The 72089-nt window shown below is 45.9% G+C and overlaps 5 non-coding genes and 7 pseudogenes across 5 annotated transcripts; 2 read left to right on the top strand and 10 right to left on the bottom strand.

Annotated features, from left to right (window-relative positions):
* Positions 1–35058: 35058 nt before the first annotated feature.
* On the bottom strand, positions 35059–35175 carry LOC139531156 (U5 spliceosomal RNA). Its single transcript, XR_011666263.1, has one exon. It is a non-coding gene; the product is annotated as a U5 spliceosomal RNA (small nuclear RNA).
* Positions 35176–35467: 292 nt separating this feature from the next.
* LOC139531070 (U2 spliceosomal RNA) lies at positions 35468–35639 on the bottom strand (annotated as a pseudogene).
* A 6777-nt stretch (positions 35640–42416) lies between these two features.
* Positions 42417–42633, bottom strand: LOC139531089 (U2 spliceosomal RNA; annotated as a pseudogene).
* Positions 42634–42972: 339 nt separating this feature from the next.
* Positions 42973–43089, bottom strand: LOC139531150 (U5 spliceosomal RNA). Its single transcript, XR_011666257.1, has one exon. It is a non-coding gene; the product is annotated as a U5 spliceosomal RNA (small nuclear RNA).
* A 313-nt stretch (positions 43090–43402) lies between these two features.
* LOC139531063 (U2 spliceosomal RNA) lies at positions 43403–43570 on the bottom strand (annotated as a pseudogene).
* Positions 43571–54543: 10973 nt separating this feature from the next.
* Positions 54544–54597, bottom strand: LOC139531162 (U5 spliceosomal RNA; annotated as a pseudogene).
* Positions 54598–54923: 326 nt separating this feature from the next.
* LOC139531076 (U2 spliceosomal RNA) lies at positions 54924–55101 on the bottom strand (annotated as a pseudogene).
* Positions 55102–62005: 6904 nt separating this feature from the next.
* Positions 62006–62122, bottom strand: LOC139531144 (U5 spliceosomal RNA). The gene has a single exon (XR_011666251.1). It is a non-coding gene; the product is annotated as a U5 spliceosomal RNA (small nuclear RNA).
* Positions 62123–62424: 302 nt separating this feature from the next.
* LOC139531039 (U2 spliceosomal RNA) lies at positions 62425–62627 on the bottom strand (annotated as a pseudogene).
* On the top strand, positions 62587–62779 carry LOC139531075 (U2 spliceosomal RNA). The gene has a single exon (XR_011666196.1). It is a non-coding gene; the product is annotated as a U2 spliceosomal RNA (small nuclear RNA).
* A 1687-nt stretch (positions 62780–64466) lies between these two features.
* LOC139531072 (U2 spliceosomal RNA) lies at positions 64467–64651 on the top strand. The gene has a single exon (XR_011666195.1). It is a non-coding gene; the product is annotated as a U2 spliceosomal RNA (small nuclear RNA).
* Positions 64652–64858: 207 nt separating this feature from the next.
* Positions 64859–65035, bottom strand: LOC139531055 (U2 spliceosomal RNA; annotated as a pseudogene).
* Positions 65036–72089: the final 7054 nt, after the last annotated feature.

Raw genomic sequence — 72089 nt, 5'->3', positions numbered from 1 at the left:
AACGCCCTGTGGTCCATGCAGAGCAGACCCTCCTGGCACTCAGTGTGCCTTCTGCTCCACTTCACTGCATGTTGGAAATAAGACGGGAGGGTTTCCGCCTTAGGTCGGGAGTTGTCCCAGGCTACCAACCTTCGCAGAGGGAAAGATAGCCAAAACAAACCAAATGCCTTGAAACCATGGTTGCAAGGGTTAACCAGACTTTTACATATCGAAGAAAAGAAAATAGTGTCCAACTTCAGAGGGAGGTCAGGAACCCCCCTTCCTCCCTCCTCCACTGATTGCACCATCCAGTCCCTTTTTACATACTCATAGCCTCCCCAAACAAAAGAAAAAACGGTTCGCACTAATCCTTCCTGTAACGAGGAGGCAAAGGAAAAACATAGGCCAAATAAACCAAAGACGGAAGAATGTCTGCTTTAATAACCAGAACCCGTCCACTCATAGAGAGCCTACGAGCTTTCCACAGGCCCACCCTGGTGCGCACTTTTGCTATCCTCTTTCCCCAGTTGATGCCCTCGCTACCTGCCACTTCAAAATCCACTCCCAGGACCCCCATAGGCCCCGAGCAGAGCGGGAGGCCACTGAGGCCTTCCTCTCTCCCAGCCCACGGTCCAAAAAACTTAACTGAGGATTTCCCCAGGTTGACCCTAGCCCCAGATGCCTGTTCAAACTCCCCCAGGACCTCCACCGCCCTGGCGACACTCCCATCGGATGTCAGAAACAGAGTCATGTCGTCCGCATACTGTGAGATCTTGACCTCCGAAGACCCCCTCCAGGGGGCCGGAGGCCCATAATACGTCCGTCCGCCCGGAAAGCTGCCGCCAGAGGCTCCATGTACAACACAAAGAGGAGTGGAGACAAAGGGCAGCCTTGACGTACCCCAGTCTGCTGAGGAACCACCTCCCCTACATGCCCATTTACTAAAACCCTACTTCCCACTGCAGTATATAGAATCCCCACCCACCTCAAGAACCCAGCCCCAAAACCCATCCTTTCCAAAACTGAAAAAAGAAACCCATGGTGCACCTTATCAAAAGCTTTTTCCATGTCTAAACCCACCAACATGAGATGCACCCCTCTGTCCTGGGCCCAAGCAATACAGTCTCTCACCAAACTCAGATTCCAATGTATGGACCTCCCCTCCACCCCACAGGTCTGATCCTCATGTATGACATGGGGCAGAACCTTCCTTAGGCGGCCCGCTAGGACACGAGCTACCACCTTATAATCTGCACACAATAGCGTAATGGGCCTGTAATTCCCCAGGTTATCCCTTTCCCCTTTCTTGAAGAGCAGCGTCAAGACCCCCTCCCTCATTGAAGACCCCAGGAGCCCTGAATCATACACCGCTTTAATTACCGAAAGAAAATCTCTGCCCAAAATCTCCCAAAAGGTAACATAAAACTCCCTAGAAAGCCCATCGTAACCTGGCACCTTGTTACTTGTGTAAGAAATTGTATTAGATATTGGTAACTTGTTTTAACAACTTCTCAACATTAACTATAGTTGACACAATATGCCCACACCCCCTCTTTCTCTTGGACATATGCTGGACTCATTAGACATATACACGACACCCACAACTCCCCTCCCCCATGACAATCACACAGACACACACAACTCAGGGTTGGAGCTCAAGACAAAGAACTATCTCAGGAACCAATGGAACGTGGACACCAGGCCTGTTCAGGACTACCCAAGACCCAGATCGACCAATCGGAAGGCCAGACTCGCAGATCAACCTACTTTGCTTGTTGACTATATAAAACTGTACAACTGTTGAAACTAGCCTCTTTTCCGGACGGTTCAATAAGAATCAGACAGAAAGAGCCTTGCTGCAAGATTTTACTAAGATATCTTTACATGTGATTAAATGGCCTTATTATAAAATTATCCACCTCGTCCTATGTCTCTACTTGTTCTCCTGTCTCCTGTAAACGTTTTATCAACAAACTTGGTAAGCAGAGGATGGTTAACAGCCTTACAATTCGGTCCATAGAGAGTTGATGAGACAGGAGGCGAGTGGGAGAAAGATTCAAGAAGGAGAGGTGACCCGCTCGAGGGAGACGTCGGCGATTCAACTCACCCAGGAAACTGATCAAAGAGCTCGAAAATATTAAGGTAAGCAGAGCCGGTTTAATCAAAATCTGCATATTGTATTATAGTCAATATCTAAATTCAATGATCAGTACTACTGTGGTGAGTGTGAATTGTTGCTAAATTTATGTGGAATTGTTTAGAATTTAAGGTATTGTGTACAGATATCTAGGTATTAATAGGTCAAAGACTTATTCACATAGTCTGGCACTACGCGGTATGCTGATCGGGTAGGTGTACAGTGAAGAATAAGCTTTATAACGATTCACACAGTCGGGCCATATTTGACAGTCGATCAGATAGGGGTTACCGTGAAGAATCCATAATTAAAAGATGGGATCCAAATAGCCGGGCAGTAGTTAGATTTGGCAAATCAGCTAAGTGTTACCGTGAAGACCCATAAAAAAATATTAAAAAAATATATAACGATTCACACAGTCGGGCCATATTTGACAGTCGATCAGATAGGGGTACCGTGAAGAATCCATAATTAATATAATACGATTCAAATAGTCGTGCAGTAGCTATATTTAGCTAGGTGTTACGTGAGGAATCTAATGTGATATTGTATGTGTAAGTTGTGTTGTCGCAATGTGGGGGATTGAACGTTCCACGAGACCGAATGCTACTAATTAGCTATATGCTAAGTTCAGGCTGCAGTTCATAGTGACCGCCGAGTCAGAATCTGTGGGCCGCGGTGAAGCAGCCATTTACGGTTGATGAGTTGACCTGGTTTTTCTCTCTTGTACTGTTGATAAATCCTTAAGGGTTAGAATTAATTTGACAATTATTTTAGAAGCGCTAGAATATACTAGTATGTTGTCCCCAAAGGAAATGTCTTAAATGTTTTGGCAAAGTATTTAATTAATCGGAAAAAAGTTCAAATTAATCGAAAAAAGTTAAAAGTAATAATATCTTTCGAATAAAAGATCTTATAATTGCCATTCCAATTATATCAGGAGCGCTTGAATTCATTAGTATATTTTTCCAAAAGGAAACTTCTGAAGTATTTTGCCAAAGTATTTAATTAATTGAATAAGCGAAAAGCAATAATATTTTTATTATAAGTACCTAAAACTGTCATTCCAATTATATCAGGAGCGCGTGAATATATTCGTATATTGTTTCAAAAAGATATAGCTGAAATATTGTTGGAAAACGAAAATAATTCATCGAATACACGGCAATAAAATTCTTTGTCCACGCGGGTCGGACACGAGACTGGGGGGGGGGATAAGAGAAAAAAATACATCGCTGGTTTCGATCAGTGACGGGCTAAAGTATACAAAGATAATAATAGACCCAGACATAGGATTATGGGCGATTGAGGAAATTAGGAAAGCTCTCCCTTACAGGAAACCTGATACGATGGGGGTGGGCACTGGAGCACCAACTGACACCAAAGAGGGCAGGCCCAACAATAATGACGCCCCACCTACCACCACAGCAGCCCCATCGGCCCCAATCCATCTCAGGGGCACTGTGGGGTTAATGGCAATTCCCCAGGCTCAGTTCAACTCCCATGTGCATCACCACATCACCCAATACAATAAGGATAAGGGAGGGGCTGAACCACAAATCCAGTCCCTACAGGTACAACTTTTGAAACTACAATTGAAAGAGGCCCAGAAAGGAGAGAAACCCAAGAAACAGATGGTGGCTGAAGACCAACAAGAAATCTCACAAATTATTGAAAAAACTGTTTCCCGAATGATACAGCAACAACAACTACCCATCTTCACCCAGCAGGGACCAACTATACACCCACCCCAGGAGCAGCCATTCCAACTGCCGTATGCCTACCCGCTTCAGCCATACCCTTCGTCGGAACCACCACTACAACCCTACTACCCACTACCACAATCAAACTATTCACCCACATGGGGACAGCCCCAGAGGTACTCTGGATCTTATGGAAGCTGTCATAATTGTAAACAAGCTGGGCACATGGTGCGACAGTGTCCGCACCCAATAACCCCGGCCCAAAGCCAGTTTCTGGCCAAAAGGGGACGAGGATACGCCCCTAGACCAAGGGGGAGTCAGGCCAATGATGTATCAACCACGTGCAGCCCTTCAACCCGCATACAATCACCCCAATCCAGACCCGAATCAGCAATCACCTCCCCCTTTTCAGGGCATGGCTGACGAATATGCCCCATGGCCCTGAAGCTGCTCACCACTAAACTACACTCATCATTGTCCTGGACTACTGAAGCATCAAAGGCTTTTGCACTCTTGAAAACAGATCTCTAAGTGGCAGTAGCCCTAACAGCACCTGACTAAAAAAAACAAGTTCCATCTGGATGTTTCTGAAAAAGAAGGATTTACATCATCCATCCTTTTCCAGAACCTAGAGGGGGAGAGTAGAGTGTTGAGGTATCACTCCTCCAAACTGGACCACATTGAAGAAGGGCAAACCACATGCTCCAGGTATGTGGCTGCAGTGGCAAAAGCTATTGGAAAAACAGCCCACATGATAATGTGCCATCCATTGGAAATCCACACCCACCATGGGGTTGGAGCATATCTGATGAGCAAAGAATTCACGTTCAGCGCTGAAAGGAAGTGGCTGCAAACCGAACTCATGTGTATTGTTTAATGACAAACGCTCCATGTACCAATAGGGTCGGATGTGTAAATGTCAACTGATTAATGGATGTTGTTTAATGATGGGGTTAGTGTACAGGCCACAATCTCATAAGTCTCGTGGAACGCGCCAATCAAATGTATGTGCAGGTTTGAAGTTGATTTGGGTTAAAGTCCTGCCCCTGGCGTTGCTGGCCATGATAGCCTCTCCAGGTGCAGGCACCCATCTCTCTCCTCATGAGACAATGGCTGGAGGAGTCATGCTGGGTTCACCAAGGGAGGGAGGTCATATGCCCGCCCTTGATGTATAACAAATTGTAATGTCTGATAATTGACGGAACTTTCTGCAGCTCTCTCCACACAGATTCACAAGGTCCAAATGGGGAAGCTGACAGGAGATCCGCCATCACTGAAGGTAAAAAATTGGTGACTGGGTGGGGTTAAAGTCCACAAGAGAAAGTGGCTAGAACCCAGGTGGACTGGACAGTACGAAGTGAGGGAGGTTACTTCACACTCAGTCCAGGTCAAAGGTAAATCAGGCGCACCTTGGCACCACCTCACACATTGCACTCCAGCCCCAATCCCTTCTAGAACACTGAAAGAAGTCAGAGCTGATTTAAACAGCTTAAATTCGATTCCAAATGAAGACATTCCTGACTCAGGTGATGCGGAATCAAACTCCGCCTCCCCTGATAAAGGAACCTCGCCCAGTTAGAGGGATATTTCTCCCTCCCTGGGCAAGGCTAGGGATATCTGGCCCCTTATTTGTGATATTCCTACTGATATTTGGGGTGTCCCTGGGCACTTTCACATGGTTAATAGAATAACTATAACCGGATCCCCATGGATGTATGTCACGGACACTCTAGTCTAACTAGGTAATAATAGATTAAAAAAAATAAAAAAAATAATAATATTTAAAAAATTTAAAAATTTAGAAAACAATAGTTAAAATAAGAAACTAATATGGCTCAAATTGAGAAGGTTGAATAAGAGTGGGTGGAGAGCTGTGCAGAGAATGGACAGAAGATGGCAGTATTGCAGCACCCAATGGTCTCCCAGTCGACGGGGGGCCTGGTTGAATGCTGGTGACATAATTTTGTTTTTTGGAGTAAACATTAAGGTTAAGGGTTTCCGTGTTCCCAGAGATAAGATATCTTAAAAGAATACACTCATATTGGAATAGGAGTTTTACTTTCTGAGTTTTATTTAGGCAAGGGACTTTGAGAAGATAAAGGGTTCTTTTGGTATGTCTAGATATGGAACACGAATGTAGGTGTAACCTTTTGACCTATTTTCTGTTTTCGTTGCATTTTTCCGGTGACTTGATCACTCACGGGGAAAATGTAGTGAGAATAATGAAGTTGTGTCATTGGGGATACTAGTTTTGAGGTAAATTGATTATAATAGAGTTTATAACTCTTGACCATAAGGTAAGCATTTGTATTGGCCATTAGAAGATAGAGATAGGTTAATTAAGGTTATGTTAGGACTTTAGAGATTGACACTATAAGACCTGTTGTTATTTTTAAATCCATGCAGATAAAGTCAAAACAGTGAGACACTTAGTTAATATTGTAAAGGAACACATAGTTGTTATTGACTATTATTAGAAAAGGGCAGACAGATGGGTCTACCCCGCACTGTTGAGACCTTGAAGGTTTGAGAGCAGAGTGGGGAGGGTGGACCAGGAAATGAGCAAGGTAGGCTGTGAAATAAGATAGGAGAGAAAGGGGTTAACATATATAAGCAGCACAGATACATTTCAAAGTAGATAAGTCACTTGACAGAGAATTGGAAAAGAATAGATATGAATGTACGCCCAAGGGAGAATTGGATATGCGGGGAATAAAAGGGACGTTCTTATAATATGATGTACTAAGTCATTATTGAGAGTAGGTAAGGTTGATACCTGGCCAGAGCCAGGTATCAAACGAAGGAGGGGTACATTGTGGTCTAGGATAGGATGGGGCCTTTTGGAAAATAAACTAATGTAAAAATTCAAAATTATAGCTAACAAATAGGTATAGAAGTTAAATATATAATCAGATAAAACAAATGAGAAACTGGTGGTTAACCAAATCTGTATGTCCAGGATTTTATGCGTTGCAGGTGAATTAAAGGAGAAGGTGATTCACTCGACCTGGGGGCATATCGCACTTGGAGGGTGAGACACACTGACACTGCCGAATGATCACAGAGTTAAGGAGAAGAACTGTTGCTAATAAAGCTCGGGGGTCAACTCCTTAATGAAAATTCCCTGACCCCGACCTTTCCTCACTGTGTACGTTCATAGAAGTGAAAGTGTTGTTTGATCTCTGGCTGATGATGTGTTCTTTGGGAGAGGGTGGGGTTTTACAGGACTGCTTGTAGTCCTGAGCTGTCTGATCAGGATACGATGGGGATGTTACCATCGCAGTGCTGCCAGAACCACCACCAGTTCCAACGGACCAGGGTTCAGCCGGCCTCCTCCACCACTTCAAGACCAAGTCCCACGCCATCACCTAAGCTCTCCAATCTGGTACAGATAATAAATATAAAAGACATCTCAGATAGTGAACATTTGGGGACTGAAACTGGTTATGAGGAAAGGGAGAATATGTGGTTGGCCTACAAAACACTTAATAGAAAGGACGGTGTCGTATGTGGACATGCCAGACCTATTCTGGCTGCTCACCCATTTGTCCTAAGTAATGGGGAAGGTTGGATGTGCATATTGGAAAAGTTCAAGCCAAATTCAACCCTGTGTAAAACTCTGAGTCTTGTGTTCCCAGTGGTCCCTCCCCAGAAGGTACCGTGGGGAGTTAAGGCATATGGGGGATATAACAGCTGTATCACTGGTACAGGTAGAGGTATAGACTATGGAGGGCTCCCTGCTACTACCTGCATCACTAATACCACTATGAACTAGAGGTGTTGCTGATGTATGGTGGATGGGTGGACCTGCCAGGCGGTTGACCCCATTTTTGAAAGGAAATTGTCGTTGCTCATGTGTTTTGGCCAGTCTGATACCACCATTGCCTATTATTATAGCTAATCAACTTCTGGGAGCTACACAGGACACAGAGGCTTGGGACCAACCCAGGAGACGGCAGAAACGTGACGCTCCTTGGTCCGAGGGTACAGATAACATGCACACCAACCTGTTGGGGGTCCCAATAGGGGTCCCCCACGAATTCCAGACATTAACCAGGAATGATGGCCTGTGGCATCTGATGCCCATCATTGGCCCAGCTATTGTTGATGCTAAAACAAAAGGACTGGATCAATTATATCTACTATAATTAATGATGATTTGTTAAACACACCCACACAGGACTTACGGGGATGGCTGAACGATTGGAGGCTACCTCTCAAACCAGTAGACACAATAGACTAACACTGGACATAAGTCTGGCCAACTAGGGAGGTGTAACAGTGTTGCACGTTTGTTCCTAACAATACTAGTCCGGATGGGAGCATTTCAAAAGCTCTGAGTGGGTTGGCAAGGTTATCAGTGGAGATGAAGGGTCTTGCAGGTGTGGAGGAGAGTGGACTGTTCCCCTGGCTGGGTGGTTGTTTTGGTAAGTACACTGAAATGATGATTACTGGATTTCTGACACTAGTTGTTGTTTTTCATTTCTGTGTTGCTTGTATCATACCTTGTTTGAAGAAGTTTGTTACAGATGTGTAAGGGGCCTCTGGTATGATGCCGTTGCTTGATGCTCCAGTTGGAGAGGCTGATACGAAAACAAGCTTCCGCAGGAGAGTGGGCTGACAGAGGAGGACCCTTGGTTTGCTGTAGTTGATGTTGTTGAATGAATAAAAAGTGATGTTTGTCCTCCCTGTTGTGAAGGTTTGAAGTTCCCGGGTGGCGACGAGCCCACCTGGTACAGGTTGTATAGAGGGATGGACCTGAGGGTTTAACATATTCTCGTTTTTTGGTTTACTAATGTGTGGTTGGCCACTCCAGGTGTAGTTATTGGAGTGGTCTCCTTTTTGGTCCTTACTCATTTACGACTCAACTTACATTGATGCTATTGGTGTCCCTAGGGGGTGCCAGATGAATATAAACTGGTGGACCAAGTGACAGCTGGGTTTGAATCTTCTGTCTGTTGGTGGTGAACAGTTAGTAAAAATGTGGACAGAATTAACTACATTCATTTTAATGTCCAGAAACTGGGCAATTGGACTCAACAAGGCTTCGAGGTGGTCCATGGACAATTGGCAGCTACGTCCCTGATGGCATTTCAAAATAGAATCGCGGTGGATATGTTATTGGCAGAACGGGGGGGGTTTGTGCCATGTTTGGTGAGCAGTGTTGTACTTTCATTCCCAATAACACAGCTACGAATGGGAGTCTGACTGTAGCATTGGAGGGACTTCGTACCCTTAAATGGTAAGAGGAAACAGCATTCTGGAGTGGACACTTCTATGTGGGACTCATGGACGGATGCTTTTGGTAAATATAAGACGCTGGTTTCCTCCATCCTAGTATCAATTTCTGTTCTTGCGGCCATTCTTGTACTTTGTGGATGCTGTTGCATTCCATGTGCGCGCACGCTTGTTAGCCGTGTTAACACTGCCGCCATAGACCCTATTCAGGAAAGGGCCCAAATGTTCCCATTGCTTGATGATGGGGAAGCTGGACCTGTTTATCTATTCAAGGACTAAGATACTTTTATGTCACGTCTCTTGTGAGACGTGAAGAGAGGGAATTAAAAAATTTGTCTTCTGACAAATTTTATCCTTTAGTTTTGTCTTTTTTTATACTTTTATGTCACGTCTCTTGTGAGACGTGAAGAGAGGGATTTGTAAGAAATTGTATTAGATATTGGTAACTTGTTTTAACAACTTCTCAACATTAACTATAGTTGACACAATATGCCCACACCCCCTCTTTCTCTTGGACATATGCTGGACTCATTAGACATATACACGACACCCACAACTCCCCTCCCCCATGACAATCACACAGACACACACAACTCAGGGTTGGAGCTCAAGACAAAGAACTATCTCAGGAACCAATGGAACGTGGACACCAGGCCTGTTCAGGACTACCCAAGACCCAGATCGACCAATCGGAAGGCCAGACTCGCAGATCAACCTACTTTGCTTGTTGACTATATAAAACTGTACAACTGTTGAAACTAGCCTCTTTTCCGGACGGTTCAATAAGAATCAGACAGAAAGAGCCTTGCTGCAAGATTTTACTAAGATATCTTTACATGTGATTAAACGGCCTTATTATAAAATTATCCACCTCGTCCTATGTCTCTACTTGTTCTCCTGTCTCCTGTAAACGTTTTATCAACACTTGGTAAACCCCGCAAAGCAGCCTCAACCTCCTCAAGCTCGAAAGGGCGGTCGAGATCAGAAGCTGCCTCCGGGGGAACCTTTTCCCTCAAAAAAACTAAAAAAACACGCTCTTTCGAACCATCTATGTCCTTCTCCCTGAAGGATTCTTGGTAGAAAGAGGACGCTGCTTCCACCATCCCCTTTGGGTCAGAACCCCCCCCCCCCCCCCACTTCTGTTCTCAACTGAGCAATAACTGCTTTGGCACGGGCGGCTTTAATCTGTTTAAAAAAATATGAGCTGCTAGCCTCACCAAACTCGAACTTGTCTCTTTGACACCTAAAGAGAAAGTCCCTGGCCTTCCCCTTAAAATACAGCCCCAACTTACTTTTTAAAACCTCCATCCTCTCCACATCCCTCCCCTCACCCTTATTCTCAGCTGACACCAAGACAGTCAGCTCCCGCTGAAGCTTCTGAAAAACCTCCCTATCTGCTCGGGCCTTAGCGACACAGTGCGAAATGGCCAGGGTGCGCACATTGCGCTTTTCGCACTCCCACCATTCAACTATGGAACCAAAAAAAAGCTTGAGGTCCCCCCAAATCTCATAATGGGAAATTAAAGCTTCCCTAAAAGAAAGATCCGCCAAAATTTTGGAGTTTAGTTTCCAAAAACCTCTGCCAAATATTGGCACGTCTACCGAGAACACTACCTTGACTTGGCAATGGTCAGAAAACCAGACCGGAGACACAGTGACTTGTGATATTGGCACAGATACAGGTAAAAAAATAAAATCTATACGACTACGGGAACCCCTTGAGTTTGCCCATGTCATTCCCTCCCCATTGGGGTCGCAGACTCTGAAAGAGTCCCTAAAAGAAAAATCTTTAACCACAGAAACCAAATAGGGTAGATTAAAATCCCCATTGCCTTCGAAAGAGACATTGAAATCCCCACCCCAAATCACAGTTCGGTTAGTTACACAAACATCTGGCAGAGCCAGAAAAATATATTTTCTACTTCGAGGTTCAGCAGGTGCATAAATGTTAAAAAAACGAAACTTCGCCCCCCTCCAGTCTACATCAACAACTAAAACCCTCCCCTCTATAACAGAAAAAGAACCCACCACACAAAAATCCCTATCCCCAAACAAAATCCCCACCCCAGAGGAGTGAACCCCACTATCCCCCATCTGGACTCTCCTTTCACCCACCCCCTTGAAAACACAGAAATATCCCCCATGTCCCTTAAATGAACCTCTTGTAAAAAACAAACCTGGAAGGAGATACAGGAAAGGTACTGAAACACCCCTCCTCTCTTCCCCATATCCCTTAATCACCTTACATTCACTGTTACTATTGTAAACAAAGTCATAAAAAAAAGAAGAAATAACTAAAAGAGATCACCCATACCTACAGTCTGTCAGATAGGAGCCTCCCCCATCCCGAAGTCACTCACCCCTTCCAGGTAATTGTCACTGTTCGGCGTGCCTGGCGCCACGAAAGAGCGTTCAGGGCTGGAAAATTCCACACAGGTTGATACCTGTCCACTGACCTGCGATGCTTCCCCAGGACTGGAAGAGTGGTCTCCCCTGGACAGTACCTGTACACCGTCCAATGAAGCCTCCTCAGGATTGGTGTCCATCTCCGAGGTGCCTGTCCCAGGAAGCGCAGCAACCAAACAGGGCCCATGGACCTGCTCCCCAGACCCCTCTACCGAGGCTTCAGAGGCCACCGCCGCAGGAACCTTCAAACCAACTGAGTCCGGGGTCTCAGCCCCCATATCTGACCCTTCATCCCCGGGATCAGGGTTCAGCACTGAAAACCGGTTGGAGGTGGGCACCTCTGGCCTCCTATGCTTTTCCACCACCACCCGATCAGTTACCCTCCTCCTCTTCTTTCTTTTCCCTTTGTACACCTTCCCGGACTCGCCATTGTCTGAAGATGCCGATCCAGTTGACCCGCCTTCCAAAGACGACCTCATCTTCCGCGTAGGGGTTCTGGAAGCCGCATCGTCTGACATCTCACTCAGCAGACTATCCTCCCAAGCTCCCGTCAGCAGCTCCATCTCCTCCTCAGTCCCCTTCGGACGGACCTCCTTTACTGCACTTTCCCCTGGGGCTTTCGCCACCCCCGCTGCCACTGCTCGAATGTCCACAAGAACCTCTTCTATTGGCCGGAGGGAAGAGCCCGCAGCATCTTCCTCGTTGCCATGGCCAGCTGCCTCCGCATAGGTCCGTTGTCTATTTGGACAGTCTTTATACAAGTGGCCCTCCTTCCCACAGCCATTGCACACTCGAGCCTCCCTGCAGTTGGCTGCCCCGTGACCTGGTTTCCCACAGTTTCTGCACTTCAGCAGGTTGCACCCCGTGGCCAAATGCCAGAAGCTACGGCAATGTCTACAAAAACTTGGTTGGCCTGAATAAAGGTGCCCTGGGTCCACCTTTAGCCCTTCAATGATCACCGTCCTGATGAACCATTCTCTATTCCCAATTTGCTGGCCCTTGTTCTTCCAAACGAACTGCAATGTATTGCGCAGTCCAGCCCCTCTGGCTGACTGTTGATCCTGCCCTCCGGCCATCGGCTTTTAACCTTTCACTGCTACCAAACCCGGATCCGGGAGCACCCCCCACAGTAAAAAAGCTGACTAGCATAGCCTAGCATAGCGTCACAAGTAAATACAAGCATCTAAATATCATTAAATCACAAGTCCAAGACACCAGATGAAAGATACAGATCTTGTGAATCCAGCCATCATTTCTGATTTTTTAAATGTTTTACAGGGAAGACACAATGTAAATCTATTAGCTAACCACGATAGCAAAAGACACAACTTTTTTTTCTTCACCATTTTTTTCCTGCATGGGCAGCTATCACAATTTCGACTAAATAAAGATATATATAGCCACTAACCAAGAAACAACTTCATAAGATGACAGTCTGATAACATATTTATGGTATAGCATATGTTTTTTTTTGAAAAATGTGCATATTTCAGGTATAAATCACAGTTTACCATTGCAGCCACTATCACAAAACTCACCCAAAGCGACTAGAATAACTACAGAGAGCAACGTGTATTACCTAATTACTCATCTTAAAACATTTCTGAAAAATACACAGCGTACAGCAAATGAAAGCCCAACATCTTGTGAATCCAGACAATATTTCAGATTTTCTAAGTGTTTTACAGCGAAAACACAATATATCGTTATATTAGCATACCACATGAGCTAACATCACCCCAGCATTGATTCAAGGCAAAAAGCGCGATAACGTTATCACGACCAAAATATATAAATTTTTTCACTAACCTTCTCAGAATTCTTCAGATGACAGTCCTGTAACATCATATTACACAATATTTTAGCCCTGGAGCCCCCGCTCCAGGGCTAAAAGACTCCTTCGTGGGGGGATAAAAACAGAACTGATTAATAAAAGCACAGGTAAAATCACAGCTTTAATGATTAAAACCTTGCCCTCAAAAGTCAGCTGTCGTAGTCCCCAAAAACCCAGTCTCTGTCTTACTGTCCCCAGGATCCCGCTCCAGTTACCGCTCCCTCCTCCCTCCCGGTCAAACTTTACCCCCAGTACCCTTATGTCCGTCGTTTTGACTGTCAGTGGTAGTCTGGTCAAGTCTGGGTCTAACCACGGTCCGAAAAATTGGGCCTCTGTCTTGTCTCTGTTCAGTCTCGCCCCAGAGGCTCGTCCGTACCAGTCGGTCCTGTCCAGGGTCCTGTCGACGGATAAAAGGTCGGTACATAAAATGTTGACGTCGTCCATGTAAAAAACGCACTTGGCGGTCATCCCCCCACTCCCCGGGATACCCACCCCACTGATCCGTTGGTCCCTTCTCAAGACCTGTGCCAGTGGTTCAATGCAGGCCACGAACAAAAGAGGAGATAATGGACAGCCCTGACGGACGCCGCAGTGTACTCCCACTGCTTTTGACAGATGCCCATTTACGAGGATTTTGCTGGTGATGTCCCCGTACAGCAGTCCCACCCAAGCTAAAACCCTGTCCGGGAAACCCATTTTTTGCAGTACCTTAAAGAGGTACTGGTGCGAGACCCGATCAAAGGCTATTTCAAAATCTAAATTTAGGACTACAAGCCGCATGTTTCTGTCTCTCGCATAACAGATGGCATCTCGGATCAGTATCAGGCTGTCCGTGATCTTCCTTCCGGGAACGGCACAGGTTTGGTCCGGGTGGATCACCTCCCCTAAGACAGAAGACATTCTGAGTGTTAAAAAAGTTTACAATCAAAGTTTAAAAGGGTAATTGGTCTCCAGTTCTTCAGGTCAGTCCTGTCGTTTTTCTTATATAAAAGAGTCACGATCCCCACTCTAAAACTGTCAGGTAGTCTGTCCAGATGTTCAAAGTCAGTAAAAACAGTCAGAAGTTCGTCGGCTAAAACATCCCAAAAGGTCAGATAAAACTCCAAAGGGAGGCCGTCCTCCCCCCGGTGATTTACCCCTCTTAAAATGTTTCAGTCCTTGGTCAATTTCTGTCCTCGTCAGGTCTTTTGTCAGGTCGTCTGTGTTGGGTAAGGTCTTGTCAATGTATGTTAAAAGGTCCCCCATCGTTTCTTCACATACTTCTTTTACCCCAAACAGTTCCCTGTAAAAATCCTCGACCACTTCCTTTATTCCTTCTGTGTCTGTTTTTAAAACCCCATCCTTGTTTTTTAACCCTGTTATTGTCCTACCCTTACTAACTATTTTCTTAAAAAAGTACCTGGTGCACTTCTCAGCCTCTTCTAATTCCCTTTCTTTACTTCTTAAAATAACCCCCTTACTTTTCTGTTCTGCTAAAAGTGCCATTTCCTTCTTTACTTCTTTGATTTCTTGGTTAAAATCAAGGCCATGTTGGCATAAATTAAAATACCTTTCCAGTCGCTTTTGCAATCCCACCATGCGTCGATCTTTTTCATGTTCAATGTCATGTAGCTCGCTCAAGTTATCTGTCTAAAACTTTGCTCAGCTATTGTTGCCATCTTATGTTCTTCATTCAAATCATCCACAGCATCCTATCTGTATGTTTGGCTGTTCTTGGTCATTTGAAAGAATGATTCAGCAACAATAAAAAACAGAAAACATATGTTTAATTCCTTGTATTTTCTTCTACCAGATCTATTGTGTTATATTCTCCTACATTCAATTCACATTTCCACAAAATTCAGAGTGTTTCCTTTCAAATGATACCAAGAATATGCATATCCTTGCTTCTGAGCCAGAGCTACAGGCATTTCGATTAGGGTATGTCTTTAAGGTGGAAATTGAGAAGGGGGGGTGCCCCAAAGAGGTTAAATTGTTTTAAATTGCTTCCAGGCACCACGGTTGCTGAGGTTGGATGGGGTCTGGTGATTTGGTTGGGTTGGTATCATGGGCATCCGGCGGGCATCTTACCTTTATGGTTTGTATAATATTTTGTGTCTGAACCATTATTAGTTAGGGTTTTTGATCAGTTGTATTGGCGTATTTGTGTGGTTGTGGGTTTTGTTTTCAGGTCTTTGTTAGTTCCTGATTTTCATTGGGTTGTTACACTCCCTCGGTTTCCCTGCCTCTGTTTATATTTGCAGATTGGGGACAGGTGGAGCTGATTGGGTCGTTAAGGTGACAAGTTGCACCTGGGTTTGGGATCAACTAGGTGATAAAAGGTCCTGGTGCCCAGTCCTGCCTCTTTCTCTCTCCACAAGCACTATTTTGTTTTATGATCTGGTTGATTGTTTTTGATTAGGTGCACCTTTAACACTTACACACATTTTACCTTCATGCATGCATCTCCATTACATCCCTCACGTGCCTACTTTCACACTTCACAAGATAGTTATCTTGTTCAAATCTAGGCTAAGCACTATGCCTCCCTCAACAGTCATATGTCGAACAACATTCCTTATTGTACAAGTAAAATCCATAATATCCCTCCCAGGAACACTGTACGTCTGACTCAGATATGATACTCCCCATCACTTTATTAACACGGTTAGCTAAAACCCTTGCCAAAATCTTACCAGTATTCCGTAAACTTAAAGGCCTAAAATGTTCCAGCTTCTCCCTGCTCCATATTTTCTTGAACTACATGTGCCTGTTTCAACAATGCAGGTGGTAAAATATCCACATTGATGATAAAACTCACTTTTCAGCCCATCTGATCCCGGACTTTTTTCCCTATTACTGGCCAAGATAGCCTCCCGTATCTCCTTAACTGTCATATCTATGTCATACATTTTTCGTTCAGCATCAGATATTTTAGCATCAATAAAACCTCACCTCACTACAGCCTTGATCACCACCCCCCATTGCCCCATACATGCACTCTTTTCAAAGTTATGTACAGCAGCATGAGCTTCCATAAAGCCTGCCTCATCCTAACCCTCATCAACTTTTTCCAGCTCAATGTTAAGTCGTTTATTCAAAGCTATATGCTCCCTCTTTCAAAGAAAAATCCTCTGTCTTGCATAGTCAACACTCAACCCTCTAATCTTCTCTTTTAGACCCTCCCACCGCAATCCAATATTAACACATTTAAAATCACTCAACATTTCTCTGTTTAATACAATCGGCAATCATATCAATACATTTTTCTTCTTTTAGTAGCTCAGCATTCAAACACCATACACCACGCCCTCTAGTAGGCACACCATGACCCAGCAGGAACCCAAGAGAGGCATGATCACTTACATTTAAATCATACCTAATCTTGTGAACATATTGCACCACATTTATAGCCGCTAAACATTAATCAATGTGGCTTTGCCTGAGACCGTTTAAAACAACCTGCCTCCTCGAGAAAGCTCTCACCTGGATGCATACCCCGACATACATCACTCAATGATCCCTCATTACCCCCAGCAAGACTAGCTTAGACGGATCAGAGCGCAACAATGCACTGCAACAATGCATGTTTAGTCAAACGAACGTTAAAAACCCCCAACGTACAGTGGGGAGAACAAGTATTTGATACACTGCCGATTTTGCAGGTTTTCCTACTTACAAAGCATGTAGAGGTCTGTAATTCTTATCATAGGTACACTTCAACTGTGAGAGACGGAATCTAAAACAAAAATCCAGAAAATCACATTGTATGATTTTTAAGTAATTAATTTGCATTTTATTGCATGACTTAAGTATTTGATCACCTACCAACCAGTAAGAATTCCGGCTCTCACAGACCTGTTAGTTTTTCTTTAAGAAGCCCTCCTGTTCTCCACTCATTACCTGTATTAACTGCACCTGTTTGAACTCGTTACCTGTATAAAAGACACCTGTCCACACACTCAATCAAACAGACTCCAACCTCTCCACAATGGCCAAGACCAGAGAGCTGTGTAAGGACATCAGGGATAAAATTGTAGACCTGCACACGGCTGGGATGGGCTACAGGACAATAGGCAAGCAGCTTGGTGAGAAGGCAACAACTGTTAGCGCAATTATTAGAAAATGGAAGAAGTTCAAGATGACGGTCAATCACCCTCGGTCTGGGGCTCCATGCAAGATCTCACCTCGGGGGGCATCAATGATCATGAGGAAGGTGAGGGATCAGCCCAGAACTACACGGCAGGACCTGGTCAATGACCTGAAGAGAGCTGGGACCACAGTCTCAAAGAAAACCATTAGTAAAACACTACGCCGTCATGGATTAAAATCCTGCAGCGCACACAAGGTCCCTTTGATCAAGCCAGCGCATGTCCAGGCCCGTCTGAAGTTTGCCAATGACCATCTGGATGATCCAGAGGAGGAATGGGAGAAGGTCATGTGGTCTGATGAGACAAAAATATAGCTTTTTGGTCTAAACTCCACTCGCTGTGTTTGGAGGAAGAAGGATGAGTACAACCCCAAGAACACCATCCCAACCGTGAAGCATGGAGGTGGAAACATCATTCTTTGGGGATACTTTTCTGCAAAGGGGACAGGACGACTGCACCGTATTGAGGGGAGGATGGATGGGGCCATGTATCGCAAGATCTTGGCCAACAACCTCCTTCCCTCAATAAGAGCATTGAAGATGGGTCGTGGCTGGGTCTTCCAGCATGACAACGACCCAAAACACACAGCCAGGGCAACTAAGGAGTGGCTCTGTAAGAAGCATCTCAAGGTCCTGGAGTGGCCTAGCCAGTCTCCAGACCTGAACCCAATAGAAAATCTTTGGAGGGAGCTGAAAGTCCGTATTGCCCAGCGACAGCCCCGAAACCTGAAGGACCTGGAGAAGGTCTGTATGGAGGAGTGGGCCAAAATCCCTGCTGCAGTGTGTGCAAACCTGGTCAAGAACTACAGGAAATGTATGATCTCTGTAATTGCAAACAAAGGTTTCTGTACCAAATATTAAGTTCTGCTTTTCTGATGTATCAAATACTTATGTCATGCAATAAAATGCAAATTAATTACTTAAAAATCATACAATGTGATTTTCTGGGATTTTTGTTTTAGATTCCGTCTCTCACAGTTGAAGTGTACCTATGATAATAATTACAGACCTCTACATGCTTTGTAAGTAGGAAAACCTGCAAAATCGGCAGTGTATCAAATACTTGTTCTCCCCACTGTATATAGTTAGCCACACAATTTTGCTCAAGTGACTGAACAAACACGGCTCGGTCAATCTAATTATTGGGTGCATAAACGTTCTAAAAATGTAACACTTAAAAGCTTACACTCAACTGTGCACTTCCCTAATATTCTGTACACTATCCCGCTCAATTCAAATTGCAACCCCACATGTTCTCTCACTACCATTATTAAAATAAAGCAAATCCATCCACCGCTTTCTTATTCTATCCATCATACTGTCAGTCCAGTGTCTCTTGAAGGCATAAAATATCAGCCTGAAGTAGGCTTCCTGTCTGGTCTAACTTTTCCATATGTCTTAGTCCATTAATATTGACAGACATATGACTCACCATGAGTAGGAGTATGATGTTTATTATTTCCATCATCAAGACCCAGTCTTTTTCTTCTTCTTGACCTGCCTCCTTTCCTTCGCTTCTTTTCTCGACCTTTGGACTTCATCCAAGGACACGTCACCCACAGGCTGAATACAAATTCGGCACACTTTAACCTCACTAGGGTATGTGGGGCGGTAGCGTCCCACCTCGTCAACAGCCAGTGAAACTGTAGGGCGCCAAATTCAAAACAACAGAAATCCCATAATTAAAATTCCTCAAACATACATGTATTTTACACCATTTTAAAGATACACTTGTTGTAAATCCAGCCACAGTGTCCGATTTCAAAAAGGCTTTACGACGAAATCAAACCAAGCGATTGTTAAGTCAGAGCCAAGTCACAGAAAAAGTAAGCCATTTTTCAGCCAAAGAGAGGAGTCACAAAAAGCAGAAATATAGATAAAATTAACCTGTTATGGCTGCAACCTTTGTTCTCAATTTCTGCCTGAAGACAGATTAGGGTATAACTGCCTGTAGCTCAGCTCCAGAAGCAAGGATATGTATATTCTTGGTATCATTTGAAAGGAAACATTCTGAAGTTTGTGGAAATGTTAATTGAATGTAGGAGAATATAACACAATAGATCTGGTAGAAGAAAATACAAGGAAATAAACATACGTTTTTGTTTTTTATTGTTGTAGCATCATCTTTCACATGTACTGGAATAGCCAAACAGTTAGATAGGATGCTGGGGACAATTTAGATGGACAACACAAGAGGGCAACTGTAGTTGTGCAAAGTTTTAGACTGATAACTTCAGGAATGGGTGAGCTACATGACATTTAGCATGAAGTCACCCAGGTGTCCCACACAAGTTGCCCAAATGTGCCCAAGTGGCCGAATTGGTGAAATGACCTATAACTATATATAACAGTGCAAATAACTATATACAACATATCAAAAAGCAATTCTAAACACACAAAAAAAAAAATAGAAATATTAGAAATAAAAATAAAAACAGGGGTAGAGCCTTTAGAAGTCCTCTACACAATATTTTTCTGCCTGTGCCATGTCCCATAGCAGTCTCTTTCTGAGGTAAAGCAGAGACAAACTGAGCACGTGGTGCAGATGATGGGGGACTTCATGTGACACAGAACACAACGCCGCCTCCATGCTGTGGCCTTTTGTCCATGAGGCACAGTCATGCCTGCAGTAATGAACTGTGGCATATGAACACCACTGGAGGCAGAGGTAGAGGGGGCAGAGGTAGAGGGGGCAGAGGTAGAGGGGGCAGAGGTAGAGGGGGCAGAGCGTGATGCAGTGGGCTTTGTGCGATAGGCAGCAAGCTCCTTGATGAGCAGCTCCCTGAAGGCTAGCTGTGCGATGGGGGGCTGTCCACAGCTCTTCGCCATTTCCTTCTGCAGGATGAAGGAATTCACCACAGCAATGTCAATGAAGTGGTAAAACAATGTTTTGTACCACCTCTTGGTTTTATGAAGAACATTATAGTACCCTATCAGTGCGTCTGATAGGTCTACACCTCCCATGCTCTTGTTGTAGTCCTTGATGACTGCAGGAATGGGGACATTTTTGTTGTTCCATGCACCCAAAGCATCTTTTACACGCCTACTGACATGGTCGCCATTGAATGACTTGTGAATAGTCGAACACATCACCACCTCCCGAGTGTCCATCCACTTCACAAACAGCAGGCCATCTTCACGGATCCATCGCATGGTACCCCGCTCAGCCCGCTTAGGCATGTCATTTACCTTTGTCTTTGGAAATCCCACTCTGTTGGTCCGAATAGTGCCACAAGCCCACACATCCCGCTTCCTCAGGTCTGCAAACAGGGTAGGGCTTGTGTAAAAGTTGTCCACAAAGAGTTTGTAGCCCTTTCCCAGCAGTTGGAAATCCAATAATGCCATCACAGAGTCATAGCTAAGTCCCTTACCAGTCGCACAAGTGTTCTTCCCCTCATAGACAAAAAAATTGCATGTGTATGCACACACAGAATCAGCCAAAACAAACAGCTTGTAACCCCACTTAGTTGGCTTGTTACGCATGTATTGTTTTAGGCCAATTCTGGCCTTTGAGGCTACCATCCTTTCATCTATGGACAAGTTCTGTGCGGGCTGAAAATTGACTTTACAAGCCTCAACCATGCTCTGGTAGAGAGGTTTGACTTTGAAGAGCCTGTCAAACCGTGCGGTGCCTCTCCTCCTGTCATTCTCCTCATCATCTTCTGGGTCACTGATGTGCAGCGCCCGTGAGATATTTAAAAACCTGGTAGAGGACATGACAGTGGGGGGGAAAGGCAGTTGATAGAGTTCGGATGTTTTCCAGTAATCCTTTAGGGTTTTGAACTTCACCAGCCCCATGTAAATTACCAGTGAAAGGTAGCAGAAAATGTCAGACATGGAAATGGGCTTCCATGCCTGTTTCTTTCCTGCTTGCTTCCGAGCCCCATACTTGTTAGTATTACAAACAAGGGAATCAACAACTGCCGGGGTGAAAAACAGTTGGAAAAGTTGCATCGGGCTATACTTCGAAGTCATATCCAGTTGGGGTCCCGGTTGCCGTTTAGGTCGGAAAACTGGAGCACGGGGCTCCACATCTTCCTCCAGCACAGAGTGCCATTGCCCCTCTACCTCTCTTCCAGCAGGTTCCATAGTTCCCTTCCTCCGCTTCTTTGGTACCCTCTTCCCACCTCTAGATGGCCGGGCGGGGGTAGGTGTGGAGCCAGAGACAGCAGGAGTCCGGCTGGATGAACCCGCTTCAGTTGGGGATGGGCACCTTGGCACTGGAGGCTCCCAGTCGGAGCCGCTATCACTGTGAAAGAAAACATAAAACAATTATTTGTATTGTATGAGCCTTTTATCATCACATGAAATAAACAGATATGTATTGTATAGAATACTTCACTATGGTGAAGTGCTGTTCCATTCAACTGCGGCCATTGTTTTGGGCCTGCCCTCCTCCCAACAGCACCCAATTGCTATTTCATATGAAAATGGAGAGGAGTAGCCATGTGTTTTCTGTTGTATTCCATACCATATATATATATATACATCCATACATACATACATACATACATACATCACACACACACACCCACACCCAAACAAACACACACACGTGGCTTATGTGCCCATGTGTGTGTCTTTTATTCCAGTTGAATAAAAAATGGAAAATATATATATCTGACATGGCATATATATATATATATATATATATATATACATCCATATATACATACATACATACATACATACATACATACATACATACATACATACATACATCACATAGACATACATATACACACACACCCAAACAAACAAACACACGTGGCTTATGTGCCCATTAGTGTGTCTCTTTTATTCCAGTTGAATAAAAAATGGAAAATATATATATCTGACATGGCATATATATATACACTGCTCAAAAAAATAAAGGGAACACTTAAACAACACAATGTAACTCCAAGTCAATCACACTTCTGTGAAATCAAACTGTCCACTTAGGCCCTCATACCACCCTCATGGAGTCTGTTTCTGACCGTTTGAGCAGACACATGCACATTTGTGGCCTGCTGGAGGTCATTTTGCAGGGCTCTGGCAGTGCTCCTCCTGCTCAAAGGCGGAGGTAGCGGTCCTGCTGCTGGGTTGTTGCCCTCCTACGGCCTCCTCCACGTCTCCTGATGTACTGGCCTGTCTCCTGGTAGCGCCTCCATGCTCTGGACACTACGCTGACAGACACAGCAAACCTTCTTGCCACAGCTCGCATTGATGTGCCATCCTGGATGAACTGCACTACCTGAGCCACTTGTGTGGGTTGTAGACTCCGTCTCATGCTACCACTAGAGTGAGAGCACCGCCAGCATTCAAAAGTGACCAAAACATCAGCCAGGAAGCATAGGAACTGAGAAGTGGTCTGTGGTCACCACCTGCAGAATCACTCCTTTTTTGGGGGTGTCTTGCTAATTGCCTATAATTTCCACCTTTTGTCTATTCCATTTGCACAACAGCATGTGCAATTTATTGTCAATCAGTGTTGCTTCCTAAGGGGACAGTTTGATTTCATAGAAGTGTGATTGACTTGGAGTTACATTGTGTTGTTTAAGTGTTCCCTTTATTTTTTTGAGCAGTGTATATATATACATCCATAAATACATACATACATACATCACATACATATACACACACACCCACACCCAAACAAACAAACACACGTGGCTTATGTGCCCATGTGTGTGTCTTTTATTCCAGTTGAATAAAAAATGGAAAATATATATATGCATACATACATACACTATGTATAGCCAATGTGTACTTTACCCATTTCATCACACATTTCATTGCAAATTGCAAAAAAATATATATATATATATTTTTTTTTGCAAAAAATAACGAAATAATTAATAATATTTATATTTAAAACATTTATATTTAAAACAACGGCATTAGCACTCACCGATCGAGAATTGCGTCCTGTCCTTGCAGAAAAAGCTCCTCGATGTTGGAATCATAACTGTGTTCACTCATCGATTCTTCAAATAAATATTCCGTGTCACTTTCTCTATCAAGCTCATCAAGAATGTCGTGCAAATCTGTATATCGAGACTTCGATTTCACTTTTCCAGATTTGTTGGCCATGATGCCTACAATGAAATCTTACAAATAACACTACAAAAACTACTTTCAAAACTTTCAAAACAATTCCGTGCGTAATAAGATGTGGTGCTACTACGATGGTGGTCGATGGCGAAAGAACGCCTGTTGCGCATGCCTTCACGAACAAAGAATGGTGGTCCAACCCATAACATCACATACTGGCATTTAGCTCTACTCATTGGCTATCGATCCAGCTAGATTTCAAAAAGATCTGTGGTCATTGGGCAGAAATACAGTCAATCAACGACGCTTCGCCAGTATTATAGGTGCGCAAACATGTCATTCCTTGTTGTCGTCAAATCAGCTCACTTCGGTCAATACTCACCGCAAAAAAAACAGTTACGTCTGACTGTGTCGCAAACATCCAGAAGATTACAATGAAACCAACCATGAGTAGATAAATGATTGTTTACTGTATGTAATTGCTTCGAATGCGCCGTAAAAAGTTGATAGAGATGGAAATCGTACGCAAACGTTATCCTAAATGTTTCGTTTTAGGCTACAAAAATGGATTTTATCAAAAAAAACGGCACTTTGTTTGATCACAGGGACACTCGGGAAGAAAAAGAAGAGCAAGATATCAGAATGTAAGTCAAAATTTTACCTTCAGAAGTGAATTTGTCAAACGTGTCATGGCGGAAAATGGTTGTTGTTGTTGATCGCTCTTCTCAAACAAAAGCATGGCATTTGTTCTCTGTAATAGCTATTTTAAATCGGAAAACGTAGTTTGATTACCAAGATTCTAATATTTTGAAAAATGTTTCATGTTACGACGTTGTATATAAGTTAGTCATTATGAAATTTCACCGGATACTGTACCGGTGTCGGGCTGCAGCCATAAGAAGTTAATCACTAACCTTTGATGAACTCCATCAGATGACACTCATAGGACTTCATGTTACACAATACATGTATGTTTTGTTCGGTAAAGTTCATATATATATCCAAAAATCTGAGTTTACATTGGCGCGTTATGTTCAGTAGTTACAAAACATCCGGTGATTTTGCAGAGAGCCACATGAATTTCCAGAAATACTCATAATAAACATTGCTAAAAAATACAAGTGTTATACATGGAATTTGATGCACTTCTCCTTACTGCAACCACTGTGTAAGAATTCAAAAAAGCAAACCGTGCAATAATCTTGAGGTCGGCGCTCAGAGCCCAATCAAGACACAAATATAGCCGCCAAATTATGCAGTTAACAGAAGTCAGAAGTAACATTATAAACATTCACTTACCTTTGATGATCTTCATCAGAATGCACTCCCAGGAATCCCAGTTCCACAATAAATGTTTGTTTTGTTCGATAATGTCCATCATTTATGTCCAAATTCCTCCTTGTTGTTCTAGCATTCAGTACACTTTCCAAACTCACGTCGCGCGGGCAGGTCCAGCGGAAAGTACGGACGAAAAGTTTAAAAAGTTATATTACAGTCCGTAAAAACATGACAAACGAAGTATTGAATCAATCTTTAGGATGTTTTTAACATAATTCTTCAATAATGTTCCAACCGGAGTATTCCTGTGTCTTCAGAAGTGCGATGGAACAGAGCTCGCTCTCACGTGAACGCGCATGGTCAGGGCATGTTCAGGTCATGATAGACCTTACTCATTCCTCTCTCCTTCGGCCCCACTAAACAGTCGAGGCATCAGACAAGGTTCTAACGACTGTTGACATCTAGTGGAAACCTTAGGAAGTGCAACATCACCAATATCCCACTGTATCTTCAATAGGAGCTGAGTTGACATTCGACCAACCTCAGATTTCCCACTTCCTGGTTGGATTTTTTTCTCAGGTTTTTGTCTGCCTGATGAGTTCTGTTATACTCAGATATCATTCAAACAGTTTTAGAAACTTCAGTGTTTTCTATCCAAATCTACTAATAATATGCATTTTCTAGCTTTTATGGGTTTGTAGCAGGCCGTTTACTCTGGGCATGCTTTTCATCCGGACGAGAAAATACTGCCCCCTACCCCAAAGAAGTTATAGTGCTTTCTGGACCGTTTTTCAAAATTATTTAGTCAATTATACATGTATAAGAACTGTATGAACATACTTTTGTCATATTTTTTTTAACTTGTCCATAAGGCATATGTTTTGTCCATTTGCAATATGATTTCAAAGGAAGTCAAAAGTCAGTGAACCATTGCCAAATGCAATATGAAAGTATTGAAAGTGCCCAATTCAGGATGTTATGTCCATTTACCATGTACGATCATAGGAAGTTGGTTTCCGAACCCAAAAGTCAGTGAACCATGTCCAAATGGCATTTATACTGCTCAAATTAAATATATCACTATGTTAAGCCATGAATCAACCTAGATTGTCTATTTGTCATGTATGATGAGGGAGAAGTGGGACGGTTGTTTTTATTTTAAAAAAGTTTTTAAACGTCTAAAAAAAACAGGGGCAAAAGTTGGGGTCCGTCTCTATGGGCGGAGGCGGTTTCAATGCACCTAGTCTTGTGACTCTGGGACTTTTCTAAATGTCATAATATTCGTGATGGTCAAAATGAATTCTAGTTATTGCAAATGTACGAGGCTGTTTCTCGTTCTGAGAACCTTCTAGAGCTACATAACTCACCGTTTTGGAAAGATGTGACTTTTTTACCCTTCAAAACAGGCCCTGTGACCCCAATTTTAAAGGCACTTCCGGTTAGCACAGGAAGCTTAAAGTAAACACATATCCTCATTGGGGTAGGCTTTTACAGAATCCAGTTCTTAACGTCTTTACGTTAAGAACTTACTGATTTACACATGGTTGAATGCAGTGATTTTCACAAACTGCAGGTTGGTTATATTTAACCACTTCCGGTTGCTCCGAGAAGCTTAGAATCGACACAGGTAGACCCCATAGTGGCCTGATGGATTGTCATTGAAGACAGGTTCATAAGGCATTCATAACCCACATAGGCTTCAGGTTGAATTTAGGGGAGAAGGCAATGTATTCCTATGGGGAGAGAAGTCATTGAAAACTGTTTGATGTAAACACCTTATTTTAACTGTTAAGGGTTAATGCCACACAGTCAAGGTTAGGCTTGCACAGATCGGGAGGACCTCAGGAACGTTCCTGAGGTTGAATTGTGCTTCTAACCTTAATGGTTCCCCCGCTGTCACCCAAAAGAACCAGAAATTTAGGGCCAGGCTTAATTTTGGGCCTACTTTTTTTACGGGCGAGCTACGGTCAAACGGGGCATCTCGTTGAACTCAGCACGGCCTTGAGATGATGGTAATTCCATTGCAGGCTCTGTGTGTCTTTAACTTCTAACGAGTCAGAAACCCGGATCCGGGAGCAGGGGGACCAGTAAAAAAGCTGAATAGCATAGCTAGCATAGCGTCACAAGTAAAAGTAGCATCTAAATATCATTCAATCACAAGTCCAAGATACCAGATGAAAGATCCACTTCTTGTGAATCCAGCAATCATTTCTGATTTTTAAAATGTTTTACAGGGAAGACACAATATGTAAATCTATTAGCTAACCACGTTAGCAAAAGACACCATTTTCTCTCTCCACCAGTAGCTATCACCAATTCGGCCAAATAAAGATATTGATAGCCACTAACCAAGAAAAAACCTCATCAGATGACAGTCTGATAACATATTTATTGTATAGGATAGTTTTTGTTAGAAAAATGTGCATATTTCAGGTAGAAATCATAGTTTACAATTGCACCCACCATCACAACTCGACTAGAATAAATACAGAGAGCAACGTGTATTACCAATTTACTCATCATAAAACATTTCTTAAAAATAGACAAAGCATAGCATTGGAAAGACACAGATCTTGTGAATTCAGACAATATTTCAGATGTTCTAAGTGTTTTACAGCGAAAACACAATAAATCGTTATATTAGCATACCACATGTGCAAACGTTACCCGAGCATTGATACAAGCCAAAGAGAGAGATAACGTAATCATCGCCAAAATGTATACATTTTTTCACTAACCTTCTCAGAATTCTTCCGATGACACCCCTGTAACATCATATTACAACATACATATATAGTTTGTTCGAAAATGTGCATATTTAGCCACAAAAAAACGTGGTTATAACATGACAATACTAGCAAAACTAGCCTGAAAATGTCGGGCTCCATTTTGGACAGTGATCTGGCGTAATGAATAACTAATCGTAAACTTGACTAAAAAATATAGGGTGGACAGCAATCGAAAGACAAATTAGTTCTTAATGCAATCGCTGAATTACATTTCTAAAAATATCCTTACTGTGCAATACAGGGTTCGCCAAGCGAAGCTATACCAAAAAAAATGGCGGAATATGCGTATAACATTTTTCGACAGAACAACGATTTATCATCATAAATAGTTCTTACTGTGAGCTGTTCTTCCATCAGTATCTTGGGCAATGTATCCTTTCTTGGGTCTAATCTTCTTTTGGTCGAAAGCTGTCCTCTTGTCCGTCGAAATGCCCACTAACGTTCGACCGGGACCCCGAAACGTGCCCGGTGCTTCAATGTGCATCACAAAGCAATGCCTCAAAATCGCACTAAACGGATATAAATTGCTATAAAACGGTTAAAATTAACTACCTTATGATGTTTTTAACACCTATAACGAGTAAAAACATGACCGGCGATATATAAGTGGCTAAACCAACGCTTGGAAAGAGAGAGAGTCCGACGTCCATCTTGCGTGAGGCGCAGCAGGAAAAGAACGGTGCATCCGGTCTTTTCTGTTTTATACTGGCCCTGATTGCGCAATCGACTCCATTCAAATTGTCACCTCTTACTGACATCTAGAGGAAGGCATGGACAGTGTTTGTATCCTCATAGGATTTACAGGGACTTTAAAACTGACCTGGGACCAGAGGCCAAAATGTCTGAAATCTCACTCCATATCAGGAAAAGTGCTGTAGAATCAGTTCTGTTTCACTCAGAGACATAATTCAAACGGCTATAGAAACTAGAGAGTGTTTTCTATCCAATAATAACTATAATATGCATATTGTACGAGCAAGAATTGAGTATGAGGCAGTTTAATTTGGAGACGATAAATGCTAATGTTGAAACAGCACCCCCTATATTGAGAAAAGGTTTTAAGCCCTGCACTGTGTAACTTTATTCTTTTACATTTTTGGGGGAGAAATTACTGATTTACAGTTCATGAGGGTTTCCTAATCAAACACATGAAGTTTTGGAAAGATCTGACCTTTTTAACCCTTCGAAACAGCCCCTATGACCCCAATTTAAGGCACTTCCGGTTGGCACAGGAAGTTGAAAGTAAACACATATCCTCATTGGGGAAGGATTTTACAGAATCCTGAGTTTTAAGTCTTTACCTTAACTGACTTATTTACACAGGGTTGAATGCACTCTTTCTCACAAACTGCAGGTTGAGTATGGCAAAACACTTTTAGGGTGATTTTAACTACTTCCGGTTGCTCCCGGAAGCTTAGAATCAACACAGGTGGCCGGATGGATTGTCATCGAAGACAGTTTGATATGGCATTCATAACCCACAAAGGCTTCAGGTTGAATTTAGGGGGAGAGATGTCATTGTGAGATGAAAAAACCCTGTTTTCACTGTTAAGGGTTAATGCCACACGGTCAAGGTTAGGCTTGCAAATCGGGAGGACCTTAGGAACATTCCTGTGGTTGAATTGTCCTTCTAACTCTAACGGTTACACCGCTGTCCCCCAAAAGCACCTGAAATTAGGGACAGGCTTCATTTTGGCCCTGCTTTTTTTCACGGTCGCTGCGCTCAGAGCAAGCTACGGTCAAGAGGGGCGTCTTGTTGAACTCTGCACGGCCTAGAGATTACGGTGATGCCATTAGTTATTTTTCAGTGTGTCTAAGTTTCTAGTACAAATTGTGCTTCCTGAACAGCAGTAGTACAGTCTACAGCAGGACTATATTGTTTATTTCACTTTTGTCTATTATCTACTTCATTTGCTTTGGCAATGTTAACATATGATTCCCATGCCAATAAAGCCAAAATATTTTTTACAACCTTCACAGACAATAACACAAGGCAGTGAAAGTTCAACACTTACAAATTAAGTGACAAACTAAATACAAACCTTAAAAAAGCACAACACAAATAATTACTCAAATAGTTATTTAATAAAACAGAACAAACCTTTACATTATAAAGAATCACAGCAAAATAGAAAATTGAACACGTTACTCTTCTAAAATCTGAACAAGAACACCAAAATAGAAAATTTTACAAAAATCTAAACAACCACACCAAACAAAATCAGAACAGCGTAAATGTGAGAATTCAGACGAGGAAGTCCTGTTGTTGGTCGGCTCCCCTTCCTTCGAGCTGCATCAGGGCTACCCTCCTTGCTTTTGCACCTTCTCCTGCAGCTTTAACCTCCTTGAGGCAATGGCATTTTTTAGTCTGACTATATTTGAGTTAAGTTGGTGCATACCTTTCAATGGGGGAGTGGTGGTGCGACTTGATCTTCACTTTGAGGGGTGAGACTAGCATGGGGCTGATGGCGACCACCATGCGGTGCCTGAAGATCGTCTGCTTCCTCTTTGGGGCAAGTTCCATCTCCACCTGAGGATTGGTCACCTTGGAGGGTGTCTTCTGACAGAGCAAACAAGAAATTAGATATCTCAAAATTCACACTTGACTGTTACATAGTTTACAAGTACATTTTGATAATTGAATGTGTCCTGTCAGAATAGCTGATCTTACTGGAGGTTGTCTGGCCGTCTGTTCCTCACCTTCCTCCTCCGAGTCCCCGGCGGACGTGCCAGGCTCCTGGTACATCACCTTGGTCTCTTCAGGGGTGGTGCTCCCCTCGGAGAGGGAGGCGTCCTCTCACCTTCCGCTTTCTTTTTCCTGAGGTGGAGGGCTGGTTCTCTGCGGCGACTGTGGTGTCTTACCCATTCAGTGCAGCCTCAAAGAGTGCCCTGGTTTCATTGGCTTAGGATGGATTTAAATTGATGGCATAAAATTAGTCTGCCGTCTGGATGTTGTAGCACATGAAGTCGGCCACCCTTTCCCTGTCAATCTTCGGGAGCATGTTTTTTTACCTGTAAGACCCACACACACACACACACATATCATTTTATTGATATTACTTCAGACAACAGTAGAATAGGACCTTACAATAATTAGATTCCTATCTAATCTGACCTACATGAGTGACAATGGAGGTCCGCAGGTCAGTGAAGGAAGGACTTTCGGACAGACCCATCTCCTTCCACACCTCCCTCAGGTAGGCAGGCAGGTTCTTCAGCTGAGTGTTTGTGGAATTGAAAAACAAGTGGTGGGCCTTCTTTCCCCCTGAGAGACAGTGCTTGAATTTCAGGAAGTCTGAAAACCAACTGTACTCCTCCTTCGTCAGCGACATCTGGACCATGCCATACTCTCGATTAGTTGTGTGTTCCCCCACCTAATAGAAATTGAACAGAAAAAAAAACACAAAAATACACATTACGCTCCGGCGACTGCAATTGTTTCCAAAAATAACCAACCAATAAACACAGCCAGCTGTATTTTATAGACTGACATTGATCAGATACACCCCAGACTGGTCACGTTTTGCCTCCTCCGCCTCTTTCACCAACATGTTTTTATACAGGCCTAGTCTGTGGCCGTATATGTAGGCACACAGGTACCCATAAAACCATTACTGATTCCTGTGTCCTTGTTTTTTTCCAATGTTTCTGTGGGAACATGAAAATATAAAAAGGCAGCTTCATAATCCCACTCCATAATGCACTCTATACATCTCTGACATCTATAAGTGTGTATAAACAGTGACATCACAGATTGAGAAAAACTTACTCAGCACTTGAGGTATTTTTGCCTTGGCAAGAGACTGGCACTCCAGCAGGCTCTTTTTGGACACCACCTTGCCTTCCTTGTTGTCTTTCACCTTTACCTGGTGAAGGGAAACTGGTTGTTTAATGCCCTTCATAAACCGGTTGATCCCCTTCCATTGGTTTACGGTCAGCCGGCAGGCAGGTGGAGGGGTCTCCTCGGTATATTTAAGAAATGCGCCAATAGTCAAGGTGTAGTGGTTGACTGTGGTGATGGAATTGAACCCATCTAAAACACACACACAATCAAATACTGTATTGTTAATTAATGCTCGTGAGACTAAAGAGAAAGAAAGAACTCTGCTTACTTCCTTATTTTGTCATGGTCTGTCAGAAAAATGAGAGAGGACTGGTAGGTCTCATTCTTCGCCATGGAGTTCAAAAATTGCATCACCCTCTTGACCTTTGAGGCACAATTTTCCCTCAGCTTATAATTTGAATTGGGGCCCTCACAGGTCTTCCTGATCCCCCGATAAACACACCTTATCAAAAAAAAAACATTTTAGACTAACCCTTCGAAACAGCCCCTATGACCTCAATGTAAGGCACTTCCGGTTGACACAGGAAGCTGAAAGTGAATACATATCCTCCTTGGGGTAGATTCTTACAGAATATTGAGTTAAGTCTTTGTGACGAAATTACTGATTTACAGAGGGTTGAATGAGTGTGTGTTATTTCAGAAAATCACAGAAATCTCGCAGAGCTCTGAAACCCACCTTAACGGATTCGTCAGAACACGCCGCAATTGGATCTAACTTTTTTGGGGAAAAAACACATTTCTTTGAGCATCACCAATTGTACGATTTATCTTAAATTACGATAAATAAAGGGCTGGTTCTTTTTTTCCTGACACCGTAGGTTCATGTACTTTGACGTGAAGCGGTCAAATTAGCGCTCTATTTTCATTTTTGACCTTTGATCCCAGAAAACTGGCCGCCCAAAACGCGATGAGTTCTCGACGCCATCTTGTTTCTGGGCTAACAGCCCATTAGTCCAATCCTATGCTCACCAAGTTTCATCTTCGAAGTCTTTTCCGTTTAGGAGAAATGGCCATGTTGTGATTGATGTTTTGTATATTTGCAATAAGATCCCATTAACCATCTGGTGGAATTTACCGGGACAGCGGAAAAATTACCAACATTTTTACATTTTATCAAACGGAAAACGAATGTCCGAGAGACAGGCAGACCTCTATCTTCAACCATGGCAAGCCATTAGCCCGGTGATGGCCCCTGCACTGCTATCCCCTCCTACCCCTAAATCTATATTAAAATCACCTATCACCAAGTGCCTATTTGTAACACACACGGGCGCCAGACAGTCCACCATCTGCCGCCACCTGTGGCCCATACACCCCAAATAACCTATATCTAATATCCCTCAAAGTGACGTCTACCCCCAAAACCCTCCCCTGCATTACAACAAAAGTGCTCTCTACCTTCACCTCCCTATTCCGAAACAAAATCCCTACCCCTGTCGATTGCACCCCCCCTATACTCAAATGACTCCCCCTTGTCCCACTCCCTCCTAAATCTACACACATCCCCACCATCCCTCAGGTGAACCTCCTGTAAAAAACAAACATCAAAACCCACTCCCTCCAAAAAACAAAAAACCGCCCTCTTAACATAATCCCTCAAACCCCTTACATTTAAACTAAACAACTTAACAGAAATATTCATTAATAATTAAAAAACAAACCCTCAACAAATAAACCCAAACCAACAAAAAACAGGAGACTCACCCGATGCTCCCCTGCTCCATTTCATCCGGCAGGGACGTCCTCTCCTCTCCTGACGTCCCCCCGTCCTCCATGACTCCAATCCAGGATGCAGGCATGGTGTTAGGCATTGGAGTGCCCTGCATCCTGGGTTCCCCACCAACACCCTCCAACCCTCCCTCCCTGTAGGCCTCTGGGCTGAGAATAGGGGACCCCATCTCCCCAAACAGGAGTTGAGATCCCCCCCAGATAGACAACCCCGATCCTCACCCTGTGAAATACCCTCCACCAAAATTATTAGGGGCTGAGGAAAACAGCGAGACCATCGAAAATCTTCTTCCCTCCCCCGTCCCTCGCTTAGCCTTCCCCCCCCCCCCCACCTCACCCTCTCCGTCCTCCAAGCTCACTCTCCTCTTCCCTGTCCTCTTCGGAGATGACGGCAAAGGGGTGACTTCGTCCCCCATCCCCACCAGCCCATCCACCATCTCTTCCACCAGGGTGCTCCCCCACTCCTTCATCGTTCCGTCCTCCACCTCCTCTTTCTCCACTGTCCCCGCCTTCTTCTTCTTCGCTCCGTCACCTTCTTCCGCCTCCTCACCTTCCACCTCCTTCGCCTTCTCTTCTCTTCTCCTCTCTCCTTTCGTAGCCTTCTTCCTTCCATCCTCTTCCCGTGCCGTCTTTTCCCCTGTGCCATTACTGTCATCCGCATCCTTCCTTTCTCTTCTCTTCTCCCCCCATCCCCCGTTCCCCCTCCAGCTGCAGACGCGTACGACCTTTGACGAGCCGGGCAATCACGCCACAGGTGTGTTGACAATCCACACCCGTGGCAAGCCTTGGGCTCGTCACAATCCTTGGCCTCGTGCTCTCCCGACCCACAGAACCTGCACTTTCGGGTATTGCACGAGGCCAGTATATGTCCGTAGGCCATACAACGCCTACAGAACGGAGGCTGACGGGCATAAAATAATGTCCCCCTGTCAGCCCCCAGGGAGAACATCGCTGGAGGATGGAGGTAGAGAAACCCAGGGAGTCCCTGAGGTGCCTCACTGAGGATACGTTGTCTACATATCTCCCCAGAAAGGCCCTCACCTCCTCATCCTTCACATGCGGATTGTACATGTTTACGGTGACCACCCTGAAATTGTTCCTTGCCAGGCTGGTCACCGCGTAATGGCACAGGGGTCTCTCTCCTTTCCCTTCCCTCACCGTCTTCATAATCCCATCGTGCTTCTCTTCTGAGTGAAACGTCACATCGTACGCCTTCTCCATCGGGTTGCCCTGAAGGCACAAAACATCTTTTACCTGCAGTTTCAGGTATCCCATCAGTACGGTCCTCCCAAATGTCTCTCTTCCCCACGGCTCCATCTCCTTGTCAATCCATGAAAACCTCACCGTGTTTGCCAATCCAATCCCTGGTACCGTCCTGCTCGTTCTTTGCTGCTCCATTTTTTTAAACCAAAAAAAGCTCTCTTCCCAAGAAGCCAAAGAACAGCAAAAAAGAAAAAACAAAAAATTATTTCAAATCCTCGTAATAAATGTTCTCTTCCCTCCTGTCTTGCTTCGACCTCCTGACTCAGTGGGCTTTGGGGCACCTCGGTACCAAGCTTGAACTGAGCCAAAAGGCAGAGAAGCAATAACCCACAAATTGACCCCTGCGCCCGCCGGGCACCCGGGGGTCTCGGCAGACCTCAATGGTTTGGCAAAAGTTGGCTCCTTCCCACCCAACGTTTCCCTGGTGACAGGCAGGAAGGTGTTTTGTTTAAAAAGTCGCCAATGCGGCTTTAAGTCACTAGCTCTTTACGCCTGGTGCGATTATTTGTTCAAAGCCCTGCAAATACGCCAGTCGTCGTCGTCGGGCTTGAACTCAATTGCCCGAGCGACTACTTTGAGTGGAAAAATACACCGGTCGATCGATCGGTCGGCCCGATTGAAGTCAAACGCCTGAGCAAAAAGTGTCGGCGGTGGGTGTCAACTCTGTCCATTTCTCTTGAAACAAGATATACCGGGCTCTGCCATAAGCAAAGCCCTTCCAAAAATACTTTGAACTCGTAAGTGTTCCTGTCCACGGAAGTCTTTAGTAAAAGGCGAAAGGCTTGTGTGTAATGAAGAGAAACCAGAGTCGTATGGAAGTCAGAGGTCGGGGCCCGAGACACACTCTGTGCACTCTAGGCCGGGATCTCGCGGGTGGGTGGTCACCGAACCCACTCTGCCAACTTTTCCAGGGCTGTGGGTAAAAAGTCAGACTCACTCACTCACTCTATCCTGACCAACGTTTTTTGGCGGGAAACGGGGGAACCCATGAAGAGCGCTTCGCCCTACTTTCACTTTGGATGTTTTTTCTTTCCTTTTCTTCTTCTACTTCTGCCAGCTGTTTATATAGCTTTGTGTATTTTCTTTCCTTGACAACGGGAGAAATGTGTTGCACCGTTCCCGGAGGTACTGCAATACCGGGTCGATGCGTGGAGCGGACGGAGCAAGCCCCATCTCCGACTCCCTGTTCGAAAAATCCATTTAATATGTAGTCCCCCGATGGGGGACGTATCAGATATTAAACTGATAAGAACAGATTTTTTTGGGGAAAGTTTTATTTACACATTTCATACACATAAAAACGGCAATAAAGCATAAAACACAGCATTTGAAAGTTACATTTACAAGTTGTTAAAACCAATGAAAACAACCGTGAATAAAAGTACTTTTCTTGTAAAAACCTCAAATCTGTAAAAGCCATTTAAAATGTGCACTAATGATCTAACAAAGGTAAAATGTTTTTTAAGACATGAAAAAACATGTTAAAAAGTCACTTTGCTAAAAGGCTGTCTGTACAGGAGCGGGGTGAGTCCTTATCAAACTCGCCTCATCCTGCTCCTCTGAATAAACCATCGTCCCATCCTTCGGGGCCCAGAGGAGATCCCTCCCCTAGGCGCCGCAGCGCTGTCAGGCCGTGGCCGCCGGGACCTAGGGTGTTGTGGGGGACCCTTCGCCTGGGGTCGAGGCCCCCTTCCTTCCGTACCACCCCAGGGCTTCCGTGGCTACCATGGCCACTGCCTGGGGGGTGGTCTCTACACTTTTCGCTACTAGCAGGTTACGGGAGGACCACAGTGCTTCCTTCAAGCACGTGAGGGTGGGCCAGAACTTGGTGAAGGCCTTTGATGGAATAGGCCTTCGGCCCACCCCGTAAAGCACGAGCTGAGGTGTTAGGTCCTCCCCTGCTGGCACGGAGTGATCAGGGGGCCTGCTTCCTTCCACAGGTCCCTGGCAGCTCTGCACTCTCAGAGCAGGTGCCTCACCGACTCCTCTTGGCCGCAGCCTGGTCGGGGGCACGCGGATGTCCTCGCCATGCCCCGTGAGTGCATAACGGCCCTGACCGGGAGGATCTCGTGGGCGACCATCCAGGACAGGTCCCGATGCCGATTCAGGAGAGCAGGATGGGACACGTTGCGCCAGACCGTTGTGGGCTCGCCTATAGCGAGCCCGCGTACTGGACACACTGGTTCCCGATCCAGCACAAGAGAGAGAAGTGAGCGGTGTTTAGTTAAAACCGTGACTGCTTCTTTTTCCAGTTTAAAATGTCTTAAAAACTTCTGGAGCTGGACGTAGTGCGTGGGTAGCAGGAAAGAGACTGGGGCTCGCAGGTCTACTGGGATCAACCTCAGGGTCCTGAGGTAAGATCCCAGCCAGAACCTTGCGAGGGCCTGAGTCTTGTTGTTGACCGGGGAGGTGGCAAGAGTGAGATGTAACGCTGTATAGCGGCTGCCCAGGAACAAGTAGAGGTCAGGCAAGCCTTTTCCCCCCCCTTGGACCTGGGCCTCTTGACCACCTCCCTCCTCAGCCTCTCCCACTTGCTACCCCACAGGAAGTAAAAGAGCATTCGCTCCAGGGCTAAAATACTCCTCCGTGGGGGGATAAAAACAGAACTGATTAATAAAAGCACAGGTAAAATCACAGCTTTAATGATTAAAACCTTGCCCTCAAAAGTCAGCTGTCGTAGTCCCCAAAAACCCATTCTCTGTCTTACTGTCCCCAGGATCCCGCTCCAGTTACCGCTCCCTCCTCCCTCCCTGTCAAACTTTACCCCCAGTACCCTTATGTCCGTCGTTTTGACTGTCAGAGGTAGTCTGGTCAAGTCTGGGTCTAACCACGGTCCGAAAAATTGGGCCTCTGTCTTGTCCCAGAGGCTCGTCCGTACCAGTCAGTCCTATCCAGGGTCCTGTCGACGGATAAAAGGTCGGTACATAAAATATTGACGTCGTCCATGTAAAAAACGCACTTGGCGGTCATCCCCCCACTCCCCGGGATACCCACCCCACTGATCCGTTGGTCCCTTCTCAAGACCTGTGCCAGTGGTTCAATGCAGGCCACGAACAGAAGAGGAGATAATGGACAGCCCTGACGGACGCCGCAGTGTACTCCCACTGCTTTTGACAGATGCCCATTTACGAGGATTTTGCTGGTGATGTCCCCGTACAGCAGTCCCACCCAAGCTAAAAACCTGTCCGGGAAACCCATTTTTTGCAGTACCTTAAAGAGGTACTGGTGCGAGACCCGATCAAAGGCTTTTTCAAAATCTAAATTTAGGACTACAAGCCGCATGTTTCTGTCTCTCGCATAACAGATGGCATCTCGGATCAGTATCAGGCTGTCCGTGATCTTCCTTCCGGGAACGGCACAGGTTTGGTCCGGGTGGCTCACCTCCCCTAAAACAGAAGACATTCTGAGTGTTAAAACCTTGGTAATAAATCACCTCCCCCGGTGATTTACCCCTCTTAAAATGCTTCAGTCCTTTGTCGATTTCTGTCCTCGTCAGGTCTTTTGTCAGGTCGTCTGTGTTGGGTAGAGTCTTGTCGATGTAGGTTAAAATGTCCCCCATAGTCTCTTCACATACATCTTTTACCCCAAACAGTTCCCCATAAAAATCCTCGACCACTTCCTTTATTCCTTCTGTGTCTGTTTTTAAAACCCCATCCTTGTTTTTTAACCCTGTTATTGTCCTACCCTTACTAACTATTTTCTTAAAAAAGTACCTGGTGCACTTCTTCCCCTCTTCTAAATCCCTTTCTTTACTTCTTAAAATAACCCCCTTACTTTTCTGTTCTGCTAAGTGCCATTTCCTTCTTTACTTCTTGGATTTCTTGGTTAAAATCAAGGCCCTGTTGGCATAAATTAAAATACCTTTCCAGTCGCTTTTGCAGTCCCACCATGCGTCGATCTTTTTCTCTGCTTTTTTTCTTTCCTATCTCTCTAAAGAAGGTCCTCGTCGTTCCCTTCACCATTTCCCACCACTGTGCTCGTGTGTCAAAGAAGTCCTGTAGCGTCTGCCACTGGCTGAACTGCTCCCGGTACTGACTAACTACTCTATCATCTTCTAAAAGGGAGCAGTTCAATTTCCAGGGCCCTCTTCCCACAGTCACACCCGAAGTTAGTGAAAGGGTGCACGTCAGCATTACGTGATCTGAGAAGAAAGCAGGGGTTATTCTAGCATCAGTTGGGGGACAGTCCCGGGTAAACAGATAATCAATGCGAGAGGCTCTGGTGCCGTCACCACTGGTCCAGGTGAAGCCCTCCTCTCTTGGATGCGGGGTTTTAAAACAGTCAGCCAGTTTAACTTCTTCAGGCTGCAGTGCGGTGCCGGTACACTTATGACAACATCCAGCTCAAGTGCAGGGCGCGAAATTCAAAATGTTTTTTTTTAGAAATATTTAACTTTCACACATTAACAAGTCCAATACAGCATTTGAAAGATAAACATCTTGTGAATCCAGCCAACATGTCCGATTTTTTAAATGTTTTACAGCGAAAACACCACGTATATTTATGTTAGCTCACCACCAAATAGAAAAAAGGACAGACATTTTTCACAGCACAGGTAGCATGCACAAAGCCAACCTAACTAACCAAGATCCAACCAAACTAACCTAGAAACAACTTCATCAGATGACAGTCCTATAACATGTTACACAATAAATCTATGTTTTGTTCGAAAAATGTGCATATTTGAGGTATAAATCAGTTTTACATTGATGCTACCATCACAGCTACCGTCAGATATAGCACCGAAGCAACCAGAGTAATTACAGACACCAACGTCAAATACCTAAATACTCATCAAAAACATTCTGAAAAATATATGGTGTATAGCAAATGAAAGACAAAGATCTTGTGAATACAGCCAATATTTCCGATTTTTTAAGTGTTTTACAGCGAAAACACAATATAGCTTTATATTAGCTTACTACAATAGCTAACACACAACAGCATTGATTCCAGGTAATCGGTAGCGATAGCACAGTTCGACAGATATATGAAATATCATCCCAAAATGGGTCCTACTTTTGCTGATCTTCCATCAGAATGTTGTACAAGGGGTCCTTTGTCCAGAACCGTCTTTGTTTGGGTTTAGAAGGACCTCTTTCCCTCTTGAATTAGCAAGCACACTGGCCAAGTGGTGCTAAGCTCTCCATCCTGAACAAAAGCAGACAACGCAACACGCCTAACGTCCCGAATAAATTTCAATAATCTAATAAAACATACTTTACGATGATATTGTAACATGTATCAAATAAAATCAAAGCCGGAGATAGTATTCGCCTATAACGACGGCTTTCCAGAAGGCGATTCCAGGTCCAACTTCGCGCTTTCGAAAAAACAAGAAATGGCGGACAAGTCACTCCAAGAGGATTTATTCCACTTCAGACCAAGATAATCCATTCAATTCTTCTCTCACTTCCTCTTGACATCTAGGGGAAGGTGTATGACGTGTATGTATACCAATACGTATCATGCCCATTTATAGGCAAGCGTTTGAACAGAGACCTCGATTTCAGAAATCTCACTTCCTGTCAGGAAGTGGGCTGCAGAAGGAGTTCTGTTTCACTCAGAGAAAAAATTCAAACGGTTTTAGAAACTAGAGAGTGTTTTCTATCCAATAGTAATAATAATATGCATATTGTACGAGCAAGAATTGAGTACGAGGCCGTTTGAAATGGGCACATTTTTCCAAGTTACTCAATACTGAGCCATAAGAAGTTATAATCCCTGCACAGCCCTTGCAATAAAACACTTGACCTGTCTACCTTAAAATCCTCTCCTGCCCCTCTCCTGTCTGCTCTACTTAAAACACAATTCAAATCCCCACCCACCACTAGAGGATCCCTCCCTAGCATGTGGGACTGCAGGTTTTCTAAAAGTGCGCACCGGTCATGTTTGTCATTAAAACCATACACATTTAGCACATTAAAATCAATTGCCTAAAAGAGCACGCCCGCATACCACAACCGTGCTCCCCCTCACCACCACCTGTGGGGTCTTGATTAAAATGGCAACACCGTCGTTCTTGTTAAAATTGGAACCACTCCAAATGGAGGGCCTGTGCTGCCACTTATCCTCCCATTTCCTGTAAGAAGATAAAAAGGGTAGACCACACTCCTGTAATAAAAACACATCTGAGTTAAACCTTTCTAAAAAGGATAAAACCGACTGTGCTCTTGTTGCTGTTTTTACACTCCTCACATTTATAGTGGTGATTTTAAAAGCCATAAAAGGGGTGAGTAAAAACAGTGCTAAAAGAAAAGGCATTGAACAGTTAAAAGGGGGTTACTTTTCTGGGGAATTCTCTCTCTCCCTCCGGGGTAAAGGGGGTTGGAAGGGAGAGGAGGTTAAAACCGGACTTAAAAAGGAGACTTGATTGGGGGAGTTGGAGGGGAAGGTCCTGGGTTCTTCCTCCCCCTGGGAGCTCTCCCGTTCCACCTTTCCCTTTTTTTCATCACCCTGTTCGGGGTCAGAGAGCTCCTCAGCATTTCTTTTACGTGGAGGGAGGTGTTCCTCCAGAATCTCCCCCCCTTCTCCCATGTCTCCTGACACCGTCTCCATGGTGCTTTCTGACACCGTCCCTATAATGTCTGACCCGCTTGGGGAGTTTTGGCTAAGAATCTCTCCAGAGCCGTCTTTCTCGGCCCTTTCTCATTCAGGGGTCACATTAGTCTGGGGCAGGGGGATTGGGGTGGGGAGGGTTTTGTCCTCTCCTCCCACTTCTTCCACCACTGTACCTTCCGCGCCCTCCACTACAGCCACCACCTCCACTACCACTGGCTGCACAACTGCCTCCTCCACCACCCCTGCCGGCTCCACTACTGCCTCCTCCACCACTACCGGCAACTGCCGTTCCATCCCTCTGGCGCTCGGAAGCCCGGTCCGCAGCCGCCCCCTCCCTCCTTCCAGCCTTGACCCTGTTGGCCCAGGAGGAGAGGCAGTCGCGGATGAGGTGGGACCGCTCGCCACAGAGGTTGCACGACCTTCCGTTCGTGCACTCCTCGTAGCGGTGGCCCACCTCCCGGCACTTCATGCAGACAACCTTTTGACAGGCGTCTGCAAGGTGGCCATGTTCACCAAACTTACGGCACAGCTTGGGCTGGTCCTGGTAGTGAACATGGCCCCTGTTCTCTCCGAGGACTATGGTGGATGGGATGGCTTTCAACCCACCATAGTCCCCAGGGTCCTCCCTTTGCTGAACAGTGACCCGAGGAGACTAGCAGGCTCTGCTAGGCAATGCTAACCAGGGCCTACCAGTACCACGGGACACACAACAACCTATCTAGCACAGCACCAAACTAAATCAACAATGGGAAAGGAAGGAGGAGACACAAGGAGGGACATTTTTTTTTTTTTTTTTTGTTAATTTTCACAAAGGGAAGGGCACAAAAGGGAGAGACAAAAATAAACCACACAAACTAGACAAAGGCTAGCAGGCCACGACAGCAGGCCAGGCTAAGCTTACCAGCTAGCAAGCCCACAAGCCAAGAAGCCTTACAACAAAACAAACAAGGCACACAAACTAGGAGGTAAGACTAAAGAACAAACAAAATACTTGAGGTAAAAGGGAAATGAAAACACATTGACTAAACAACACCTGCCAAATTTGAGGGACGAGGAAGCTAGCAAGCCTCACCAGCAGACCAGGCTAAGCTAACTAGCTAGCAGGCCGGCCAGCAAAGGTCCCCCAGTTGACAACACAAAACCACAAGGAAATGAGACAACAGGCAATTTGGGGGACAAACTAAAGATACAAGGTGGATAGGGACAAGGGGAACAAAGAGACTGCAGTCAAACAAACAACAAACAAAGCCTGCCACGCCTAAAAGGGCCAGGAGGCTAGCAGGCCAAGCCAAGCTAAAGCTAGCAGGCCCACAAGCCCGAAAGCCACTCACGCTAGCAGACAACACAAAACTCAAAACAGTAGGAAGAGCTAAAGGGGGGGAGGGTAGGATACAAGGGGGAGGAGAGATGCAAAACAGGACAAACAGGAGGGAAAATTAAATTTAAATTAAATAAGAAAGAAAAGGACCAGAGGGCCTTTAAACTCACCCTACAGGTGCTGGTGCACCTGTAGTCCACCACCAAAACCACCACCTAACCCAGGACAAAGAAAAACAATGGTGAAACAATACAACAATAATAATGATTTTAAACAAAAATAAATAGCACAATTTCCCGGGCGCCCTCCGGCCTGCGATCGCTTCTCTGATCAAGTGCAGCACTGACAAAGTAACTACACTTGATCTGAGCCAAAAGGCCGAGAAGCGATAACCCACAAATGGACTCCTGCACCCGAGGGTCTCGGCAGACTTTGGCGGTTTGGCAAAAGGTGGCTCCTCCTCCCCACCCACCCAACCTTTCCCTGGCGACAGACAGGCAGGCAGGCAGGTGTTTTTTTTTTTAAGTCGCCAATGCTTCTTTAAGTCACTAGCTCTTTACGCCTAGTGCGACGACTATTTGTTCAAAGCCCGGCAACTCAATTGCCCTTAGCGACTACTTTGAGTGGAAAAATACACCGGTCCGATTCTAAGTCAAACGCATGAGCAAAAAGTCTCTGCGGCGGCGGCGTCATCATCTCTGTCACTTTCTCTTGAAACAAGATATAGCGGGCTCTGCCAGAATCAAAGCCCTTACAAAAATACGTTGAACTCGTGAGTGTTCCTCTCCACGGAAGTCTTTAGTAAAAGGCGAAAGGCTTGTGCGTAATGAAGAGAAACCAGAGTCGTATGGAAGTCAGAGGTCGGGGCCCGAGACACACTCTGTGCACTCTAGGCCGGGATCTCGCGGGTGGTCACCCAACCCACTCTGCCAACTTTTCGAGGGCTGTGTGTGGGTAAAAAGTCACACAGTCACTCACTCACTCACTATCCTGGCGAACGTTTTTTATTTTTTATGTAAAATGGCGGGAAACGGGGGAACCCACGAAAAGCGCTTCGCCCTACTTTCACTTTGGATGTTTCTTCTTTTTCCTTTCTTTCTGCTGCTAGCTAGCTGTTTAGATAGCTTTGTGTCTTTTTTTGTCCTTGACAACGGGAGAAATGTGTTGCACCGTTCCCGGAGGTACTGCAATACCGAGTCGATGCGTGGAGCGGACGGAGCAAGCCCCATTTCCGACTCCCTGTTCGAAAAATCCATTTAATATGTAGTCCCCCGATGGGGGACGTATCAGATATTAAACTGATAAGAACAGATGATGATTAAAAGATTTTATTCCTATTCAAAAACATAAGCATAATAAACAACACCATCGACAATGTTGATGTCATCAATACCAATAACTCATCTATACTAACAAAACTCAAACCAAGGCATTTGGAATTACAACACAAATGAAACTCCAAATTAATACTCAGGGGAAAAATCCCTTCTCCCTCAAAACTCACAATCTTCATAACACATAACCATAATAAACAAACCATCATCAATCATAATCATCAATACCAAATTTTCACAGCACAAGGCATTGGAAATTATAACAGAAATTAAAAACTCAAAATAATTTCTCAGGGGAGCGGGTTCCCTCCCCCTCAATACTCACATTAAATACATGCCTAAGTCCCTATCTCCACATACCTAATCTATTCCCTTTACCACAGTCCTAAACCCCCCTTCCATCTCTCCCTGGCAGCATGCTGCCCCCACTTCCTCTCCTCCCTCTTCATCCTTCCCCTCATATCTCCTTCCACCCTCCTCACTATCCCTTCCACCCCCCAATCTCTCCCTGTCTTGACCAAATTCTGCCTGGCCTCCCACAGCCCCCGCTTAAAGAGACTCATAATAAGCCAGAGCAGAAACCTGTCCCTAACTGTACCCCCCGCTCTCCCTACACCTCTCTCTAGCCTAGCCCAGGTCAACACAAAATCACCTCTTACCATTCCTAACAACACCCGTGCCCTAGCCCATACTACTCCGGCAAAGGCACAGTCCCAAAAGGCATGGCGCACAGTCTCCTCCCTGCCACAAGAGGATCTTGGACAGGTGGGGGATCGCGCCAAACTATGCCGGTACATAATAGTACGTACCGGCAAGCACTTGTGGAGGCTCAACCAATTCAGGTCCTTGAGCCTGTTGTCCAGACGCCGCGCCTGCACTCCCTCCCAGACCCCCGCCGAGATGCCCACCACAGGAGCCGGACTCCCTGCCCGTCTGACCTCCTCGTCCCGGATCCCCCCGGGACCCCCGTCTCAAGGATGGCCTTCAAGACTTCGAGGACCACCGGTCCAAGAATACCCCAAAACTTGAGGTAAAACTCAGCCGGCAGCCCATCCATCCCAGGCACCTTCCCTTTTCCCATCCTCCTAAGGGCGCTCTCAACCTCTTCTAGGGAGATCTGAGCCTCCATCACGTCTCTAATGCCCTCCGGCAATCGCCGGGACAAGTGTTCTAAAAACACATTTCCCTGCTCTACATCTATTTCCCTCTCCTTAAAAAAGCCTCGGAAATGGTCAGTTGTCACCCTGACCATTTCCTCCGGCTTTCTAACTATACTGCCATTTTCTTCCCTAACCCCATGCATTACCTTCCTACTCTGTCTAGCCCTAACCGACTTAAAGAACATTGCGGAACAAGTCTCATTATGTTCTAAAAAGCCATTATGCGCCCGCTCCAGGAAAACTCGAGCCTTCCGCTCCTGCATCTCCCTGAGCTGCGCCTTCAGGGCTGCGGATCTCTCCCAGTCAAAGGACCCTCCAAGGTTGCCTGCCTCGTACTCGAGTTCGAGCAACCTTTGGATACCATCCACCTCCCTCCTTTCCTCCCTTTTTTTCCTCTTACAATATCCTATTATAAAATTCTTAATCCTCACCTTTACTAAATCCCACCACTCCAACACCCCCTCGCACATGGACCGGAGGCCTTCAAGCCCCCGAAAGAAACCAAAAAAGGAGTCAACGAAAGCTTGCTCCTCCAGCACATCCCGATCTAACTTCCAGTACCCCCTACCGAAGAGGCAGACTGGCGCCCCCACCTGCAGGAGCACCCCGTCGTGGTCCGAGAAGAAAACAGGCAACAAACGCCCAGACAACTGACCCAAAGACCTGGATACAAAAATATAGTCGAGCCTCCGTGCAACCCCCCTGGAGTTGCGCCATGTAGGACCGGCCATTGTCGGAGTAGTGTGCAGGCCACCATCAACCAGACCATGGCAAGCCATTAGCCCGGTGATGGCCCCTGCACTACTATCCCCTCCCACCCCTAAATCTATATTAAAATCTCCCCCTATCACCAAGTGCAAATTTGTAACACACAGGGGCGTCAGACAGTCCACCATCTCCCTCCTGTCTGCCGCCACCTGTGGCCCATACACCACCACTAACCTATACCTACTATCCCTAAACATAATATCTACCCCCAAAACCCTCCCCTGCATCACCACAAAAGTGCCCTCTAATTTAACTTCCCTATTCCCGAACAAAATCCCCACCCCCGTTGAATGCACCCCACCTATACCCCAAACTGACTCCCCCTTATCCCACTCCCTCCTAAACCTTTCAACGTCCCCTCCATCCCTCAGGTGAACCTCCTGTAAAAAACATACATCAAAACCTACCCCTTCCAAAAAACTAAAAACCGCCCTCCTCTTAACAAAATCCCTCAAACCCCTTACATTTAAACTAAAACACTTAACCGAATTATTCATTAATAAAATAAAATAAAATCCTCAACCAAACCCAAACCAAAACAAAAACAGGAGACTCACCCGATGCCCCCCTGCCCCTTCTCATCTGACATGGACGTCCCCTCCTCTCCTGTCTCCCCCCCATCTCCTTCCCCCAGACTACTGACTGGTGACGACCCCCCATCGCTATATATGAAATTATTCCCTTCCCCCTCCATTTCCCTACCCGTGTCCATCTCCCCCTGTGTTTCTGAAGGAGAAACCTCAGTAGGGGGCATAGCACTCCAATCTTTAGGCCCCAAAAAACCCTCCCCCTCTCTCTCCCCCCCCCCCCACTTCTCTCCCTCCCCCCGTCCGTACCCTCCCTCCTCTTCTTCTTCTTCTTCTCATACCCCGACCCCAAGGGGTCTCTTTCCTCCCTTGCCTCCTTTCCCCCCCCCCTCTCCTCTCTCCTTCTCCTTCCTTTTCTCTCCTTTTGCCTCCTTTCCCTCCTCCCTCTCTATCCCAGCCCCCTCTCCTTCCATCTCTACCTCCTCTCCCTCCTCTCCTTCTGCCCCGGTCCCCCCTCCTTCTGTCCCGGCCCCCTTCCCTTCTTTCCCAGCCTCTCCTTCTGTCCCAAACACCACTCCTTCTGTCCCGGCTCTCTCTTCTTCTTTTTCCTCTTCTCTCTCTCCTTCCTTCGGTGCAGTCTTCCTGCCTTTGCCACCTCCTTCTTCCTTCTCCTCTCCTCTTCTACCCCCATCCCCCGTTCTTGCTCCCCCCCCAGCTGCAGACGCGTATGTCCTCTTCTTAGCCGGGCAGTCTCGCCACAGGTGTGCCTTCGAGCCACACCCATGACATGTTTTTGGCTCAGTACAGTCCCTCGCCTCGTGCCCGCCAGACCCACAGACCCTGCACTTCTTAGCACCACACGAGGCGACACTATGGCCGTAGGCCATACACCGCCTGCAAAATTGAGGCTGACGGGCATAGTATAACGTCCCCCTGTCAGCCCCCAGGGAGAACATTGCTGGAGGATGGAGGTACCCTCCGAGACCCCCCGGCTCCTCTCTAAGAAAGGCCTGGTATCCTCTCCTCCCAGTCCAAAAACCTAGAGAGTCCTTGAGGAGCCTTCCCGAGGATACATAGTCCATGTACCTCCCCAAGAAATTCCTCACCTCTTCTTCTTTCACGTAGGGATTATACATTCTCACCGTCACTATTCTATAATTGTTTTTTGCCAAACTTTTCACTCCATAGTGGCACATTGGTCTTTCTTTCTCCAAACCTTTTACTTTCCGCATTATTTCCTCATGCTTCTCCTCTGTATATACCGTGACCTCAAATGCTTTCTCCGCTTGATTTTCCTGGAGGCAAAAAACATCTTTTACCTCCAGCTTTAGCACCCCCATCAGCAGGGTCCTCCCAAAAACCTCTCTTCCAAACGGCTGCAACTCCTTTTCCACCCATGTAAAACGCACCGTGTTTGCGAGTCCAAAACCTGGGACCGCCATTCTTGTCTCACTATATTCCACTCCAGGGAAAAACCCCTATCGCTTTCCTACTTCGACCTTCTGACTCAGCGAGCTCTGGGGCACCTCGGTACCAAGCTTGATCTGAGCCAAAAGGCCGAGAAGCGATAACCCACAAATGGACCGCTGCGCCCGCCGGGCACCCGGGGGTCTCGGCAGACTTTGGCGGTTTGGCAAAAGGTGGCTCCTCCCCACCCACTCACTCACCCACCCACCCAACCAACCTTTCCCTGGCGACAGACAGACAGACAGACAGACAGACAGAAATGTGTTTTTTTTTTTTTTTTTAAGTCGCCAATGCGTCTTTAAGTCACTAGCTCTTTGAACTCAATTGCCCTTAGCGACAACTTGGAGTGGAAAAATACACCGGTCAGTCCGATTGAAGTCAAACGCATGAGCAAAAAGTCTCGGCGGTGGGCGTCATCATCTCTGTCAATTTCTCTTGAAACAAGATATACCGGGCTCTGCCAGAAGCAAAGCCCTTCCAAAAATACTTGGAACTCATAAGTGTTCCTCTTGTCACGAACCGGCTCAGAGCCCGTAACAAAAGGGAGACCACGTGGAGATAAGGAGTAACAAAATATATTTATTAGATAAAGAAACTAGGTATAATATACAATGGTGTGTGTAATCAGTAATCAGTAGTGTAAGTGAATGTCTTGCATGCATGAATGTGATAATGCAGGGTGTTGAAAGATGCTAAAACAAACAACCAAAAAGCACCATGAAACATAACCGAATCTATCAAGGTGTCTACATGGAGAGAGTCCCCTCCATGAATGGGGAAGTGGTGTATTTATCCTGGGAGAGTGGGCCCAGGTGTTTCCCATGTAGCTGACGACCCTCCCAACTCCGCCCACCCCTATCCTAATAAGGAAACAAGAGCAAAGAGAGAGAAAACGGTAGACAGAGTGGGAGGGTCGTCACATTCCCCCCCATAAAACCGGGGACCAACAAGGACCCCGGAACAACATACCGGCCTCTGCGTCCCAAACTGACACAGCACTTGCGTCCCAAATTGATGAGGGGTTACGTGTTCCCACTTCCAAATTTGCCCCAGCCAACCTCCTCTCCAGACCACAGCAACCTTTGTGCACGGGAAGCAACCTTTAAGAGGAAAGAAGACTCCCCAGACCTCAGCAACCTTAATACATAGGAAGCAACATTTAAGAGGAAAGAAGACTTCCCAGACCTCAGCAACATTAGTGCATAGGAAGCAACTTTTAAGAGGAAAGAAGACTCCCCAGACCAGGACGGAATAGACAGGAAAGACAGAACCCGACCATACAAACATTCAGGAACAGGGCGCACGAGAGAGCGCATCAGCAATCACGTTATCCGTTCCACGAATGTGCTGCACATCGAGATGGAATGATTGTAAAAATAAACACCATCTCATTATCCTCTGATTAGGACACATCATGGACCTCAAAAAGGTGAGAGGGTTATGGTCAGTGTAGACCGTAATAGGTACTACTCCCGACCCGACATAGACCTCAAAGTGTTGCAGCGCCCAGATGAGTGCTAACGCTTCTTTTTCAATGACCGAGTAGTTTAACTGATAATGGTTAAACTTTTTCGAAAAGAAACTGACAGGTCTCTCAACCCCAGACACATCTGCCTGCAGCAAAACTGCCCCTGCCCCCACATGACTAGCATCCACCTGCAAGGTAAATGACAATTCCACGCGAGGAGCAGCCAGCACCGGAGTTGAGGTAAGCAACCTCTTTGCATCTTCGAAAGCGTGTTGACAACGAGAAGACCAAATGTAAACAGCCTTTGCTTTCAGCATATCTGTCAATGGAGCGACCACAGTAGAGAAGTTATTACAAAAACCACGGTAATAACCAATCATGCCCAAGAAACGCATCAGTTCCTTTTTAGTAGTTGGTGGAGGAAACGCATCAATAGCTACCACTTTAGCTCGAACAGGACGCACTTCCCCCTGCCCAACCACCTTTCCAAGGTATGTAACAGTCGCCTGAGCAAACTCACATTTAGCCAGATTGATCGTGAGGTGACCCGCAGCCAGGCGTTCGAATAAGGCTTGAATACGGGACAGATGTTCCTCCCATGTATCTGCATATATCACTACATCGTCCAGATAAACAGCACACCCTGTCAGACCGGCGATAACCCTGTTCATAAGTCGCTGAAAAGTGGCAGGTGCATTACGCAGTCCGAAACTCATAACCAAATACGAGTACAGACCAGAGGGTGTAATAAAGGCAGAGATTTCACGTGCCCTACTCGTCAGTGGCACCTGCCAATAGCCCTTTAACAGGTCAAATTTACTCACAAATCTAGCTGCCCCGACTTGATCAACGCAGTCCTCCATCCGAGGAAGAGGAAATGAATCTGGCTTAGTGACACTGTTGACCTTACGGTAGTCTGTACAAAATCTGTTTGTTCCATCTGGTTTTCTGACCAAGATACAGGGAGAAGCCCAACTGGAGAAAGAAGGCTCTGCTATCCTACTCTCCAGCATGTATCTGACCTCAGCATCCAGACAATGCAGTTTCTCTAAAGAAACTCTATAGAACCGCTGACGAATGGGGTCAGCATCATGTTCTATCAAGTTTGTACGTGTAGGTGTAACAGAAAACAAACCTGGAAATCTCCGAATCAGACCAACCATCTCTTCCCGCCTATCAACGGGTAGATGAGTGAGAATGCTGCCCAAATTATCCAGTGTCTCTGAATTTTTCAATCTACCCTGCAGTATGCAATCGTCGGGACCAGGAACATCTTCCTCCTCATTCGTAGACCTATCCTGAGAAGAATCCAAGGGAATAACGGTTTCAGCCAAAAGAACAGGTTTACCGTCCTCTATAGATTCCCACTGTTCAGTCTCTGAGGAACGTGCATAATAGGGTTTTAACAAATTTACATGGCACAGCTGGTGTGCTTTCCTCCGTTCTGGAGTGGCAACTAGATAATTTTGCTCAGTGTACTTGCGCACCACTGTATATGGACCTTGAAACTTGGCTTCAAAAGGAGAACCAACAATTGGCAGCAGAGCAAGAACCTGGTCACCTGGACTAAAGTGACGTGGCTCAGTTCGGCGATCAAATATGCCTTTCATCCTTTCCTGTGAAGATGATAGCTTCTCTTTAGCCATTTCGCCAGCGGCATACAAGCGGCGCCGGAAATCACACACATACGATAACAAAGACTGAGGAGGCTCGGGAGACTTCCAGTCATCCTGAAGAACAGATAGAAGTCCACGCACCCTATGTCCAAACACAAGGTCATTTGGACTAAAACCGGTGCTCTCCTGTGAAACCTCCCTAGCGGCTAACAATAACCAAGGCAACCCCTCCTCCCAATCCTTATCCATCTCAGTACAATAACTTCTCAACAAAGACTTAAGTGTTTGATGGAAACGTTCTAATGCTCCTTGACTTTGCGCGTGATAGGCGCTAGCCAGATTGTGCTTAATATGGAGCTGTTGGAGAACCTGACCAAACAGATTAGAGGTGAAATTAGACCCTTGATCACTCTGAATGACCTTAGGTATTCCAAACAGTGACAGAAACTGAGTCAAAGCTTTTAACACAGACTTAGTCGTGATAGACCGGAGAGGATAGGCTGCTGGAAACCTTGTGGTCTGACACATCACAGTGAACAGGTAACTACTACCCTTTTTAGAACGAGGCAACGGACCCACACAGTCAATAATCAGATACTCAAAAGGTTGGCTGAGTACAGGAATAGGAAACAGTGGTACCGGCTTAATAGCTTGATTAGGTTTCCCAGTTAATTGACAGGTGTGACAAGTTTTGATGAAATCAGAAACATCCCTCTTTAATCTAGGCCAAAAGAAATGTCTTAATATGCGATGGTATGTTTTCCCTACACCCATATGTCCAGCAACATCATTGTGAGAAGTTGTCAACACCAACTCACGAAGATTTACTGGTACCACAACCTGACTAATCGCCTCCCCTAGAAAACAACTACCATGAGACACCCACTTTCTCATCAGGACATCATCCTGGAGAAAATAACCATGGGCGACATCTCCCAACTGTTCCACAGGCACAATTTGGTCACGCAACTCTTCTAATGTGGAGTCAGTCCGTTGCGCATTGATTAGATCTGAGCGGTTAACAGATAACGGAATAACAGGGAAAGCAGTGGCATACTTCTCATTAGTCGGCACAGTGACCAGTTCGCCACGGCTCATAGAACGCGTCACTGCACACGCACTGAACACCTCTGGGAAGCTCTGTACACTCTCATCAGGAATCTCAACAACTGACGGCTTTGTGGAAACCACTAGAGATGGAAACGCGACAGGCCACACCCGCTCACCTGCCAAGTTATTCCCAAGAATAACGTCGATACCCTCAATAGGCAACGAAGGACGCACCCCCACAACAACCTCACCTTTCACCAGTCCACAATCTAACATCAGTTTATGCAATGGAACTGAAAGAGTGTTCAAACCTATTCCCCTAATTAGAACACTATTCCCCGAATCAGTCTCAGCTGAAAAGGGTAACACCGACTCCAACACAAACGATTCGGAGGCACCTGTATCTCTCAAGATCTTCACTGGCACTAATTCCTTACTTCCTAACATAGACACAAAACCTTCCGTAATGAAAGGTAAATAGTCTGGATCAATATGTACTTTCACATGCTCCTGGACCTGAGGCAATGAGTCATGAATGAACTGATGTAGAACAGGCGCAGCTAACGCGGTAGGCTTAGGTTTAGCGTAAGCCCCCTTTGATCTGAGAAGTGGACATTCGTTTTTCCAATGACCTGAACCTTGACAGTAGTGACACTCTTGCCCAAAGTCAGCTTTACCACGGGAGTCAGGCTCAACCCGAGTTGAATTAAACTCTGCCCGTGAACCAAAATATCTCGGTGAGCGAAGCCCAAATCTATCCGAACGCCCCCACTCATTCCGAATACGGGGCTCTGCAAAGACTCTTTTGTGAGTCAACACATACTCATCCGCCAAAACCGCAGCTTCAGCGACATTCTTTACTTTTCGTTCGTTAATATAGGTGGCAATACGATCAGGGATTGTGTCCTTAAATTGCTCTAACATAATCAGATCACACAGCCCTTGGAAAGTCACAACTGCAGAGGCAGAACACCAGCGATTAAACTGTACAGATAATTGTCGCGCAAACTCAACATGAGTCTGTTTATCATCCCTTTTTAAAGTTCTAAATCGTTGGCGGTAAGCCTCAGGGACCAATTCATAAATCTGCAACACAGCCGTTTTAACCTTATCATAACAGGCACTGTCGTGTACAGTAAGAGCTGAATATGCCTCCTGCGCTTTACCAGTCAGCACACACTGCAACATTAAGGTGCGGTCAGAATCAGGCCAACTCCTAGCGTCAGCAACACGCTCAAACAACGAAAAGAATGTCTCAGGGTCTTTTTCATTAAACTGAGGTAATAACCGTAAGTTCCCAACAATATCAAATGTGTCCGGGGCACGACCAAAAGAGGAACGACCCCTAGGTAAATCTGGATCACCTTCCCAGAACAAACTCTCCCCTGAGATCTTTCCTTCCCTAACCAACTCTATCCGTTCTTGTTGCAACTTGATTTTAGCATGCTCCATATCTTGTTTAAATGCTAATTCCTTTTCATACTTTACACGATCATACTCTAGCTTCTCACGATCATGCTGCCGATCATGCTCTAGCTTCTCACGATCATGCTGCAGCTGTAACAGAAGCAGTTCTTTCTGCTGTTCAAAAAGAAGACTACTAGGACTAACCGATGGAATGGCCATTGCAACGTTACGGGGAGATGACCCCTCAGCAGAGACTGGCCCAGTGATAACTTCAAGAATACCACTCTCCATCAGATTGGCCTTCAATATCAACCTAATAGAATTCTTTAGACGTTTATCACTAATTTCAACCTTGTAGTGTTCAGCAATTTTCAACAGCTGTTCTTTAGTACCTAATTCTAACAATTCCTCTGATGGAAAGCGAATGAACTCATCTACATAAGACGCCATAGTAAAAAAAAATATTCTCACTCTTCCCCTCTGCTGAGCACACCAGACCACAGCCAGAGAAATGACAATCACCCTGAGCACCACAGAAGAGAGATGAGATACGGAGCTTCCCCAAAACCTACAATAACTCAACCCTAGTCTTCGTGCGGATTTGCGGTGGGTATTTACGCACTGTAGCCCGCTGGCAAGGTAATAAACCCCCCAGCACGCTGGCAGATTCCACCAAGCCACGGATGTGCCCCCGAGACAACTGCTCAGTCCACAGACACCACACAAAAATAACAAACATTAACCATGCCCAACATATTCCAAAAAGGAAACACGTCGCTAAGCCTATCAGGGGTAAAAGGCTATAGCTCCGGGTAGCAAGTTCCACTACCCTACCCAAATCTCCCACTGAGATACACAGTCGATTACTCACCTCCTCAGACCAATGTCCCAACAGAAAGTAGAACAAGAGTTTCCAGGCTGGGCAGGGCCTGGAAACTAACCATTATACTCTCTCCAATGCAGCACACAAACCAAACAACAAAGGCAACCAATACTGGGCCTATCAAACTCAAACAACATATGCAAACCAAACACGTACCTCCACGTTCTCCCAAACCAATACGTTCAAAAGATCCCGGATGAGCCCCCACTTGTCACGAACCGGCTCAGAGCCCGTAACAAAAGGGAGACCACGTGGAGATAAGGAGTAACAAAAATATATTTATTAGATAAAGAAACTAGGTATAATATACAATGGTGTGTGTAATCAGTAATCAGTAGTGTAAGTGAATGTCTTGCATGCATGAATGTGATAATGCAGGGTGTTGAAAGATGCTAAAACAAACAACCAAAAAGCACCATGAAACATAACCGAATCTATCAAGGTGTCTACATGGAGAGAGTCCCCTCCATGAATGGGGAAGTGGTGTATTTATCCTGGGAGAGTGGGCCCAGGTGTTTCCCATGTAGCTGACGACCCTCCCAACTCCGCCCACCGGCATCCTAATAAGGAAACAAGAGCAAAGAGAGAGAAAACGGTAGACAGAGTGGGAGGGTCGTCACACTCTCCACGGAAGTCTTTAGTAAAAGGCGAAAGGCTTGTGCGTAATGAAGAGAAACCAGAGTCGTATGGAAGTCAGAGGTCGGGGCCCGAGACACTCTGTGCACTACTAGGCTGGGACCTCGCGGGTGGGTGGTCGGTCACCCAACCCACTCTGCCAACTTTGTGTGGGTAAAAAGTCACAGACAGACAGACAGACCAACTCACTCACTCACTATCCTGACCAACGTTTTTTTTTTTTTTAAGTAAAATGGCGGGAAACGGGGGAACCCACGAAGAGCGCTTCGCCCTACTTTCACTTTGGATGTTTTTTCTTTCCTTTTCTTCTTCTGCCAGCTGTTTACACAGCTTTGTGTATTTTCTTTCCTTGACAACGGGAGAAATGTGTTGCACCGTTCCCGGAGGTACTGCAATACCGGGTCGATGCGTGGAGCGGACGGAGCAAGCCCCATTTCCGACTCCCTGTTCGAAAAATCCATTTAATATGTAGTCCCCCGATGGGGGACGTATCAGATATTAAAATGATAACAGATTTTTCTTTTGGAAAAAGTTTTATTGATGCATTTTCCTTTAAAACAGCTCACATTTTCAATTCATTTTTACACATAAAAACGGCATAAAGTGCATAAAAACCAGCATTACATTACAATTATTATATTTTTTAAAAGGTACAGGTTGTTTATTTAAAACAATAAAACAATCGTGCATGAAAGTACCCTTTTTTGTAAAAACCAATTTGATAAAAGCCATTTAAAATGTGTATGAATGATTTAACAAAGTAAAACAATTTTTAAGACATGGAAAGCCTGTCCAAAAAGTCCCTTTGTTAAAAAACTGTCTTTAGTCCTTTGTACAGGAACGGGGTGAGTCCTTATCAAAAAAAAAGCCTCCTCCTGCTCTTCCGAATTGACTCCGTACCCATCCGTCGGGGCCCAGAGGAGACCCCTCCCCTAGGCGCGTCGCCCTAGGCTCCGCAGAGCTGTCAGGCCGTGGCCGCCGGGACCTCAGGTGTTGTGGGGGACCCTTCGGTTGGGGTCGAGGCCCCCTTTCGTTCGTACCACCCCAGGGCTTCCGTGGCTACCAAAGCCACTGCCTGGGGGGTGGTCTCTACCTGTTTTCCTACCAGCAGGTTGCGGGAGGACCACAAAGCGTCCTTCAGGCACGTGAGGGTGGGCCAGAGTTGTATGAAGGCCTTTGGTGGAATAGGCCTTCGGCCCACCCCATACAGCACGAGCTGCGGCGTTAGGTCCTCCCCTGCTGGCAGACGTGGGGAGATCAGGGGGCCTGCTTCCTTCCACAGGTCCCTAGCAGCTCTGCACTCCCAGAGCAAGTGCCTCACCGACTCTTCTTGGCCGCAGCCTGGTCGGGGGCACGCGGATGTCCTTGCCATGCCCCGGGAGTGCATGACGGCCCTGACCGGGAGGATCTCATGGGCGACCATCCAGGACAGGTCACGATGCCAATTCAGCAGAGCAGGATGGGCCACGTTGCGCCAAACCGTGGTGGGCTCACCTATCGCGAGCCCGCGCACTGGACACACCGGTTCCCGTTCCTGCACAAGAGAGAAAAGAGAGCGGTGTTTTGTTAAAACTGTGACAGGCTCCTTTTCCAGTTTAAAATGTCTTAAAAACTTTTTGAGCTGGGCATAGTGTGTGGGGAGCAGGAAAGAGACTGGGGCTCGCAGGTCAACTGGGATCAGCCTCAAGGATCTGAGGTAAGACCCCAGCCAGAACCGTGCGAGGGCCTGGGTCTTGTTGCTGACCGGGGAGGTGGCGAGAGTCAGATGTATCGCTGTATAGCGGCTGCCCAGGAACAAGTAGAGGTCAGGCAAGCCTTTCCCCCCCTTGAGCCTGGGCCTCTTCACCACCTCCCTCCTCAGCCTCTCCCACTTGCTTCCCCAAAGGAAATAAAACAGCATCCGGTCCAGAGCTAAAAGAGTTGTTCGTGGGGGGATAAAAACAGAACTGATTAATAAAAGTACAGGTAAAATCACAGCCTTGATGATTAAAACCTTGCCCTCAAATGTCAGCCGTCTCAGTCCCCAAAAACCCAGTCTCTGTCTTACAGTCCCTAAAATCCCGGTCCAATTGCCACTACCTCCTCCCTCCCTGTCAAATTTTACCCCCAGAACCCTTATGTCCGTCATTTTAACTGTCAGTGGTAGTCTGGTCAAGTCTGAGTCTGCCCACGGTCCGAAGAATTGGGCCTCTGTCTTGTTCCTATTCAGTCTCGCCCCAGAGGCTTGTCCGTACCAGTCAGTCCTGTCCAGGGTCCTGTCGACAGATAAAAGGTCGGTACATAAAATGTTAACATCGTCCATATAAAAAACGCACTTGGCAGTCATCCCTCCACTCCCCGGGATACTCACCCCACTGATCCGTTGGTCCCTTCTCAAGACCTGTGCCAGTGGCTCAATGCAAGCAACAAACAGGAGGGGAGATAATGGACAGCCCTGACGGACGCCGCAGTATACTCCCACTGCTCTTGACAAATGCCCATTTACCAGGATTCTGCTGGTGATGTCCCCATACAGCAATCCCACCCAAGCTAGAAACCTTTCTGGGAACCCCATTTTTTTGCAGTACCTTGAAGAGGTACTGGTGCGAGACCCGATCAAAGGCTTTCTCAAAATCTAAATTTAGGACTATAAGCCGCATGTTTCTGTCTCTCGCATAACAGATAGCATCTCTGATCAGTACTAGGCTGTCCGTGATCTTCCTTCCCGGAATGGCACAGGCTTGATCCGGGTGGATCACCTCCCCTAAAACAGAAGACATTCTGAGTGTTAAAACCTTGGTAAAAAGTTTACAATCAAAATTTAAAAGGGTGATCGGTCTCCAGTTTGTCAGGTCAGTCCTGTCATTTTTCTTATGTAAAAGGGTCACGATTCCTACTCTAAAACTGTCAGGTAGTCTGTCAAGTTGTTCGAAGTCAGTAAAAACAGTCAGAAGTTCGTCGGCTAAAACATCCCAAAAGGTTAGATAAAACTCCAAGGGGAGGCCGTCCTCCCCCGGTGATTTTCCCCTCTTAAAATGTCTCAGTCCTTCGTCGAGTTCAGTCATTGTCAGGTCTTTCGTTAGGTCGTCCGTGCTGGGTATGGTCCTGTCAATGTATGTTAAAACGTCCTCCATAATCTCCTCACATACATCTTTTACCCCGAACAGTTCCCCATAAAAATCCTCGACTACTCCTTTAATTCCTTCTGTGTCTGTTTTTAAAACCCCATCTTTATCTTTTAACCCTGTCATTAACCTACCCTTGCTAACTATCTTCTTAAAAAAGTATCTAGTACACTTCTCCCCCTCTTCTAATTCCCTTTCCTTGCTTCTTAAAATAACCCCCTTGCTCTTATGTTCTGCTAAAAATGCCATTTCTTTCTTTACTTCTTTGATTTCTTGGTTAAAATCAAAGCCCTGTTGGCATAGGTTAAAATACCGTTCCAGTCTCTTCTGCAGTCCCAACATGCGTCTATCCTGTTTCTTGCTTTCCCTCTTTCCTATCTCCCTGAAGAAGGTCCTCGTCTTACCCTTCACCATTTCCCACCACTGTGCTCGTGTGTCAAAGAAGTCCTGTAGCGTCTGCCACTGGCTGAACTGCTCCCTGTACTGACTAACTACTCTATCATCTTCTAAAAGGGAGCAGTTCAGTTTCCAGGGCCCTCGTCCTACAGTCACACCCGAAGTTAGTGAAAGGGTGCACGTCAGCATTACGTGATCTGAGAAGAAAGCAGGGGTTATTCTAGCATCGGTTGGGGGACAGTCCCGGGTAAACATAGTCAATGCGAGAGGCTCTGGTGCCGTCACCACTGGTCCAGGTGAAGCCCTCCTCTCTTGGATGCAGGGTTTTAAAACAGTCAGTTAGTTTAAAATCCCTGCACAACCCTTGCAATAAAACACTTGACCTATCTACCTTAAAATCCTCTCCTGCCCCTCTCCTATCTGCTCTACTTAAAACACAATTAAAATCCCCACCCACCACTAGAGGATCCCTCCCCAGCATGTGGGACTGCAGGTCTTCTAAAAGGGTGCAACGGTCATGTTTGTTGTTAAAACCATATACATTTAGCACGTTAAAATTCCTCCCCATAAAAGTACAGTTGGCTAAAAGAGCACGCCCCCCAACCACCACTGTGCTCCCCCTCACCACCACCTGTGGGTTCTTAAATAAAATGGCAACACCATCGTTTTTATTAAAATTGGATCCGCTCCAAATGGAGGGCCCGCGCTGCCACTTTTCCTCCCATTTGCTGTAAGAGGATAAAAAGGGTAGACCACACTCCTGTAATAAAAACACATCTGAATTAACACTTTCTAAAAAGGATAAAACCGATTGTGCTCTTATTTCAGTCTTCACACTCCTAACATTTATGGTGGTGATGTTAAAAGCCATGAAAGAGGTAAGTAAAAACAGTGCTAAAAGGAAAGAAGGCATTAAACCAGTTTAAAAGGGGTTATTTTTCGGGTTCTTTCTCTCTCTCCCTACGGGGTAAGGGGGGGTGGTAGGGAGAGGAGGTTAAAACAGGGTTTAAAAACGATTCCTGGTTAGGAGAGTTGAGAGGGAAGACCCTGGACTCATCCTCCCCCTGGGAGCTCTCCCACTCCAGTTTACCCTTCTTTTCCTCGCCCTGTTCGGGGTCGGAGAGCTCCTCTGCATTTCTCTTCCGTAGGGGAAGGTGTTCGCCCAGGGCCTCTCCCCCCCCTCCCGTACCCTCCTCGCTTGACAGTGTCGTTTCCGACACTGTCATCATGCTGTCAGACCCACTTGGGGAGCTCTCACTCACCAACTCTCCAGGGCCGTCTTTCTCGGCCCTTTCTCCTTCAGGGGTCACTTCAGTCTGGGGCAGGGGGATTGGGGTGGGGAGGGTTTTTGCCTCCCCTCCCACTTCTTCCACCACTGCGCCTTCCGCGCCCTCCACCTCTCCTACCACCTCCTCCACTACTGCCACCACTTCCTCCACTACCGCCACCACCTCCTCCTCCACTACTGCCACCACTACCACCTCCTCCACTGCTACTGCCACCGCTACCACCTCTTCCACTACTGCCACCATGGCAACTGCCGCTTTCTCCCTCTGGCGCTCGGAAGCCCGGTCCGCTGCCGCCGCCTCCATCCTGCCGGCCCTGACCTTATTGGCCCAGGAGGAGGGGCAGCTGCGGATGAGGTGGGACCGCTCGCCACAGAGGTTGCACGATCTGCCGTTCGTGCAATCCTCGTAGCGGTGGCCCACCTCCCGGCACTTCATGCAGACCACCTTGTCGCAGGCGTCTGCTAGGTGGCCATGTTCACCACACTTACGGCACAGCTTGGGCTGGTCCTGGCAGTGAACATGGCCCCTGTTCTCTCCGAGGACTATGGTGGATGGGATGGCTTTCAATCCACCATAGCCCCCGGGGTCCTCCCTCTGCTGGACAGTGACCCTCCAGGCCCCTGTCCAGATCCCATCGGGATCCTTCACCTGGGTCAGGGGCCCCTTCACGTTGCAGTACCTGCCCAACCATACTGCAACGTCCTCCGGCTGTACCGTTTCATTGTACATGCGGACAATAACGGTTTTGATGCTATTGTCCGTCAGCTTGATCACCTTAAACATGGTTGCCAGGGATCCCTGGGTGTTCTGGGCGTTCTGGAGTTGCCCCCAGAATTCCCTCAGGAAGCTGGCGCAGGCGAAGCTAACATCGAAGCCCTTCCCATAAGGGAGGGTTAAGATGCAGTTCACCTGCTCAGGTACAAAACGGAGTTCCTTTTGGAGGAATTTTCTGGAGAAATCCAATCGGGATAACTCCATTAATTTCCCTCCCTTCTCCTTTAAAAGGAGGCGTACGGCGTGGTGCCTCCGCATGCCAGCCTGTGCTGCTGACATGGTGAAGGCCCACTCCCTTTAACCCAACACCAGTGAAAGAATTAATAAAAAATAAAAATAAGAAAGGGGAGGGGGAGTGTAAACACCCGAGGCAGCTGGCAGGTCCAGCTATGCTAGGCTAACAGGACCTACCAACACCACGGGACACAAAGCGAACTAGCACAGCACCCAGGTGAACTTATCGACAATGGGGAAGACGCAGGGGGAAAATAAGAGGTAAACCTGACAAAACAATTAACAAGGGCTAGGAGGCTAGCAGGCCGGGACAGGAAAAACAAGACAAATACAGCCAAGCCTGAGGGGCGAGGAGGCTAGCAGGCCAGTCAACCAATCTAAGTTAACAGGAGAGCCCGCCAGCTAGCCAACCCAGCTGGCAGGCACTACACAAACAACAAACAAACAAGAACCAAACAAGGGGGGGGGAAATTAAAATAAAAAGGGTACACCAAACAAAACGATTTACGAGGGCTGGGAGGCTAGCAGGCCGCACTAGCCGGTGAGGCTAAGCTACCAAGCTAGCAGGCCAGGTACTAAAACCTCCCAGCTGACAAGAAACAAACGAAAATGAAATTAAAAGGGGGGTAGGAAACTAGGAAACAAATATGGGTTGGGGGGGGGACACACAAAAAGGAAAAACAACAACAAGTACTAACCAAGAACAAGCCAAAATTGAGGGGCAATGAGGCTGGCAGGCCTCACCAGCAGGCTATGCTAACCAGCTAGCAGGCCGGCCAGCCAGCAAGAGTCCCCCAAGTGGCAACAAAAACCAACAAACAATTACTAGGACCAGGGGAAGTTCAGGGGATAGGAAAAACAATTAGAAGAGTAGGGATGGGTTTATGGGGGCTACAAAACAACAGAAGGAAACAAACAATGCCTGCCAAGCCAGCAAATGAGCCAACCCAGCTAGCAAACACTACAAACAAACAAAAAACCAACTAAAGGAAAGCTAAGGGTAAAAGGGATGGGGAAACACGAGGAACAGAAATAGCTTCTTTTTCTTTTTAAATATTTTTTAAGTGAAATAGAAACACAAAACACAACGACAAACTAACATACAAAAATACAAGAAGTGATTAAATTAAACCTTGACTCACCCTACAGGTGCTGATGCACCTGCAGTCCACCACCACCTGCAGTCCACCACCAACACCGAGAATGAGAAAAAAATAATAATAAATAAAAACAGAGAGAACAATTTGTGAATACCAAAGCCCAAATCTACGCTTGGTCTTAGCCAAAAGGCCGAGAAGCGATAACCCACAAATGGACCCCTGCGCCCGCCGTGCACCCGGGGGTCTCGGCAGACTTTGGCGGTTTGGCAAAAGGTGGCTCCTCCTCCCCCCCCCCCAACCAACCAACCAACCAACCAACCTTTCCCTGGCGACAGACAGACAGACAGACAGAAATGCGGGTGTTTTTTTGTTTTTTTAAGTCGCCAATGCGTCTTTAAGTCACTAGCTCTTTGAACTCAATTGCCCTTAGCGACAACTTGGAGTGGAAAAATACACCGGTCAGTCCGATTGAAGTCAAACGCATGAGCAAAAAGTCTCGGCGGTGGGCGTCATCATCTCTGTCAATTTCTCTTGAAACAAGATATACCGGGCTCTGCCAGAAGCAAAGCCCTTCCAAAAATACTTGGAACTCATAAGTGTTCCTCTCCACGGAAGTCTTTAGTAAAAGGCGAAAGGCTTGTGCGTAATGAAGAGAAACCAGAGTCGTATGGAAGTCAGAGGTCGGGTTCCGAGACATACTCTGTGCACTACTAGGCTGGGACCTCGCGGGTGGGTGGTCGGTCACCCAACCCACTCTGCCAACTTTGTGTGGGTAAAAAGTGACAGACAGACAGACTCACTCACTATCCTGACCAACGTTTTTATTTTTTTTTAAAGTAAAATGGCGGGAAACGGGGTAACCCACGAAAAGCGCTTCGCCCTACTTCCACTTTGGATGTTTTTCCTTTTCTTCTTCTGCCAGCTGTTTACACAGCTTTGTGTATTTTCTTTCCTTGACAACGGGAGAAATGTGTTGCACCGTTCCCGGAGGTACTGCAATACCGGGTCGATGCGTGGAGCGGACGGAGCAAGCCCCATTTCCGACTCCCTGTTCGAAAAATCCATTTAATATGTAGTCCCCCGATGGGGGACGTATCAGATATTAAACTGATAAGAACAGATTATAAAATATATTTATTACCTTCAAAAACCAACTCAAAAAAAAAAAAATCTGTTCTTATCAGTTTAATATCTGATACGTCCCCCATCGGGGGACTACATATTAAATGGATTTTTCGAACAGGGAGTCGGAAATGGGGCTTGCTCCGTCCGCTCCACGCATCGACCCGGTATTGCAGTACCTCCGGGAACGGAGATGGCTAGGACCCCCGGGTGCCCGGCGGGCGCAGGGGTCCATTTGTGGAAAAAAACAATTTTAGGCTGGTCACCGTGAACATATATAATCCTTATGTGAAGGATGAAGAGGTGAGGGCTTTTCTGGGGAGATACCTGGATAACATCTCCTCAGCAAGACGCCAGAAAGATTCCTTGGGATTTTGGAATGGGAGGAGATGTTTCCAGGCTCTCCTCAGGGAGGATTCGAAGGGTTTGGGTGGATTTCTCCATCCTCCGGCGATGTTCTCCCTGGGGGCTGACAGGGGGACGTTGTATTACGCACGTCAGCCCCCGTATTGCAGGCGTTGTATGGCCTATGGACATACCCTTGCCTCGTGCGGCGAAAGAAAGTGCAGGTATTGTGGGTCGGGTGAGCACGAGGCAAGGGATTGTAGTGAGCCTAAGAAGTGTCACGGGTGTGGCTCGGTGGAGCACCTGTGGCGAGACTGCCCGGCTAGGAAGAGGTCATACGCGTCTGCAGCTGGGGGGGGAACGAGAGCTGGGGATGGGGGTAGAAGAGGAGAGGAGCGCGCAGAAGGTGGTGGAAGAGAGGAAGGAACGGTACCGAAGGAGTCAGAGAGAGAAGAGGAGAAGGAGAAGAGAGCTGGGACAGAAGGAGTGGTGATTGGGACAGAAGGAGAGGTGGTTGGGACAGAAGGAGTGGTGGTCGGGACAGAAGAACTGGTGGTCAGGACAGAAGGAGTGGTGGTCGAAATGGAAGAAGAGGTGGTCGGGACAGAGGAGGAGGAGGAGTTGGAGTTGGACATGGGACAGAAAAAAGAAGTTCTTAGGAGGGTGAGGGAGAGGGTAGAGAAGAAGGGGCCAGTAAAGGGCTGGAAGGCAGGGGAACATGAGAGGGTGATAAAGGAGTATGAGAAGGAGGTAAGGGAGAAGGGTTTGTCGAGGGCAGAGGAGGTAGATATGGAAGGAGAGGTAGTCGGGACAGAGGGGGAGAAGGGGAAGGGGGGAAAAGGAGAGAAAAGGAAGGACAAGGGGATAGAGGAGGAGTGGGCGAGGAGACCACCAGGGAGGTTTGAGGAGGAGAAAAGAATAGTAGCGGGAAAACTGATGGATATGGAGAAGGATAGAGGGCAGCTAGAGGACTGGGAAGAGAAGGAAGTAGTAAAGCTCCAGTCAATTTTTCTTTTGGAGGTTAGGATGTTGGGAGAAAGGGAGTTTAAGAGGGAGTTTGGGAAGATATGAGAGGATAAGGGGGTTTGGTCTATACGTGGTGGAGGATAGGATAAGGAAGGAAGGGGAACTTCGTTTGCAAAAGAAGAGGAGGGAGGAAAAAGTGGAGCAAGTGGATAGTGGGGGGGGGAGAGGTGGTGGGGAGGGGGGGGGAGAGGGAGAGGTGGCAGGACCTTCGGGGACTCCCTCTATTTCTAGTCTTTTTTCTCCTTTGGAGGAGCTGGATAGACAGGTGAAGGATTTGGGTAGGGAAACGAAGGGAAGGAGGCAGGGGCCGGGAGATGGTCCTGAGTGATATTTTTGAGTTGGAGGGTGGATGAGAGAGGGGAGGGGGAGGGAGGATGCTCCCCTAGATGTTATTATTTTTGGTTTTGGTTATTGTTTTAGTAGGTTGTTTTGAAAATAAGTAGTGTTGTTTAGAGAAATATATATTTTGAGAATTATGTAAGTTTGAAAGATTTTTGTTTGGTTTTGATGGTAATAAATATATTTTATAAAAAAAAAAAAAAAAAAAAATCTGTTCTTATCAGTTTAATATCTGATACGTCCCCCATCGGGGGACTACATATTAAATGGATTTTTCGAACAGGGAGTCGGAAATGGGGCTTGCTCCGTCCGCTCCACGCATCGACCCGGTATTGCAGTACCTCCGGGAACGGTGAGACACACACACTCACTCACTCACTCACTATCCTGACCAACGTTTTTATTTTATTTTTTTATTTTTTTTAAGTAAAATGGCGGGAAACGGGGGAACCCACGAAAAGCGCTTCGCCCTACTTCCACTTTGGATGTTTTTTCTTTTTTCTTTCCTTTTCTTCTTCTGCCAGCTGTTTACACAGCTTTGTGTATTTTCTTTCCTTGACAACGGGAGAAATGTGTTGCACCGTTCCCGGAGGTACTGCAATACCGGGTCGATGCGTGGAGCGGACGGAGCAAGCCCCATTTCCGACTCCCTGTTCGAAAAATCCATTTAATATGTAGTCCCCCGATGGGGGACGTATCAGATATTAAACTGATAAGAACAGATTTAAAAAAATTATAATAATTTATTAAACCAAACCATTCATTTTAAACATTTCACATTTTCCAAAATACTGTACATTTCAAGACACGGCTAACAAAACCAAGACCTGGAAATAACAATACAAACAGTAAATACACTTTGGCCCAACCACTGCAACATGCCTCTTACTCATAAAGGTACTTCCAGCGTTCCTTAGAAGCATGGAAGCCGTATTTGTCCACATCAAAATAACTGCTTTGGCACGGGCGGCTTTAATCTGTTTAAAAAAATATGAGCTGCTAGCCTCACCAAACTCGAACTTGTCTTTTTGACACCTAAAGAGAAAGTCCCTGGCCTTCCCCTTAAAATACAGCCCCAACTTACTTTTTAAAACCTCCATCCTCTCCACATCCCTCCCCTCACCCTTATTCTCAGCTGACACCAAGACAGTCAGCTCCCGCTGAAGCTTCTGAAAAACCTCCCTATCTGCTCGGGCCTTAGCGACACAGTGCGAAATGGCCAGGGTGCGCACATTGCGCTTTTCGCACTCCCACCATTCAACTATGGAACCAAAAAAAAGCTTGAGGTCCCCCCAAATCTCATAATGGGAAATTAAAGCTTCCCTAAAAGAAAGATCCGCCAAAATTTTGGAGTTTAGTTTCCAAAAACCTCTGCCAAATATTGGCACGTCTACCGAGAACACTACCTTGACTTGGCAATGGTCAGAAAACCAGACCGGAGACACAGTGACTTGTGATATTGGCACAGATACAGGTAAAAAAATAAAATCTATACGACTACGGGAACCCCTTGAGTTTGCCCATGTCATTCCCTCCCCATTGGGGTCGCAGACTCTGAAAGAGTCCCTAAAAGAAAAATCTTTAACCACAGAAACCAAATAGGGTAGACTAAAATCCCCATTGCCTTCGAAAGAGACATTGAAATCCCCACCCCAAATCACAGTTCGGTTAGTTACACAAACATCTGGCAGAGCCAGAAAAATATATTTTCTACCTCGAGGTTCAGCAGGTGCATAAATGTAAAAAAAACGAAACTTCGCCCCCCTCCAGTCTACATCAACAACTAAAACCCTCCCCTCTATGACAGAAAAAGAACCCACCACACAAAAATCCCTATCCCCAAACAAAATCCCCACCCCAGAGGAGTGAACCCCCCCTATCCCCCATCTGGACTCTCCTTCGCCCACCCCCTTGAAAACACAGAAATATCCCCCATGTCCCTTAAATGAACCTCTTGTAAAAAACAAACCTGGAAGGAGATACAGGAAAGGTACTGAAACACCCCTCCTCTCTTCCCCATATCCCTTAATCCCCTTACATTCACTGTTACTATTGTAAACAAAGTCATAAAAAAAAGAAGAAATAACTAAAAGAGATCACCCATACCTACAGTCTGTCAGATAGGAGCCTCCCCCATCCCGAAGTCACTCACCCCTTCCAGGTAATTGTCACTGTTCGGCGTGCCTGGCGCCACGAAAGAGCGTTCAGGGCTGGAAAATTCCACACAGGTTGATACCTGTCCACTGACCTGCGATGCTTCCCCAGGACTGGAAGAGTGGTCTCCCCTGGACAGTACCTGTGCACCGTCCAATGAAGCCTCCTCAGGATTGGTGTCCATCTCCGAGGTGCCTGTCCCAGGAAGCGCAGCAACCAAACAGGGCCCATGGACCTGCTCCCCAGACCCCTCCACCGAGGCTTCAGAGGCCACCGCCGCAGGAACCTTCAAACCAACTGAGTCCGGGGTCTCAGCCCCCATATCTGACCCTTCATCCCCGGGATCAGGGTTCAGCACTGAAAACCGGTTGGAGGTGGGCACCTCTGGCCTCCTATGCTTTTCCACCACCACCCGATCAGTTACCCTCCTCCTCTTCTTTCTTTTCCCTTTGTACACCTTCCCGGACTCGCCATTGTCTGAAGATGCCGATCCAGTTGACCCGCCTTCCGAAGACGACCTCATCTTCCGCGTAGGGGTTCTGGAAGCCGCATCGTCTGACATCTCACTCAGCAGACTATCCTCCCAAGCTCCCGTCAGCAGCTCCATCTCCTCCTCAGTCCCCTTCGGACGGACCTCCTTTACTGCACTTTCCCCTGGGGCTTTCGCCACCCCCGCTGCCACTGCTCGAATGTCCACAAGAACCTCTTCTATTGGCCGGAGGGAAGAGCCCGCAGCATCTTCCTCGTTGCCATGGCCAGCTGCCTCCGCATAGGTCCGTTGTCTATTTGGACAGTCTTTATACAAGTGGCCCTCCTTCCCACAGCCATTGCACACTCGAGCCTCCCTGCAGTTGGCTGCCCCGTGACCTGGTTTCCCACAGTTTCTGCACTTCAGCAGGTTGCACCCCGTGGCCAAATGCCAGAAGCTACGGCAATGTCTACAAAAACTTGGTTGGCCTGAATAAAACAGGTACCCCCGGTCTGCTCCAATGGAGAAATAGGCTGGTGGATGAACCAACTTATCGGCTCCTTCCGGATCTCTGTTCAGTGCGACACGGAACTGTCTCCTCCCTGACCATATTCCATACCCGTCCCGTAGGTACCGCACCCCGGGACTCACTTTCCCAAACCGGCCTAGGAAAGCCCCGATGCTGTCATCCCCCACGTAGGGGTTCTAAATGTGCACGGTGATGATCTTTAAATCCAACCGGCACAAGGGGAGAACCTGAAAGTTTGAGAACGGCTCACTGGCTGCCTTCTCTTTGCATGTGTCCAAACACCGCCTGTACAAGGCCTCGCTGTTTAGAGACAGGTCGTATCCCTCCGCCGCCATGTTCCGCTGCAAGCAGTAAACGTGCCCTGGGTCCACCTTTAGCCCTTCAATGATCACCGTCCTGATGAACCATTCTCTATTCCCAATTTGCTGGCCCTTGTTCTTCCAAACGAACTGCAATGTATTGCGCAGTCCAGCCCCTCTGGCTGACTGTTGATCCTGCCCTCCGGCCATCGGCTTTTAACCTTTCACTGCTACCAAACCCGGATCCGGGAGCACCCCCCACAGTAAAAAAGCTGACTAGCATAGCCTAGCATAGCGTCACAAGTAAATACAAGCATCTAAATATCATTAAATCACAAGTCCAAGACACCAGATGAAAGATACAGATCTTGTGAATCCAGCCATCATTTCTGATTTTTTAAATGTTTTACAGGGAAGACACAATGTAAATCTATTAGCTAACCACGATAGCAAAAGACACAACTTTTTTTTCTTCACCATTTTTTTCCTGCATGGGCAGCTATCACAATTTCGACTAAATAAAAATATATATAGCCACTAACCAAGAAACAACTTCATAAGATGACAGTCTGATAACATATTTATGGTATAGCATATGTTTTTTTTTTTTTAAATGTGCATATTTCAGGTATAAATCACAGTTTACCATTGCAGCCACTATCACAAAACTCACCCAAAGCGACTAGAATAACTACAGAGAGCAACGTGTATTACCTAATTACTCATCTTAAAACATTTCTGAAAAATACACAGCGTACAGCAAATGAAAGCCCAACATCTTGTGAATCCAGACAATATTTCAGATTTTCTAAGTGTTTTACAGCGAAAACACAATATATCGTTATATTAGCATACCACATGAGCTAACATCACCCCAGCATTGATTCAAGGCAAAAAGCGCGATAACGTTATCACCACCAAAATATATTAATTTTTTCACTAACCTTCTCAGAATTCTTCAGATGACAGTCCTGTAACATCATATTACACAATATTTAAGCCCTGGAGCCCCCGCTCCAGGGCTAAAAGACTCCTTCGTGGGGGGATAAAAACAGAACTGATTAATAAAAGCACAGGTAAAATCACAGCTTTAATGATTAAAACCTTGCCCTCAAAAGTCAGCTGTCGTAGTCCCCAAAAACCCAGTCTCTGTCTTACTGTCCCCAGGATCCCGCTCCAGTTACCGCTCCCTCCTCCCTCCCGGTCAAACTTTACCCCCAGTACCCTTATGTCCGTCGTTTTGACTGTCAGAGGTAGTCTGGTCAAGTCTGGGTCTAACCACGGTCCGAAAAATTGGGCCTCTGTCTTGTCTCTGTTCAGTCTCGCCCCAGAGGCTCGTCCGTACCAGTCGGTCCTGTCCAGGGTCCTGTCGACGGATAAAAGGTCGGTACATAAAATGTTGACGTCGTCCATGTAAAAAACGCACTTGGCGGTCATCCCCCCACTCCCCGGGATACCCACCCCACTGATCCGTTGGTCCCTTCTCAAGACCTGTGCCAGTGGTTCAATGCAGGCCACGAACAGAAGAGGAGATAATGGACAGCCCTGACGGACGCCGCAATGTACTCCCACTGCTTTTGACAGATGCCCATTTACGAGGATTTTGCTGGTGATGTCCCCGTACAGCAGTCCCACCCAAGCTAAAACCCTGTCCGGGAAACCCATTTTTTGCAGTACCTTAAAGAGGTACTGTTGCGAGACCCGATCAAAGGCTATTTCAAAATCTAAATTTAGGACTACAAGCCGCATGTTTCTGTCTCTCGCATAACAGATGGCATCTCGGATCAGTATCAGGCTGTCCGTGATCTTCCTTCCGGGAACGGCACAGGTTTGGTCCGGGTGGATCACCTCCCCTAAGACAGAAGACATTCTGAGTGTTAAAAAAGTTTACAATCAAAGTTTAAAAGGGTAATCGGTCTCCAGTTCTTCAGGTCAGTCCTGTCGTTTTTCTTATATAAAAGAGTCACGATCCCCACTCTGAACATCTGGACAGACTACCTGACAGTTTTAAAGTCAGTAAAAACAGTCAGAAGTTCGTCGGCTAAAACATCCCAAAAGGTCAGATAAAACTCCAAAGGGAGGCCGTCCTCCCCCCGGTGATTTACCCCTCTTAAAATGTTTCAGTCCTTGGTCAATTTCTGTCCTCGTCAGGTCTTTTGTCAGGTCGTCTGTGTTGGGTAAGGTCTTGTCAATGTATGTTAAAAGGTCCCCCATCGTTTCTTCACATACTTCTTTTACCCCAAACAGTTCCCTGTAAAAATCCTCGACCACTTCCTTTATTCCTTCTGTGTCTGTTTTTAAAACCCCATCCTTGTTTTTTAACCCTGTTATTGTCCTACCCTTACTAACTATTTTCTTAAAAAAGTACCTGGTGCACTTCTCAGCCTCTTCTAATTCCCTTTCTTTACTTCTTAAAATAACCCCCTTACTTTTCTGTTCTGCTAAAAGTGCCATTTCCTTCTTTACTTCTTTGATTTCTTGGTTAAAATCAAGGCCATGTTGGCATAAATTAAAATACCTTTCCAGTCGCTTTTGCAATCCCACCATGCGTCGATCTTTTTCATGTTCAATGTCATGTAGCTCGCTCAAGTTATCTGTCTAAAACTTTGCTCAGCTATTGTTGCCATCTTATGTTCTTCATTCAAATCATCCACAGCATCCTATCTGTATGTTTGGCTGTTCTTGGTCATTTGAAAGAATGATTCAGCAACAATAAAAAACAGAAAACATATGTTTAATTCCTTGTATTTTCTTCTACCAGATCTATTGTGTTATATTCTCCTACATTCAATTCACATTTCCACAAAATTCAGAGTGTTTCCTTTCAAATGATACCAAGAATATGCATATCCTTGCTTCTGAGCCAGAGCTACAGGCATTTCGATTAGGGTATGTCTTTAAGGTGGAAATTGAGAAGGGGGGGTGCCCCAAAGAGGTTAAATTGTTTTAAATTGCTTCCAGGCACCACGGTTGCTGAGGTTGGATGGGGTCTGGTGATTTGGTTGGGTTGGTATCATGGGCATCCGGCGGGCATCTTACCTTTATGGTTTGTATAATATTTTGTGTCTGAACCATTATTAGTTAGGGTTTTTGATCAGTTGTATTGGCGTATTTGTGTGGTTGTGGGTTTTGTTTTCAGGTCTTTGTTAGTTCCTGATTTTCATTGGGTTGTTACACTCCCTCGGTTTCCCTGCCTCTGTTTATATTTGCAGATTGGGGACAGGTGGAGCTGATTGGGTCGTTAAGGTGACAAGTTGCACCTGGGTTTGGGATCAACTAGGTGATAAAAGGTCCTGGTGCCCAGTCCTGCCTCTTTCTCTCTCCACAAGCACTATTTTGTTTTATGATCTGGTTGATTGTTTTTGATTAGGTGCACCTTTAACACTTACACACATTTTACCTTCATGCATGCATCTCCATTACATCCCTCACGTGCCTACTTTCACACTTCACAAGATAGTTATCTTGTTCAAATCTAGGCTAAGCACTATGCCTCCCTCAACAGTCATATGTCGAACAACATTCCTTATTGTACAAGTAAAATCCATAATATCCCTCCCAGGAACACTGTACGTCTGACTCAGATATGATACTCCCCATCACTTTATTAACACGGTTAGCTAAAACCCTTGCCAAAATCTTACCAGTATTCCGTAAACTTAAAGGCCTAAAATGTTCCAGCTTCTCCCTGCTCCATATTTTCTTGAACTACATGTGCCTGTTTCAACAATGCAGGTGGTAAAATATCCACATTGATGATAAAACTCACTTTTCAGCCCATCTGATCCCGGACTTTTTTCCCTATTACTGGCCAAGATAGCCTCCCGTATCTCCTTAACTGTCATATCTATGTCATACATTTTTCGTTCAGCATCAGATATTTTAGCATCAATAAAACCTCACCTCACTACAGCCTTGATCACCACCCCCCATTGCCCCATACATGCACTCTTTTCAAAGTTATGTACAGCAGCATGAGCTTCCATAAAGCCTGCCTCATCCTAACCCTCATCAACTTTTTCCAGCTCAATGTTAAGTCGTTTATTCAAAGCTATATGCTCCCTCTTTCAAAGAAAAATCCTCTGTCTTGCATAGTCAACACTCAACCCTCTAATCTTCTCTTTTAGACCCTCCCACCGCAATCCAATATTAACACATTTAAAATCACTCAACATTTCTCTGTTTAATACAATCGGCAATCATATCAATACATTTTTCTTCTTTTAGTAGCTCAGCATTCAAACACCATACACCACGCCCTCTAGTAGGCACACCATGACCCAGCAGGAACCCAAGAGAGGCATGATCACTTACATTTAAATCATACCTAATCTTGTGAACATATTGCAC

The sequence above is a fragment of the Salvelinus alpinus genome, chromosome 9 (genome assembly GCF_045679555.1).
Source record: "Salvelinus alpinus chromosome 9, SLU_Salpinus.1, whole genome shotgun sequence".
Lineage (NCBI taxonomy): Eukaryota > Metazoa > Chordata > Actinopteri > Salmoniformes > Salmonidae > Salvelinus > Salvelinus alpinus.
The sequence above is the reverse complement of the archived record's forward strand: the minus strand, read 5'-3'. Positions and strand labels throughout refer to the sequence as shown.